Source organism: Caretta caretta, chromosome 7, assembly GCF_965140235.1.
Source record: "Caretta caretta isolate rCarCar2 chromosome 7, rCarCar1.hap1, whole genome shotgun sequence".
NCBI lineage: Eukaryota > Metazoa > Chordata > Testudines > Cheloniidae > Caretta > Caretta caretta.
The window spans coordinates 10762619-10834707 of NC_134212.1; the positions used below are offsets into that span (position 1 = coordinate 10762619).

At 42.2% G+C, this 72089-nt stretch overlaps 2 protein-coding genes across 3 annotated transcripts; one reads left to right on the top strand and one right to left on the bottom strand.

The window, feature by feature from the left end:
- Positions 1-9932: 9932 nt before the first annotated feature.
- On the bottom strand, positions 9933-40903 carry EIF4E3 (eukaryotic translation initiation factor 4E family member 3). 2 transcript variants are annotated; one of them, XM_075130254.1, is made up of 8 exons: positions 40664-40768; positions 37552-37667; positions 23128-23200; positions 18895-18989; positions 16775-16835; positions 15225-15291; positions 12699-12854; positions 9933-11710 (listed from the first exon to the last, which is right to left on the bottom strand). In XM_075130254.1, exons 2-8 carry the CDS (start codon positions 37584-37586, stop codon positions 11664-11666), a joined length of 534 nt encoding a protein of 177 aa, XP_074986355.1. In that variant the 5' UTR covers positions 37587-37667; positions 40664-40768; the 3' UTR covers positions 9933-11663. The 2 variants fall into 2 exon arrangements, with proteins under 2 accessions (XP_074986355.1, XP_048714263.1); XM_048858306.2 differs by lacking the exon at positions 37552-37667 and having other exon boundaries at positions 40664-40903.
- Positions 40904-63401: 22498 nt separating this feature from the next.
- Positions 63402-66018, top strand: GPR27 (G protein-coupled receptor 27). The gene has a single exon (XM_048858780.2). The coding sequence runs from the start codon at positions 64036-64038 to the stop codon at positions 65176-65178; it is 1143 nt and encodes a 380-aa protein (XP_048714737.1). The 5' UTR covers positions 63402-64035; the 3' UTR covers positions 65179-66018.
- The last annotated feature ends 6071 nt before the right edge of the window (positions 66019-72089 follow it).

The following is a 72089-nucleotide window of genomic DNA, read 5'->3' on the forward strand; positions in this document are numbered from 1 at the left end:
CATTTTTCTGTTCTCTTTTTTATTACTTATCCCCACCTAAACCAGGGGGGCGTCCTACTAACGTAGATCGAAATAATGAGAGGAAATCAGATCCTGTCATGTATTGCAATAAATTTATGTTTTATTATTGATATATTCTTCTGAGTTATACGTACTTGATTAGTTTTTTTCTTTCATATATATATATTTATACACACACACACACAGAGTGTACATCGTGTAATTTGGTTTTTTTTTTTAAGTTCAGATAACTGAGATAAGGGGCAGGGTGAAACGTAACCAACTGAGTGGAGCATAGAAACGTAAACTGGTGGAAGAAACAAAAAACTAGTGAAATTTTCCAAAATCGTCCAAAGCTGACATCATTTTTCAAAGCAAATCCATCAGAAGCAACATCTTCTCACAGTAGCACAGACATCGTTCCAAAACCTGTTGGTGTTTCAGAGACTGACCCTTCTTCTATTGGTGAAACAAACACCATTCCAGAACATGTGGATGTGTCAGAGACTGTAACTGATCATCCTACTCCTGGTGGTAAAACAGACTTTGTTCTAGAAGGTGTGGATGTGTCAGAGACTGAACCTGCTCATGCTGTAAATAATAGGAGAAAAGATCCTGGTATGTGGGTTGATTTCACTACCGATGATGTAGCTTACTGGATAGATTGTGGACCAAATGACTGTCAACACCACACTGGGCCATTTGAGAAATCACGTTGGACTTTTACCAATGGCAAACAAACAAGATATTGTCCACAAAAAATATTTTTCAGCATGAAAGCGAATGGTGAGAAATACACTCGAGAATGGCTACTGTATTCACCATCAACAGGGTCTGTGTACTGTTTTGTTTACAAACTTTTTGCATATAAACCTTCAACATCCCGGTTTGCTGCAGATGGATTTAGTGACTGGCGGAATACGGTTTTAATTGAACAACATGAAAATAGCACTATTCACAGAGATTCAATGTTGACATATTTAAATCGAAGACAGGGCTTTGGATTGACACAAAAATTGGAAGAACAAATTAAAGGAGAGCGTGTTATACCTGTTATTCAAACATTAGCTGAACGTGGTCTGCCTTTCTGGGGATCAAATGACACATTTGGATCATTGCAGAATGGAAATTTCTTGGGATTGTTGGAGCTTGTGGCTCAGTTTGATCCATTTTTAGCAGGCCATATCTCAAAATATGGGAATGCTGGCAAAGGTAACCCATCATACTTATCCAAGACAATACGTGATGAACTCATTGGTCTAATGCGTGACAAAGTTCGTTCAGCTATTGTGGATGAAATAAGTACTGCTGCGTACTTCAGTTTATCTGACGACTCTACATCTGATCTTTCACGTATTGATCAGTTGAGTATTGTACTAAGATACGTGATTCCCACAGATGGAAAACCAGTTGAACAATTTATAACGTTCCTCAATTTGAAAAGCCACACTGGTGACGAAATGGCAAATCAAGTACTGCATTATCTGTGCCACGCTTGCAAAATAGATTTCTCAAAGTGCAGAGGTCAATCTTACGACAACGCTGCCACCATGTCAGAGCGTTATCAAGGAATGCAGAAGAAGCTTTTAGAACAGAACAAATGTGCCATATTCACACCACGTGCTGCACACTCTCTCAATCTTGTTGGCCGCGGTGCTGTTGATTGTTGTCCGGTGGCAGTAAGTTTTTTCTCAACAGTCCAGTTACTTTATACATTTTTCTCTGCCTCAACAAACCAATGGGCAGTTCTTAAAACATATTTGGGCCATGATCGTGTGTTGAAATCTCTTTCTAATACTTGTTGGGAGGCACACGCAGTGGCAACAAGTGCAATTCTGGAGTCCTACTCAAAGATTGTGGATGCATTAGGAAGTATAGCTGAAGACCAATCACAAAAGGGAGAAACTATATGAGTGGCAGAAAACATTGCAAACAAGATGCAAGAACTAGAGTTTGTATTCATGTTGACCATATGGAATGGAATTTTACAACACTTTGACCATACAAGTCAAGCTCTCCAAGAAAAAGAATTGGATTTGAAAACATAAGCAGACCTCGGTCAATCATTAGCAGACCACTTACACACTTTGAGGAATGATTTCGAAAGATTTGAAGACATATCAAAAGATATCTTGCCTAATACTAACTACAAAGAAGCCCAGTCCTGCAAGCAAATCAGGAAAAAACAAGCAAATGATAACAGTGCAACAGAAACAGCATTGAATCCTAGAGACAAATTTTGCTTATCTACTTACTACGCTATAATTGATACACTTGAAGCTCATATGAAGAGGAGAGGTGAAGTGTACAAAGAAGTATCAAGTAGATTTTCTTTTCTAAACTATATGGACTTATCTGATGAACAATATTCACAAGGCTCCCAAAAGCTAGTTGAGTCATACCCTGTTGACTTGAACATGAATCTCTGTGGAGAAGTATGGCAGTTCCACAGTTATATGTGCACAAAGTTTAATGAAACAGGAAAAATGAAATTCAGTCACATTGATCTTCATGACACAATACAGAAAGATGGAATACAACGTGTATTTCCAAATGTAGAGATCGCACTACGTATTTTTCTAACATTGATGATTACTAACCGCTCCGCAGAACGCTCTTTTTCTCAGCTGAAAAGAATAAAAAACCCTTAGAGAACAACAATGTGTCAGGACAGACTTGATTCACTTTTTCTATTGTGTACGGAAGCGGACATGCTTCGTCGAGTCAGCTTCAATGAACTTATCCAGAATTTTGCAATCAGAAAATCTAGAAAGAAGCTATTTTAATTTCAGCATACACGTAAGTTTTGTGTCATTTTGAAAAATAAAATTGTATTTTACGGTATAGTATTGTTTTTATTTTGAATTACATATGCGGGGGGGGGGGGCACCATAATCTTTTCAGTGTTTAGGGCCTCTAAAGGTCTTAATCCGGCCCTGCTTGTAAAACTAACCACTGTTTTGATGCGGCACACGGACGTCAAGATTTTTTTTTTCAACTACGAAGCATTCCTAGGACCTCGGCCCTGGCTTGTAAACCTGGTGGTGAGTGATCTCTGTAGGAAAGAATGCCCCACTACATTATACAAATTGTTTGATATGCTGATTACACAGATTCACAACCCAAGAGTAAGTGGATTCAGCCACTCCCTACTGATAACCCTGCCTTTCCTTGCAGACTAGGAGCATGAACATGCTCCAGGCCGCCTTGCGTTTCAACCTGTGGTCCGCAAACCGCTTGGGGTCCGCAGACTAGGTCTAAGATTTCAAAGTCCGCACCTCCATTCAAAAATATTAGGGGTTTGCAAATAAAAAAAAAGAGGCTGGAAACCACTGGTCTAGTGCCATTAATATTGTGACTCTCCTGTTCCCATACAAATTACTCAGTCTGCAGAAGCCGGTATTAAAAAACAGACAGCACAACATTTGAGAGAGTTGACTTGGAGGAGACAAGTCTCAGTATGCAGCAGTGTCCTGTTTAAATCCATGATAACTGCAGGTGTGTAGGGCCTCCTGTTGAAGAAAATGTAATGTGTTTTATAAGTTACATACAGGAATCACTTCACCTGGGTTTGAGCCTAGAGATGAGTAATATGTTTCATAGCGTAAAACTCTGCACAACACTTCAGTGCGAATTGTGTGAGAAAACTCTCTCCACCACTGAGTTTACACAGGGCAAGCAAAAAGCAGTTATTCAGACTGAAATCTGGCTAGAACACCAGGGCTAACGCCATTAAATTTGCAAAAGATCGGTCAGGATTTTTTGAACAAGGAATACATCCCTCAGTATTAACATCTGATGGCGCAAATAGCTCCGCAGAGTCACTTATAGTGCCTTCTAGCACCATGCTGGGACACACGGTTAAGGAGAAATACTTACTGTCTACAACTTCCTGCAATCCCGTGGATAAAAGACTGGCAGCCAAGTACTGTCTTGGCTTGATTTTGTTTAGTTTATGAGATCTGATAATAGCCAGAGGCAGTACTGGCTGCAGGTACCACGGCATAACAAGGCTACCAAGGTGAGCCAGTTGGTAATAATACTGCTCATCGAGACATTAGTGAACAAAGAGGTTAACTGATATCAGTTGATGGAGGAAGAATAACTTGTTCAAGAAATTCAAAACCCAAGAACCATTGAAAATGCTGAGAAGAATCCATACCGAAAGCTCTTGCTCCAACAGCAGGAGAAGGGGAATTCGTGGTCAAATAATATTGCTGAAAAAGTATACATAAAACAGACACAGCTAGATATGTTTACGGGGAGGGAGGATTAAAGGATAAGTGACAAGCGGGGAGTTGAGGTTTTGAGGCAAAGTGGCCTTTTCCTGCCTCTTCATTCTTAGGTCTTCACTGATTTCATCAAATAAGTGGTGTTCAGTAAACTGCTCCTTATTTATTACAGTAGAATCCTGTTAAGTAGGCTTCCCCAGAAGACAGCGTTTCAGCCCCATGAAGTGAAACTTACAATTAACAGTCACCATAGTAGCAGTAATGCTGCTGTCTAGAGCGCTGAAGAGTCCCTTCAGAGAGGCCCAGGAAGCTGGGCGGAAGCATGACCAGAGTCACAGCTTAGAGCCTGGCCACTGGCACATGGCTCGGTGGGCCAGCAGCCAATAAAGCTGTGAAAACAACAGCTGTATAAGACAGCCAGGTAGCCAGCGATCCTCATTCTGCACGTATCCCCGCAGAGGAGGATTCACAGCTGATAGAGGAGCCCGGTCAGAACAAGCGTGAGACAAACACCAAAAATCCCATGTATCACTAAAGCATTCAGCAGGACGCTCATCAGCTTTAAACGCCGCCACTAAGAACCAGCTCTGCCGGGCCTCCCTCGGTCCTCTGGAAAAAGCCTACTACTATTATTTATTGTTTGTATTATAGTAGCACCTGCGGCCCCAGTCAGAGACCTGGACCCCTTTGTGCCAGGTGCTGAACAAACAGAACAAAAAGACAGTCTGTGTGTACAAGTGACAACAGATGGCTACAGACAGATGGGCGACTACAAGGAAACCCTGAGACCAGATTGTCTACAGTAGTCAGGACAGACACAGGGTGGGGGAGGAGCTGTAACAAGCAGAGTGAACAATGTGATGGCAGCAAGTGTCATGGGAGTCCAGAATTTTCCGGGGTTGGGTGGGGTTTACTTAGGAGGGGATCAGCTAAATGGAAAGAAGAGAGAAGTGAAGAGTGGATGGGGGGTAGGGTAGAGAAGAAGAGAAGGAGGGGCAGATGTAGAGTGAAGCTGAGGTGAAGAGGTGAGGGAGGGTTGGAGCAAATTGTCCATCAGCACAGGGCAGAGAAAGTCTGAAATTCCAACAGCTCTGCCCTGAATGCCCAGAGGCGTGGTATCCAGTAATCCCTGCTTTGGCTGCTCCTGTTCCTACGGGTTGGAGTTTATGCAGATTTCCCAGTTACCTCGAGCATAACGCAGAGGGACTTCTTGAGCTGCTCATGCATCACTAATGGTCAACGGGCGAGCTCTAGAGCAGGCGAGAGCCTGGACAGCTTCTCAAGAAGGGCCAACCTTCCCTTACAAGTCCCTGCCACCACCCATTCCTGGGGCAACTACCACAACGGAGTATACTTAAAAATAATCATCCACGGCTGTTCCTCTCACCCCTCTTCCTCTGTTCTCCTCACTGCAACTCCTTTGCCTTCCTGCCCACTTGCTTTGCTTCAGCAGCAGGCCACAGGCCCTTCCCCTGCTCTCTCCCACACCCCTGTGCTCCACAGCATGCCAGCAGGAGATCCGTGCTTCTGTTCCCTCTGCACACGGCAGTGCATTCCCCCCTCAGAACACTGATCCACGTGGCTCCCTTTCCCTGCCTTATGCATGTGGTTCCACACTTCTCCAGCCAGTGTAACTACTCCCTAGCTAAGCTCTTCTCTTCCTCCCACCCCTGCAGAGATTGCTCAGCTCCTGGGTTTCTCTTCAATTGGAGGCTGCAGTGGTAACCTCTTACTCAGATGGTAAGAACAGTTCCCAGAGAAGGCAACTCGTCATTAGCTCCTGACAAGAGCAGCAACTCCTTTGCTTTTGTTTTTTTCCGTTCCTCCCTTTTGAGAATATTTATAGACGATCTCTGGTGCTATTAATACTTAGCTGATCTATCAGAATTGGCAATTCGTTTTACTAGGAATTTGTTCATGGTCTATTTTGAGATTCTTTTGAATAGTCTGGGGTTATTTTACAGCAGTGCACTGTTCGTTTAATCGTGTTCAATGAAGCTCAACTCTAGGTACAACAAGAAAAATACTTACGACACTTATGGAGTGTCCACTTTTCTGAACATTACTGTAACATATTTCAGAAAACATCAGATAGGTCAGTCTGAACTAAAGACCAATTGACTCAAATTCTGGAAGCTCGCTCGACTGAGGCCTGGTCTACACTACAGCGTTAGGTCTACATAAGGCAGCTTATGTCAACTTAATTATGGCAGTGTACACACTACAGCCTTGCTCTCCCCGATGTAAAGTGACTTACTACACCGACATAACTGCAGCTCCACGAGAGGCATAGGGCTTATGCTGGCTTAGTTAGGGCGATTCAGGGTCTGTGGAGACACTGCGTTACTTACTTTGGATGGTGGCTGTCATTCTGGTCAATTTCACGGCTCCATGCTGGAGACGTGAAATTGACAAGTGGGGCCGTCACCGGGGTGGGTGGGGGGCTCCAGCTAGAGCCTGACTGCCCCCGGGCTCCCCGTTGCTGGCCGTGCTGTACCTGCTCCACTCCTCGCTCGGAGTCCAGCTTCCTTCTAAGCCCCAGCTGCCCACTCCCAGCTCCACTGGTGCCGGAGCTCCCCTATCTGGCTTGCGCCTCCCAGCTCCCTGCTGGGCTGCTGCCCGGAGGCTCTCTGCTTGGACCCCCAGTTGCTGCCCAGAGTATCTCCACTCCCTGCAGAGAGCCTGGGTGCTGCCTGGAGGCTCCTGGCTCCCCACTGGAAGCCCCCCGGACTCCAGGCAGGGAGCTCCCCACCGTGAGCCTGGCAGGGCAGCCAGGCTCCTGGCAGCAGGGAGCCGAGAGCCCAGGGCCAGCAGGGCTCCCGGAGGCAGGGAGTTGAGAGGGGAAGCTGAGCTCCTGTCTAAGAGGGGCAATGTGGGGGGCTGAAAGTCAGTGGAAGCGCTCCTAGTGAGGACATGTGCCACGGATAGAATAGGGTAGCATGGGCATCAACCACTATAGTAATTGCTGCGGTGGTTGTAAGTCAACCTACCACAGGTTGACTTAAGTTTCTAGTGTAGACATGCCCTGAGCATTGCAAGCATAAAAATATACATAAAATGAACATCAGTGTTGTCATGTAGACTTACATTATGGATTTTGATCCAACCCTAATTTTAATTTATAGACACGCAATTTAATGAATTGGAGCCTAAGCACTACATTTTAGAATGAAAGGATCCTTATTAATTTCAGCCCGGGAACCAAAGTTACTCTGTGGATGTTATGGAAGTTATATATAGGGTTTATTAAAATCAGAAAGAAATGTGAATGAATGAAAGTGGAAAGGATACTGACGGGTCTGGCTGAAATATTAAAAAACATGGAAATCTATAGTTAATGATTAAGCCTGTTCTAATTAGTAAAAACAGGAAGTACTATACCCGCTTCCTCCCAGCAGTATGCCCAATATTCAGCTATACTGGACAAACTGAAGATATATTATGCTGCTTCCAGGATAGCTGAATGTCTAACTTCCACATAGCTTCCAACTCATGTTAGCTCAGAGACTCAATGCAATTCCCTAAGTAGAAGCATTGTGCTAGGCTGGCAGTGTTCAATTGCATTATCTTGCAAACATTAATTAGTGTTGTCTCATTGAAATCAATGCACATATGCACTGTATAGAATAAGCACTATGCAGGACTGAACCCTATTTTACCAGTTTATTCAGGACTGAACCCTAATTTATCAATTTATTTAACCTTGTATTAAATAACCCAACGAATTATAATATTAAAGTAACACTAAGAATTTTTGCTTCAAATCACAAATCAAGCAGAAAAAACCCAAAGCTGGTGAGTAAGCAGGAAATCATATACTAGGCCATTATATCGTGGGCATTCAGAACAATGCAATCTCTAATAAATTTCACACAAATTAGACACAAATGAGTACACTTCAGAGGGAGAGAAAGGTAAATTTCTTCTGCCAGTCAATGCATTTTCAGCACAGCCTCAAAATTCAGTACTAGAATAAGGTTGCTAACTACTTTCTTTTTAGGATGGAAAAACAAATAAGAATTGCAAGCACACTTAGGGACTGACATCAAAGGGAGTCTTTCCACTGACTTCAGTGGACTCTGGATGGCCCATATGGAGATATGAGATAAGGTGGGCAGAGGTAGGCCAAAATACGGACCTGCTAACTGTGACAATGTCTCTTGCAATGTTCCAGCATAAAGACTTTTAAAATAAGAAAAATGTGGCATGCCAGGAAATGTTAAACTACATGGTATTGGCATAAGGACAGTTTGCTTCAATAGGATTAATAATCCAAAACGTCAGATTAGCAGATTCTAGTTATTTAGCCGAATTCTAGTTACCTGCTGTCAGTAGGTGCACTTCTATTAAAGTCAGCGGAATGGCAGCCAGCCGGGAATTTAGTCCACAAAGCAAACATGGGGTAGAGGGAATTTGTTTCCAACAGGTGGAAATAAATGAGGGGTGATGTGAGAGATTAATTTCTGACTAGAATTTCAGTCACATTTCCTCCAGAGTAATTCAGAAAAGTATTTCAGATGGGGGAGAGGTAATCATTTTTGAAAGTCACTAAGAATTTATTTGCATGAGTCGTCTGCCCTCCCTACTTTCTCTGAAATTGATTTGCAACTCCATACCGTACAGCTCAAGGTTTTTCTTTTTAGCTGTCCGTATCCTGCAAATCTGCATACACCAACCTATGCAGAACCAGGAGCTCTGGCTTTCCGAGGCTTGGCTCTATTCATTTCCTGGGGGGAAAAGTGGAGACTACTCTCTCATACAGCATAGGTAAAGATAAGGGCCTTTTAAGCATGTGACTAAATCAATCCCTATTCAGCAAGTCACTTAAGCAAATGGAATTTAAGCTTGTCCTTAAGTGTTTTGCTGAATCTGGGCCTAAGAAAATAAGCAAGACCCAGGTCACCTGGTACACAAAGAACATCTTTGAATTTCTACAAGACAGTCTCTTCTTTAAAGCTACTGTGTTATCAAGAAATCTTAGAAATAATTTAAACAGCTCCTTTAGTTTGAAGTCTATTGTAAGTTACAGAGTAACAGCCGTGTTAGTCTGTATTCGCAAAAAGAAAAGGAGTACTTGTGGCACCTTAGAGACTAACCAATTTATTTGAGCATAAGCTTTCGTGAGCTAAAAAATGGGTGTTTACCACTACAAAAGGTTTTCTCTCCCCCCACCCCACTCTCCTGCTGGTAATAGCTTATCTAAAGTGATCACTCTCCTTACAATGTGTATGATGATCAAGTTGGGCCATTTCCAGCACATTGTAAGGAGAGTGATCACTTTAGATAAGCTATTACCAGCAGGAGAGTGGGGTGGGACGAGGTATTTTTTCATGCTTTGTGTGTATAAAAAGATCTTCTGTACTTTCCACAGTATGCATCCGATGAAGTGAGCTGTAGCTCACGAAAGCTCATGCTCAAATAAATTGGTTAGTCTCTAAGGTGCGATAAGTACTCCTTTTCTTTTTATTGTAAGTTAAATATTGAATTTTAAAATTTCTGAAACAAATTTAAAGATTTCAGACAGATATGGGGTAACCAAGAGAATTCAACTTAATGGAAGGAAATCCTTGAAATCTGTAACTAGACTTCAGAATAGCACAGGTGTTAAAGCTCATTTAGACAAACAGTAACTAGTAAATTTCATATTCTGAGACACTGAAACAATGCGAACTGTAAAATATCAAGTCATTAACATAAGCATAAAGTCTCTCTGCTTTTATTTCAGAACATCAAACTACATGCAAAGTTTAATAGCACATATAAAGAAATACAAGTCTTTCAAAATAAAAAAAAATCCTAAAATCAGATTTACTACTGAAAATACGAGACAGTTCTGATAAAGATTAATCAAACATTCCCTTTCTTCATATGTTAACAAAAATATATATATTTGAATTTTTAAAAATAAAGATTTTGATGTATGTTCAGGATTAGATGTATAGTTTCTTGGAGACGAATTTTCATCTGACCATATCTAGTTTAAGAAAGCAGTTCTAGTAACACAATCTCAGAAAGCAATTATTGAAGCGAGTCTTTTGATTTTAGAAAAATTTTGTTTAATAATCCTCATTAACTGCACAATTATAATTCATAAATACAGATGAAGTAAAAAAATTCAAAGGGAATTTTTAATTTATAAGTGTAATTAATTCCAATGGTTGCCTCTTAATATACTAAATATGTGGAAATCAGTGCAATCTGAACAATTTCCAAACAAACACACCAATCCAGTAATACTCAGTGGAGTATACATTCATTTTTACTTTGAAGCTTCCTTTAGTAAAAAGAACTAACTCAATAAATCTTTGGTACTATAATAAAACATACTGAAACCTCCAATAATTAATATAGACAAAAACACACCTAGAGTTTAACATTGTAAATATTCACATTCATGCTGTAAAATGTTAATCAACTTCATTTTTCTAAATTAAGAACAACCTCACTTAAGGTGCCACCATAGCTTGAAACAAATACAGTGGGGGTTATCTGTTTGCACTGTAGCCAACAGGAGTTTTGGTACTGACCTTTATGGGTGCAGGCAGAGGCCAAATATGATCAAAGCATGGTGAGAGAAGGATCTATTTAGTAAAATGTGTTAGAATTGACTTGTGAAACCTTTTTTTTAGTGAGTGCACCGAAAAACTTCATAAGAAAGCATACAAAACTATTTCAATATCATCTCCTCTAAAATAAGAGGTGAAGGGTTTTCTATTGACAGATCTCTCATTCTAGGCTGAATGTGGTTTTTTGAGATAGCTTAAATTAAACACTGGATAACAACTCAGAGAATTTAAGTCAGTCCCAATACAAATGTGCTCTTTGTTTCCAGGATCTCATTCAGTGATTATTATTTATTTTTACAGTATGTGTGCTCTTATCAGTGCATGACCACATGACCTGATATTAGAATAATGCAGTGCAATTTCTCTCTCTCGGGACAAAGACAGTGAGTAAATCTTAACATGATAGGAATGTTTCAAAACAAATATTGAAAACACGTTTGACCAAGCCAGGATTCCTCTATGTACAGCAACCTAGAAAAAGCAGCATATCATGTTTGTGCATATTTGCAATTTACTAAGTACAGTACAACTACTTCAAAAGAAAGGAAAGTCTTCTAAGTTTAACAAAACAGAAATACAAATACAGTCTGAACAAAAGAAAAACAAGCGGCCAATTTTCCCCCCCCCAACAAGGAAACCAAACTGAGACTGTAGAAAGCTAAGAAAGTAAGGAGCACCATGTTTAGTAATCAAGGCAACCATTTTCCTCATTTTGAGTAATAATGGCCCAATTTGAAAGCATTAGAAACAAACTGAAAATGACGAGCAGATGTGGTGCTTCTGCAAGGCTTCTGCCCATCCATCTCCCTGCTTAGACCACTTCCCAAACTCAGACTACAAAGTATGAGTTTTTTACAGGGTGCAGTTAATGTCTTCTACGTCCACCTTCAAAAGCATGATGCTCTCTGTGAGCTAACGGGGGAAAAAAGGAAAAAAACTCAACTTTTAAATTGACTATATGAACAAGTACTAAGTAAAAAGATGCTAAGGGATGGAAATTTGGGGACTGAGGTATATTTTAATGGATAAAAAGTATTCCTACTGTTGCTTTTACTATTAGTAAGAAATAGTCTGTTTCCATTAAGGCATTAAGCTTTTTATTACAAATGCCTGTACACTTAAGGCATAATGCAAGGTCTAACATGGCTGTACTTACGAGCCTGGCCCTGCAACCTTTACACATATGGATATGAGTTGTTATATCAAGTCCTAAGTTTTTTTGTGCTGCAGCTTGATCCAAAACTCTCATTGACTTCTATGGGCTTTGGATCAGACCCCTGGAGGAATTCCCCCATTCTCTTCTCCTTCCCAGTCCAGCACCATGAATTAGCAAAATAGCACCCTGACTTCAACAAAGGCAAGAATTTCACCCAGAATCCCTACCTGGAAGAGTTTACAGTTTAAATTAAGATGAGAACAACAGGAGAAGACAATAATAAGGATGAGTGGTCAGGGAGGACAAGAGAAAAGACAACAACCATTTTTACTAGTGTGTTTATACAGAGCTTAGCAGAAGCCCCTCTCCTCCCCAAATCCTGACTGTAGTTGCTACAATACCAATAAATATATTAATTAACAATAGCTCACAATCTTGAGGGTTATGCAGGCATTTTTTTATTATTGCATTTGCAGACCAAAAATACCTTGTGAATCTGACAAACCAATTTGTTAAAACTTAACTACGAAAGCCATTCTCACGATTTTGTACAGAGGAAAAAAAATCTCCAATAATTAGAAAGTAAAAATCCTCATGCAACAAGAGATGCTACATTTCTGAATGCTAAAAATTCAGTCAGTCAGTCAGTCACTTAACAAGGTTATCCTATACTCATCTGCGATCACTTTCGCTAACAAAAACTGGAAATCCTGCTATGAGGAAATAAATTGACAAGATACTTACGCTTATAAAACACTGCTTTAAAGGAGGTGTGTGGCAGAAGTTCATAGATCTTTTCTAAAACTGTTGCTTCACTTGCCAAAGATGCATTCACATTCCAGACTTGAACAACATCTTCTCGGTCACGAACACTGACACTAACCCCTATTACTTCATCATCTGTATAGAGGAAGAAGTGTTGAAGAAATAATCAGTTTTTTTAAAAGGGAGAAGAGTCTATTCTGGCTAGTTATGCTACTGTGGAACATTTTGTACAAATAAATCAAACATGAAATGAAAACGAGCGGTCTAGAATGAAGGGAATACCAGTGTAGAAACCATAGGTATGCTTACTTGCAGCAGTTATTGTAAATAGTACCTGACAGTGAAATGGTGCAGTTCATAATCTATAGCTATGGCTTTAATTCTGTGTTGCAATAATATAAGGAATTTATGCTGAGGGATTTAAAAAAAAAATGTCACCACTATGTAGGAAGCTTTATTTTTCAAAGTATGATGGAGACTGTAAAGTTTCCAGAATGTAAGCTTCAATAGGGCTGCCACACAGTTTCCTCAAGCAGCAGCAGCAGCAGGATGAAATTAACAAGACTATGGTCAGTTTCACAGGGCTGCTCCCAGCATTCAGAACTCTGTGTTCTACTGCTGAATCACTGAGATTGGGACAGAATTCTGCACAGAGGATTAAGTGTAAAAGGCATACATGCTTTTTCACTTCCTGATGTCAGTTTAACTACGCATAGGACTGAACAGGCACAGATTTAAAAAGTTTCTTACTGTGGAAGGATGTGGGGCACCTTTATTCTGTTTCCTATAATGCAAGCAGTCAGAGAAGTTTATTATCTGTATACTAGCTCAACAAACCGTTGCTGGAAAAAAATCCAAGACAATGACCAAGCCAAACACACCAAAGAGAGATAAATACTACTTTTCTGCTCTACTGTACTGATCAGGCTGGAGAGAAATTCCCTGGTTTGAAAGGTCTTTGTTGAACTTCATTATGGAATTAAGAAACCAAATTATTTTCTACTGAATGATAAATCAGAAATGGAACAACTTCAAAATGTAATTATTTGTAATTAACAACTTCAAAATGTAATTCAGGGCATTAAATAAACATCTGTCTAACCAGATGCTTGTGTTTAGGACATTTAAATGTAGTTATAAACATATATTTTTATTTTTCCTTGATCAAACAGAAAAGTTAGCTTAGTAACAATTTTTGAGCATTTATTTCCTAGCTCAGTGGACTGACAAGTTAGCCAAGCATTTGCCTTCTCCAGTAACTATGGACAATTCCTATAACTCAGCCTTATATTCTGAAACAGACAGACCTCTACCAGTGTTTGATGACTGGAATATGTAAAATATGATAATATGTCTTAGGCAAGGTTACGCTCACAACCCCTCTGCAGTCCATTCCTAAATAAAGCATGCAATCTCAAGTATATTTTTAGGGACTAGATTTAGTTTGAAAATACGGTCATTAAATTATTGCATCTGAACAATATCACTTATTGAGTGAATTTAGTGGTTTCACGTAACAGGCAACCTATTTCAAGTACATTTTGTGTAAAATTAACACTAACAACTAATTTGGTTAAAGCAATATCAAATGAGAAGAAGGGTGGTCCACTGATTAGGTTGCTAACCTAGCACTCAGGAGAGCCCGGTTCATTCCCAGCTCTGCCACAGAATTCCTTTGTGACCCTGGACAAATCATTTAACCTCTCTGTGCCTCCATTCCTTATTTGTTAAATGGGAAAACAGTACTTCCTTACCCCACAAAGGTGTTGCAAGGATAAATACATTAAAGATTGTGGGGCATACAGATACTACAGTAATGAGCGCCATAAAAGTGCTTAGGATAGATAGATTCTCAGCAGTAATGGTACAAAACACCCCATAACAAGCAAATGGATGCCTGCTGAGACTTCCAGAATCCTGGCACCATGGCATTAGTATTAAACTATTAGAACACCTGCTGATACACAGATGTTTAAAACCTAGAACATTTGCCAGTCCCCAAGGGATTCAAGCTGGGCCATTGGAGGCAGGCAAGAACAATAATCTAGAGCAGAGGTTCTCAACCGGAGGTGGGAGGGGGGTGTTGCAGCCTCCTCAAGCTCCAGCGGCACCTCATAGGACAGAAGTCCCAAACCCTCAGCCCCAGCCTCCCACCCCTCCTGGCTGAAGCCCGGAGCCCTGAAGCGTCCCCACCCCGGCTGAAGCATCTGTTGGGCCCTAGAATTTTTATAGCATGTGGGGGGGAAGCGGGGGGGGGGGGCCTCAGAGAGAAAAACTTTAAGAACCCCGATCTAGAGCTAACTCTGTCCCACATAGCTAGCCAGGAAACCTTGTCTGTCCTCTTTTGTGTTCATGACAGGGAGAATAGGTATGCTTATATACTGTGACACAATTTTTAAGTGTTGGATGTTTTAATATTTTGAACAAGAACCTACTGCTTGGGACAGGGGCTTAAAATAAATCTACAGAAATAAGAAGAAAACACTAAGAAAATGATCTCTTTACCTGCTGCAGAGCAATCTGTAAACTGTTCCCCAATAGTTGCCAGCAATAACTCTTTCCAAACTGCAGACTAACAAGAAAAAAAAATCAGTTATTATTCTAGGTTATTGATCTTTCAGTGTATGTGTAAGGTTTGCTTGCTCAGCCTTGAGTGCAGTTTCTGAGGCTGTGTGTTATAAGTGCATCTTACGTTATACTATTCCTTATTTGCACAGAGTTGGAGCAAGAATTTATAATACTTATAGGTAGCATAACTTGACATTCTTCTATTGAATGTTTAAATATAAATTTACCTTCTTTAAATTTGTGACTGGGACTCAACCTAAATAGTTAATTAATGTAAAGTACAAATGTAGATTTCTCTCAAGTATTTCTCCTGCTTATGCAAGATAAAAGACCATTAAACTACATTTGTGAATGCTTGTTTCTATCAAAAATAAGTACTGTTCATTTTAAGAACCAATCTGTACTAGAAAAATTGATAAATTTATATTTAAATCTCATGTCTTACTGTCCTTTGACTATGAAAAAAGTTTCTTTCAACAAATTCAAATGCTAACTAGAGAATTACAATTTTTTAAAAAAGTCTACCTATCACACAGTTGTCTTTGGCTATGTTAGACAGATGTTACTGTTATTTCCTTTTTGTTACTATCTAAGCCAAAAAAGCATTCAAAACTTGGAACCCTATTGCTGATAAATCACATGCAACTCTGGGCTAATAAATTAAATAATATGCTCCAAGGTGTGTGCTTACCGGGAAATAATCATATTTCTGGAGCATATGGCAACATCTATCTTTGTCTATACAGCCATAATGGCTTTTGCATATGCTGCTTTTAAACAAACCATGGCCTCACTATTATTTCAATTTAGTTTGTGCTTTTTAGTACTATTAAAAATGATAAATTAAAACAAAATAAGGTTAAAACCACAAAGCACAAACACAATGAGCCAAGAAAACTTTCCCTTTGTTTCTGAACATTCTTATGCACCTTTGAGGATGCAAAGAATTAGCATAAAACATTTCATTGGTTCATTATCAGCCAATACAAGGTACTGTATCAATCTATAGTAAGGAAAGACAAATTGGAGGTCATGCTTCAAGATGCAGTCTGAAGATGTCAATCTGACAATCTTTGACTTGATGTGTTTTTTCTGTCAATGGAGCGATTCATATATTAATGTACAGACTGATCCTGCAAACTCTCATTACCAGCGCAGAGCATAAGCCACCAAGCATAAACTCACTCCTGTGAGTTGTCCTATGGTCTTGTGTGCAGGAAGCATTTCATCCTGTAAAAAATGTTTGCAGGATCAGGCTTATGAGAATAAAAAGCACATTAGGTTGTGTGTTGAAAAACGAATATTATTATGCGGTACTTATGGCAGTGAAGAACATGACTGGTTAGTGACAGTGTGGTCCTCGCTATTTAGGCCCTACTCCTAAAACACTTACCTAGATGAGAAAAGAAAATTGTCATCATTTTATATATGGAAATTAAGCTGAAACCCTGACTAGTCATTTCCAGAGAGAAATGAACATTTCATACCGTACTTTCTTTAGGGACCTTCATTTTCCATACACCTCCTTTGGCGTTGCTTTCCTCTTCCCTGGTTGTGGGAAATATATCAAAGAAAACAAACCATTCAAAACCATATGTAGGTAAAGTTTACATACAGTGTGCTTTTCATAGTATGATAAAAATTTAAACTTATTTATGGGGTTAATTTTTCCAGGACAATCCCATTTGAAATGTGAGCACTAATTCCAGGTAACAAGGCTTGTGCTAGGAATTCTGACACCAGAGAGAAATCATTCATTCTTCGTGTGAAGCACACCTGTCGACATCCAATCCCTCTCCCATGTGGTGTGTGTTAGGAAATAATTCTATTTTCCCTGATCACAGGGCACCTTTGAAATGGCTGCAAATTCTTAGAGAACACATGACCACAAAACATTTCATGGTTTATTGCGGTAACCTCCTACTTCGGCAGTTCGTTTCTTCTCAGGTTCTTACTAGTGAAAACAGGAGCTTGTACATATTTCAGTTAAGTTCTGTGATCACTGGAAATTAATCGTCCTTCAAAAAAAATCAAGTGATCTGGAGTTAGGGCTGACAACACTTTTAAACCATGCTTCATAATGCTACAGTTATTAGTCACAGCCTTTTCCAATTTGTTCTGTTGCAGCTAATTTATAAACTTGAATTCGTGTCACGGCTCCACAAAGAAAAAGTGCAAGAACCAGTTTTTAAAAGGTATACACTAATATGTTTAATGTACAATGTCCGAACTGCTGAAAACGGTTTGCAGCCTCTAAAGATTCCCCAGCCAAAATGGACTCCCATCAATGGGGGTGAGTGTTGAGGGAAGGCTTGGGAAGGACATAAATCAAGGAAAGCACATTTTTAAACACCCACAAAAATAGATTGGTATTTATAAAAACATGGCCATAATTAGCCAAAAACCACATTTTAAACCCTAATTAATCTGAGAATCTCAATAAGACCCTTGCTTCCTGTGCAATAATTTATTAATACTTACTAAGACAGCGACTTAGTGATGAGATCAACATTGCGCATTCCTTTCCTTAAATATAGTACACTGAATTTCTTTGACAGAGGAGTTTTAAAATAGACCAGCATCATCTTCAGAGAAGGTCTTTGAAGTGCACCCCCTCCCCAAAATCACTGACCAAATCAAAACTAAAAATAGAGAAGAACAAAACCAGAACGTTTCTCTCGCTTATCCTTTGACATTGCCAGCAAAAATATCAAGGCTGGTGTATGCATATCCCAATGTCGACATTTACCTAAAACCAATTTAACCTACACTGTTCAGCAGTAATATCTTTTAAAAGGAGTTCTTGTGCGGACTCGCTAGTCACTTGAACCTTCAGTAGTCTGTCAAAATTCAGTGAAACGTTTTATGGTCTATTGTTAATATGTAAAGAATTGTAATTCGATCACAAGCCAAACTAATATGAAACCATGCAAAAAAGTAGCCAGCCTACTCAGAAGGTTCCTAATCCTAATACACTAAAAAGTGCATGAACTATATGAGTGGGAAGAGAAATTAAACTCAGTTTATAAAGAAAAAATTGATGGTTTATAGTTTTGAGTTTCCATTCTACGAACAACAAGCTATCAAATTTGGAATGAGCTGCAATGTACTGTTAAAAAACTTGATAGTCAATCTTCCCTGATCTAAGCCTAAAGGAATGCGCGTGTATGTCTACAGGTATGTGCATATGTGCACATATGGAGCATACTTGGCACAGTGAATATTACCAACGAATATTAGTCAGTTGCATTAATGTCCCCCTATTTTGTGTGGAGAGAAAAGAAAAATCAGTAAATTAAAAATAATTCAAATACAATTAATCAACATAAATGTGTACTATACTATTAGCCCATATTTCTTTTTCTTATAGCCCATATTTCCACATGCTAATTTTTAATAAATGCTCGATTTAAGATAATTAGCTTTTAAGCTGAACAAGATCTTTAGTGATATATGAAAGTTACTTTTGAATCCCAAGTCGAGCTGATTAAAGGCAGTACAGTACAGACATGCAACTCTTTACTCTCTCCTTCCATCCATTATTTATTATTTCCACAACAACATAAGTGTCCCTATCCCCAGGAGCTTACAATGATAAGATACTTACCAAAGTGGCCGTCTTTCTCCCCGCATTAAATGGTAACTACATCTCAGAGGCAAATTTGTCACAGCAGGAATATTATTATAGACACTCCAGAAAATCTTTAAAGAAAAAAAAAGAAAGGTTCTAGTATCATTCACGTATGACAGTGAACTGTATACAGATTTACTTGCTTTGCTTGTACTTCATAAAATTATCAAGATTCTTGCTCATAGAAAACTATAATTTACCCTGGTTATGTATTTAAGCTCTTTAAAGTTAAAGCTCATCACAATTTCACTTTCAGCTTTTTTGTTGAAGAGAACATAATTCAGAAGTGGTAATATTTTAATTACAAGTCACTAAAACTATGACAAGTTGTGTCCTATTAGGAAGCCACTGTTGCTTAGCAAATTCATATTTCTATGGAGGGTGAAGGTGGAGAGAAGGGAAACAACTGCTCTGCAATGAAGTTCCCAAAGTGCAGAATACTCCACACTCCGTGTCCTCATACGTGAATGTGGAATAGAAGTATCAGCTCTTAAATCTACTATTTTAACCGAGGCTATGTCTACACTACCATGGTAAGTTGACCTACGCTACGCAACTCCAGCTACGTGAATATCGTAGCTGGAGTCGACGTACCTTCGGTCGAGTTACTGTGGGGTCTACACCGCAGGGGGATGGGAGAAGCTCGATGGGAGAAACTCTCCTGTCAACTTACCTTATTCTTCTCGTAGGAGATAGAATACAGGGGTTGACTAGAGAGTGATCTGCTGTCGAGTTGGCAGGTCTTCTCTAGACCCGCTAAATCGACCGCGGGTGGATCGATCTCAGAGCATCAATCCCGGCTGTAGTGTAGACCTGACCCTAGTAGCATGCTGTATGTGCTGAAGCGATGTGTGCTGTATCACAACCTCCAACCAACACCTTTTTACCCTAACAACAGAGCCTTTGATACTAAAGCATAATGGGTGTGAGGAATAAAACCAATAATAATAAATATTATCTAAATCTGAGTTACAATGGAACATATATCCAAAGCAGTTTGAGTAAAACTTCCTTAACGTGCTTTTTAAAAAGAAACACTTATTCTGTCTATTTACTAAACAGAATACCATAGAACAGTAATCCTCTAGCTCTTCTGTCTAGAGATTCAGATCACACCGCTCGTCATGGTAACTTGTATCACAAGATTACATTATAGCTCTTATGAGCATCATGCCTAGTTGGTGATCCACCTATTTTGTCAGAGCTCAGGCAGAAAGAGTACTGCCTATGACAAAATATGATATAGCATGGTAATGCAAGATTGGGGATTTCTGAACAGACCAAGTAGCAGGGGAACCATCAGACTCTACTTCTCAGAGGCAGGTAAGAGAGGAAGCCACCATCGAGGGGATGAGGTGGAAAAAGAGCAAGAATAATCCCATTTCAGCCCCCAGAAGTGGTAGTAGGGGTTGGAGGAGAACAAAGAGATCCCTCCTTCCCAGCAGACAGGTAAAGGAGAAGCAACAAAGATGTTAAGTCATTATGTTGCATCATAATCATGCATTAGTGCAACTTTACAAAACAAACTTTGCAACATTATAATATGATTTTGTGGCTCTCTGCAATTCCATCTGAAAGCTACTTTGTTATCCAGCTGTTAAAAATTGAGTACTACTACCTAAAGCCATGAGAACTGATAATAGAAAAGTCTGACAGAAACAGAACAACTGGGTGAGTTTAGATTGTCTTCTGTGCCCTGCTTTCACCAGTCTAGTAGTAAGCAATAATCTGCCGAAATTGAAAGAATAAGGGAAACCCTTTGTGTCTCCAAGGTTTTGGCTCACACCTATAATATTCTTGAACTTGTATAGGCTACTATGTTCTGTACCAACTACCTTTGATGAGATAGCAAATTCTAAAGAGTACAGAGAAAGTCACTGAACATTTCTGTTGTTTTCCACAGGGCAGTCTTATCAGATATAGGTTAGTACATACTGAGGCTAAACCCATCAATAGACAAGTTATAGGCCTGCGATAATTCATCTAGTGGAAACAGCCTTCTCAGGGGACATGAAGGAATTCTCTAAAACTTTAACAACCTGATGGGAGGAAACCAATGTAGCTCTTCAATACAATAAGGTCCAGTTTAGTTAATTGTGTCTGGATTAAGAGTGGAAAAGGCAATGATAAGTGATGCTATGTACACCATACTCTGGGCTTAAGCAGTGCTCTCTTCAGTTGTCAGAGTAAGAACCATTTCAGCCAGTTTAAACAGGGGCATAATTATGCTGTTAAACTTAATTCCCTGGGGAGAAACCTCTACAGAAATCACCTGAACGATGTGCATATTCTCATTCGTAGATAGGACAACAGACACCTGCAATAAAGGTCTGCAAAGCACAACCGCAAGCTATCCAATTGCACCCTGTTTGCCAGAGCTCTGACCGACGCCCTCATTTTCTGAACATTTCTAAAGCTAATTGCCTCAGAGTGAACAGAGGGAAAGTGTGGCTGGGAAGGGACAACTGATACAAGGCATAAACAAAACAATACAAATGTCAAGGCAGTTTTATTTCAAAACATAGCCACCAAGACAGTGTCCCTTTAAAGACAGGGTTCTAGCCTCATCTCCAAATTGCCTGGCTTTTGTCACACAGCCCTTGTAAAGCCTTCTCTCCTTGCGATGTATGGGTCCCACCACACTGGGCCCAGATATTCTTAAGCTTCCCTTGGTCTGAGGAGGCTGCAGCGCTCTCTCGCTCTCTCTCCTTGGTCTCTCTGGCATACTTCCTGGACAGACGTGCTCTGTCTCTATCCCTTCACAGAAATTGACCCTTTTGGTCCAGCTGGCCTAGGCCTGCAGGACAATGTGCTAACACTGCTCCCCCTCACCCTGCTGGATACCCCAACACATGATAGTAGAAGCAAACCGACACACAGGATTTGCCAAGGGTTCAAAAGCTAATCCCTCTTCAGGTAGCACAAGAATATACAGACCTAGACAAAACAATAAAATAACCCCCTCTCTGAACTCAGCTGTCAGTGCCCAGCCTCCCTTACTGCTTGCCAAAAAAAAAAAGACTGATGAGAGACCCTTTCTTTTATAACCTCCTGTCCCTTATGTCAGGTGACCCTCTCATCAGCCTTGTTATGCGATAAAGTCCCCTACTAGATGGCCCTTTGTTTCATTACTACCTCCTGGAGTTCAGACTTGAAAAAAAACTCATTTGCCCTGAGCGGTATCCACCTAAAGGCACTCCATTTGAATGGGCAATCATCAAAGTTTAGCAACCATCCATTGTTAATCTTGTGCCAGGTGCAAGAACTTCTTCTGCCACCTCCAGTGGGTTTTAGCTCTATATGGAGTTAAAAGACAGCAGAAAAGGTGAACAAGATCCACATTGAAAAGGGAATTTGCAGTCTGACACACATACGCAGAATCTCCAGTATCAACCAGAAGTCATAAGCTGTAAATAGATCCCCCAAATTGCCACCACAAAGTTTTAGCCTCATATCAGAATATCCTGGCTTTTTGTGAATTAAAGCCAGACTTTTAACATTATGTAAGAAAAACCCAACAACAGATACTTCATGCCTGCTTCAGCACTAATATGGACCCACACTCCTAATAAGGTTATTTCCATTCAGAATACAGAGTGCAAGTGTTACCCACTGACTTTTTGCAGATACAAAGTTATATATATGACAGGTAAAAGGGAAAACACGGAATGAAATTATGCAGAATCTCTCATCTGTTGCAAGCATTCTGGAAAAAAGACAAAGCCTTAACATAACAAATCAGTTCACAAGAAAAAAAGTCACAAACCGGGTACTCAAAGAGAAGACTTCAGTGTACTATATCTTCCATTGCTCATATAATAATTTATTACACTGGAGAATAGCTGGAGAAAAGGCAGACAAAAGGCGGAGATTTAAAGTAAATCAAGTTTCATGATCCAATTTAGAGGCACAGCCTGAGGCTCTGAAATCTTCTAGAAAGACAGAGTATCTGGCAAAAACAAGTGTATTACCCTGCAACTCACCCCTGTATGAGCCTTAGAAACCACCCAGGAATCAAACACGCCACCAGTGAAATTCTAGGGAAGCCTAAGGAACAGCATATACTATCAACTGATACTTACATTTTGTACCTCAGAGAAGTGAAAGCATGAGAATTACTCATCTGGCACATGGTTGCCAATATAACCTCATAACTTGAGTGTTATTTCTCGTGTGTAGCAATTTCTGTAGTTCTAATTTTAATCTTACCTGTACTGTCTGTACTGTATAGATCTTCTTGAGATTCGATGCACATTCAGCTGCTGTGGTACCTGGAAGTGACCTAAAAAAAAGTTTATGTTAATAAAATACTTTATCCAAAAAATGATTACTTGATTGTCTTAGCAAATGACTGACACATTTACAAACATATCAAAGTTATACAATCAACTCCAATCACTATAAAAATTACTATAAAAAGTTTTAAAAGTAAAGGCTGAGCGTTCTTATGTTTAGTTTAATTTGAGAGTTGTCAGGATATTTTAAAAATATTTATGTTCTAATTAAACTGTACATTAAATATTTAAAACAAAGATACAGCTGCTTGTTCTAAAAAGGGACCCACCCACTTTAATTATGCAAGAACACTTGTCTGTAATTATAGGATTGTTCACATTTGCTAGATTACTGGTGTGGATTTTGAGAAAGGGAAAGAGTAGCTAAGTGGGTTTTCTATTTGTTTATAATCAAAAGGAGTCCTCGGAAATAAGAAAAAATCCAGATCAAATTTTGAACCATGGGTACTGAGAGTGTTCCTTTAAATGAAATTTCAGGGTTAATGTTTTTAAATTTCAACTAGATTTACATCTGATTTATCTTTGAATACTTATTAAAATATTTAAATGTCATACTTTAATGTTCTCTTATTAAGGAGTTTTAGCTGTATTAACAATGCAGTTCAAAGCAATAATTATGATTTTTTTTAAAGAAATCACCTTTAATTTACATACACACCCCACTAGATGGCAACATATTACAAACTCTCACAAATAATATAGTACCTGAAATTTAAAAAAAAAAACAACAAAAAAACGACACCACACTTTAAAAAATAAAAAAAAAAGGCAGCTAATTTTACCAACTGTTAGCTGTAATTTCTCTTAGGGAAAACAGAAGCACTTTTAGTCAGATGTCATATTTTAAAAATGGCATTGATTACACAGAGATCAAACAGGTAGATCCAGCACATCGGGCTACCTCTTTGGCTGCAATGCCAGCAGTTAAAGTTGCAGAAAATTTACACAGGGTCTTGCTAGCGTTATGCTTAATTATTTTGAAAATACGCTGACATTCCACCAAAACCTTGATACTTAAATTCTCCCTCAATTGTGCACAACCAAATGATGAAAGATAAAACAGACATACATGGAGAAAAGTGGAAAAGAAACAAATGATACAGGAAGTCTCCCTGCAAAAACCAGGCAGAGTTCACATTAACAAGAAACATACAGTACATATGCACCGATGCAAGTATAAACCCTAAATGGTCAGCTCTCTAGTTTTTCCTTCTTGTGATCCATGCAATGCATTCAGTCTGTGTCTACACAGAGAATTTCAGATAATTCTCCAACCATTGGCCTAATGCTGATACAGCTCCAGCATCAACACCACCAACTAGCCCACTAGCATTTCTCACACCCCCCCCCCCCCCCCCGAGTTGTCTAGCCCTTTATGACATGAAGGTGAAACACCTTAGCCCTGCATATGTTGGTGTTTACACCACTGCTATCACAGATACAGTTGCATTGTTGATAGCAGTTGCAGTTGTAAAGGCACTATCTTCATCTAGTGAAGCCACAGGGCAAGGTCCTCAGCTGATAAGAGTCGGTGTAACCTCACTGTAGTAATGGAACTATGTTGATTTACACCAGGTGAGGAGCTGAACTAATCCCTCTCAGCTTCTCCAAACAACTTCCATACTATTTTCATTCCCTTAAAATAGCCTTAAGGTTTTATAAGGTGAAATGCATGCAAACTCAGATGCAAAAGACTGCAGAAGCTTGAAACAAAACAAGTAATCAGGAAAACAGGAGACAGTGAACAGAGTAGTCAATTCGCATGGCATAGGAGACTGTGGGCCTGTACTGAGAGGATCAGTTACAACGGTGCAAATTCAGCACTAATGGTTTTTGTGTACATTAGCACCACAACAATGCCCAGTGACCTAATGCAGGATACGAGAGTGGTGTATCTTGCAGGCTGAGCCTGAACAAGTGAATAGTGTAGCTATTATTTCTTTAAAAAGAAAAGGAGTACTTGTGGCACCTTAGAGATTAACCAATTTATGCTCAAATAAATTGGTTAGTCTCTAAGGTGCCACAAGTACTCCTTTTCTTTTTGCGAATACAGACTAACACGGCTGCTACTCTGAAACCTGTTATTATTTCTTTGCGGCTCCACAGCGTAAAACACTCAAACAAATATCACTGAATGGCAGGTGTGTGTTTTCTGATATTGCTACTGCCGGTGGAGCTGCACAAGTGCTGTGCAAAACTGCAAACAACTGTGTGTGCGGATGATACACGTTACAAGCATGACAGGTGTGTTCAATGGACAGAAGGCAGAGAGAAGACAGCACATTGCTCTGTCTGTGCTTTTGTCTATCTTGCCTCCCAAATCCTGAAATGCTTTGTCTTCTTCTTTGATCTGGACAACTCAAATTGGTCTCTGTCTTCAAACCAATGAGTGCTGGCAAAATTCTTTTTTCTCTCTTCTTACTGGCAGTAATACATTTTACATTATTTGTGTCTTTAATCACCACTGGGTTAAAATGGTAACTTCACAAAAGTCATACTGAGAAAGCAATAAGGAGAAAAGAAAGATTGTACTTTGTCTCTGTTTCAGGAATACATGCTGAAGATACAGCTACAAAGCTGAATGTTTTTTTAAGAACACACAAAAGATAGCTTAGAACAATTATTTATTTCTTCAATGCAGAGCAGACAGCAACGTATGTTTGACTCTTTTATCTGTTGATGACAATGGCATAGACATTGCATTGTGCTGATGGACCCAATGAGAAAACTGTGTTTAAATAAATGAGTTAGAACAGTTACACTGGTGTCTCCTTGTTTCTAAAGTAGTCATGGATTCAGTACAATGTAGATTATTTCTAATGGCAGTGTGTTTTATACACTATGAAAAATTTACTGGAAGTGACATTCTGTCAGCAGATCTGCTAAATTAAAAAGAAATATTTGCCCCATGTCCCCTGAATGAATTATTACAGTGACAAATGAAGATTTGCTTCACATACACACACCACAACTTACTTCTCAAGTATTTTAAGTCCAGTGAACCTGGTCTTAATTGAGCAACAAAAATCATTTTCATGACAGAAAGATTTTTCTAACAAATGGAGAGTAGGCTGACAGCAATATATTTGGCAATACACAGAAGTAGTCTCTGAGGCCAGAAGATTGCTTAATAAGGGTAGTATTCCTTTCACAACTTTTACTGCATTCACACAGCTCTTTAATAATCAGTGTAAAATACTGTGGCTATACATTTGAAACAATGCTATTTTGCCTCTTCTCACATCTTAAGAGTCTCTAACATTTTGTGTTTCTTACATTGTAATTCTGTGGTCAAAAGACATGGGTGGATTTTTTGTTTTTAAATGTATCAGATAGATAATAGTCTGAAAAATTAGTTTTGACATGCTTTCCTTTTGCCTGTTTCCTAACTTCACAGTCATACATGGACATAATTTTGCCTTACTATACATTACATCATCATCCCCACATACGTTCACTGATATTGCTGTTGGAGCGTTGTGATAAGATGAAAACCTATTCCCATGAATGGTAAATAAGCATTATGAAATAGTAAACTTCAAAAGCCAGCAGGGTGACAGCAGTGGATATTTATCACATTTTTATGCCACTTCAGGAATCTCTTGGGGAATAAAGAACGGAGTACTCCACTTTGGGGCCATAAAATCATTCATTTTGATAGCTACAAATCACATTTTCCAGAGAAACAACATTCACAACATTACAAGCTGGCAGAGAACAACCACCAGCCACCACATTAGTCATTTTAAGGTTTAGGTGGAAGACTATTCACTGCTTATTTTTAGCAACTTGACTGACAAATACTACAGGTGCTGTGTGGACAAGCTTGCATAGCATATTTCAGCATTACACCCAAGTCTAGCAAATGACATCAATCTTCTGTCATGAGCACGAACACAAACTAAAGAACAGAAAAATATCTGAGCTGCAAAGAAAAAATTAACACTTAAAGAAAAGCGATCACCATAACTATATTAAAATGACCCAGTAATCTTGGTTGAGTTGCTATCTAACTCACTTTAAAATAATTTTATAAGTCCTTAAGAATACGCCTCTGTACTTCTAGATTGTTTACTTGTGAAAATTTTGTTTTTCTACAAAAAATCATTATTGGATTACTGAGAAAAAAAACTGCTGAAAGTCCTAAAATGCAAGCAAGGTCAATCTGGAAGTTTTAGCTTTGCACTAGTTGCCACACAAAATGGAATTACACATTTGTTTATGGGACAGAAAAGAGTAGCCCAAGCCACAACTTGGAGAAAAAGAAAAAGTATCCAAAATACAGACAACAGCTAGAAGAATGGAGAAATGTCTAATTTGCTGCAAAATGTACAGAAAACACTGACAGAATTTGGGGTGCCTTTTATAGTGTTTCAATACCTGGAAGTGCAAGAGCTCAGTCTAGATTATCAGAATGGTTCCTCCTGGGCCTTAAATCTATTAAACAATTAACTTTTGTTATAGAATGCACAGGAAGAAAGTTTAGATCATTTATAAATTGGCACAAACAATTATGAAAAAACAAACAAAAAACTTAGAAAACTCCTTTTTCTGAGTTCTTCCAACAAATGATGCAACATACAATTATACTGATTCACAAATTCACAGATTATAAAGCCAGAAGAGACCAGTGGGATCTAGTCTGACTTTATGCATATGAACGAATGGAGTCTACATACAGAAATAGGAGCCCTAAGGAGATCTAATTGCCCCTTTCATATAAAGAGTTTAATTCTGGAGCCTAATGTTGATAAATTAATAGCTATTAGTTACCTTTCTACAACTTGAATAAAGTCCCACCAATTTCTCCTCCCTAGTTCTTATTAACCTTGAAGCACTGCTCCAATCACAATCTTTCTCTATACAATTTTAAAATTTCCCTCATGGAATTCTTCAGTTTTGCTTCATGTTTGTTCTCACACAAGTTAATATAAAATTATCTAGCCCTTTAGTTACCTTTCTTGCACCTTCTCTTGATAAATAAGGCCCTTATGCCAGAGAAGTTTAAATAGCTTACATAGGAAATTACTTTTCCTTTCTGTGAAAACACAGAAAAACAGCTGGTCTAACCATAAAATTATCAAGATTATTCCTATAACACTGAGGTCTTTTGATTTATTTAAGGCTATCATCAAGTATTGAAAAAGAGGAGGTCATTTCCCTGAATTCATATGATAAATGTGTGACCCTTAGTATAGTTTTCCACAGCACATCAGAGACAGAAAAGTTTTGTATCAGCTGACAAATTCTAATTTTAAAATGTACCCTTGACTTTCTTTGAGGTTGCTATAGTAGGCTCAAACCAGGGCTCTCAATCATCTCCAGACTCCCTCAGGGTGTGTAATGGATGGTCAGAGCCACGGTAGTCAGGTCAGTCAACAATGTAACAGATTTATGATGAGTACCTCTAATGTATCTATGTTATAAACTGGACAAATTGCAAAAATATTCCTATGCTGGATAGGGAAGATGTGAGGTTCTAGTCAGAGGCAATGAGAGCCTCTATTGGTGTTCCAACAGTAGGGCAACTGTCATATGCCAAGACTCAACATATAAGCCTCCTCAATATCCATTCAGGTAGACTCAGCATATCGTATTCTGACCAAAATGTTCTTAGACACCACAGAGATGATTACAAGATAGATTAAGTTATGTTAGTTATATGTGTTATAGGCTTTCTTTAGAATCGTAGAATTGTAGGATAGGAAGGGACATTGATAGTCACCTCCTCCCCTGTCCTGCACTGACGCAGGATTAAGTATTATCCAGACCAGTGATACTCAGACTGAGGCTTGGGAACTGTAAGTGACTCTTTAATGTGTCTCCTGCAGTTCTTTGCAACACATGATATTAACCAGTCAGGAGGCTTTTACTCTGTTATTAACCAATTGTAGTTGATAAAATAATAATACAGGGTCAGTCATGTTGCTATGAGATATATATAAACTAAATATTTCCCAGCCATACTATAGTAAATGAAACAACGAATTCTCACTATTGTGGCTCTTTTGGGTAAGGCTGATCACTAACTTGGTTCCTGAACCACTGAGGTCTGAGTCTCACTGATCTAGACCAGTGATTCTCAAATGTCTTTTTTACTGGTGACCCCTTTCACATAGCAAGCCTCTGAGTGAGACCTCCCTATAAATTAAAAACACTTTTAAATATATTTAACACCATTATAAATGCTGGCGGCAATGCGAGGTTGGGGTGGAGGTTGACAGCTCACAACTCCCCATGTAATAACCTCGCAACCCCTGAGGGGTCCTGACCCACCATTTGAGAACCCCTGATCTAGACCATTCCTGACAGGTGTTTGTCTAACCTGTTCTTAAAAATCTCCAAGAAGGGAGATTGCACAACCTCCCTAGGTAATTTGTTCCAATCCTTACAGTTAGGAAGTTTTTCCCGATGTCTAACCTAAATCTTCCTTACTGCAATTTAAGCCCATTACTTTTTGTCCTGTCCTCAGTAGCTAAGGATTTATCACCCTCCTCCTTGTAACAACCTTTTATGTACTTGAAGACTGAAAAAATTGGGGAGGGGGGAATATGATAATCTTTCCTCACAGGTCATGATTTCTAGACCTTTAATAGTTTTTGTTGCTCTCCTCTGGGCACCAACTTGTTCACATCTTTCCTGAAGTAGGGTGCCCAGAACTAGACACAATACTCCATTTGAGCCCTGGTCTACACTAGGACTTTAGGTCGAATTTAGCAGCGTTAAATCGATGTAAACCTGCACCCGTCCACATGATGAAGCCCTTTATTTCGACTTAAAGGGCTCTTAAAATCGATTTCCTTACTCCACCCCTGACAAGTGGATTAGCGCTTAAATCGGCCTTGCCGGCTCGAATTTGGGGTACTGTGGACACAATTCGACGGTATTGGCCTCCGGGAGCTATCCCAGAGTGCTCCATTGTGACCGCTCTGGACAGCACTCTCAACTCAGATGCACTGGCCAGGTAGACAGGAAAAGAACCGCGAACTTTTGAATCTCATTTCCTGTTTGGCCAGCGTGGCAAGCTGCAGGTGACCATGCAGAGCTCATTAGCAGAGGTGACCATGATGGAGTCCCAGAATTGCAAAAGAGCTCCAGCATGGACCGAACGGGAGGTACAGGATCTGATCGCTGTATGGGGAGAGGAATCCATGCTATCAGAACTCCGTTCCAGTTTTCGAAATGCCAAAACCTTTGTCAAAATCTCCCAGGGCATGAAGGACAGAGGCCATAACAGGGACCCGAAGCAGTGCCGCGTGAAACTTAAGGAGCTGAGGCAAGCCTCCCAGAAAACCAGAGAGGCGAACGGCTGCTCCGGGTCAGAGCCCCAAACATGCCGCTTCTATGATGAGCTACATGCCATTTTAGGGGGTTCAGCCACCACTACCCCAGTTGTGTTGTTTGACTCCTTCAATGGAGATGGAGGCAACACAGAAGCAGGTTTTGGGGACGAAGAAGAAGATGATGATGATGAGGTTGTAGATAGCTCACAGCAAGCAAGCGGAGAAACCGGTTTTCCCGACAGCCAGGAACTGTTTCTCACCCTGGACCTGGAGCCAGTACCCCCCGAACCCACCCAAGGCTGCTTCCTGGACCCGGCAGATGGACAAGGGACCTCCGGTGAGTGTACCTTTTAAAATACTATACATGGTATAAAAGCAAGCATGTGAAAGGATTACTTTGCCCTGGCATTCGCGGCTCTCCTGGATGTACTCCCAAAGCCTTTGCAAAAGGTTTCTGGGGAGGGCAGCCTAATTGCGTCCTTCATGGTAGGACACTTTACCACTCCAGGCCAGTAACACGTACTCGGGAATCACTGTACAACAAAGCATTGCAGCATATGTTTGCTGGCGTTCAAACAACATCCGTTCTTTATCTCTGTGTTATCCTCAGGAGAGTGAGATATAATTCATGGTCACCTGGTTGCAATAGAGTGCTTTTCTTCAGGGGTCACTCAGAGGAGTCCGTTCCTGCTGGGCTGTTTGCCTGTGGCTAAACAGAAATGTCCCCCGCTGTTAGCCACAGGGGAGGGGGGAGGGTTGAGGGGGTAGCCACGCAGTGGGGGGAGGCAAAATGCGACCTTGTAATGAAAGCACGTGCTATATATGTAATGTTAACAGCAAGGTTTACCCTGAAAGAGTGTAGCCACTGTTTTATAAAATGTGTCTTTTTAAATACCGCTGTCCCTTTTTTTTTCTCCACCAGCTGCATGTGTTTCAATGATCACAGGATCTTCTCCTTCCCAGAGGCTAGTGAAGATTAGAAAGAAAAAAAAAACGCACTCGAGATGAAATGTTCTCCGAGCTCATGCTGTCCGCCCACACTGACAGAGCACAGACGAATGCGTGGAGGCAAATAATGTCAGAGTGCCGGAAAGCACAAAATGACCGGGAGGAGAGGTGGTGGGCTGAAGAGAGTAAGTGGCGGGCTGAAGAGAGTAAGTGGCGAGCTGAAGAGAGGGCTGAAGCTCAAATGTGGCGGCAGCGTGATGAGAGGAGGCAGGATTCAATGCTGAGGCTGCTGGAGGACCAAACCAGTATGCTCCAGTGTATGGTTGAGCTGCCGCAAAGGCAGCTGGAGCACAGACTGCCACTACAGCCCCTGTGTAACCAACCGCCCTCCTCCCCAAGTTCCATAGCCTCCACACCCAGACACCCAAGAACGCGGTGGGGGGGCCACCGGCCAGCCAGCCACTCCGCCACAGAGGACTGCCCCCCAAAAAAGAAGGCTGGCATTCAATAAATTTTAAAGTTGTAAACTTTTAAAGTGCTGTGTGGCATTTTCCTTCCCTCCTCCACCACCCCTCCTGGGCTACCTTGGTAGACATCCCCTTATTTGTGTGATGAATGAATAAAGAATGCATGAATGTGAAGCAACAATGACTCTATTGCCTCTGCAAGCGGTGATCGAAGGGAGGAGGGGAGGGTGGTTAGCTTACAGGGAAGTAGAGTGAACCAAGGGGCAGGGGGTTTCATCAAGGAGAAACAAACAGAACTTTCACACCGTAGCCTGGCCAGTCATGAAACTGGTTTTCAAAGCTTCTCTGATGCGTACCGCGCCCTCCTGTGCTCTTCTAACCGCCCTGGTGTCTGGCTGCGCGTAACCAGCAGCTAGGTGATTTGCCTCAACCTCCCACCCTGCCATAAACGTCTCCCCCTTACTCTCACAGATATTGTGGAGCACACAGCAAGCAGTAATAACAGTGGGAATATTGGTTTCGCTGAGGTCTAAGCGAGTCAGTAAACTGCGCCAGCGCGCCTTTAAACGTCCAAATGCACATTCGACCACCATTCTGCACTTGCTCAGCCTGTAGTTGAACAGCTCCTGACTATTGTCCAGGCTGCCTGTGTACGGCTTCATGAGCCATGGCATTAAGGGGTAGGCTGGGTCCCCAAGGATACATATAGGCATTTCAACATCCCCAACTGTTATTTTCTGGTCTGGGAATAAAGTCCCTTCCTGCAGCTTTTGAAACAGACCAGAGTTCCTGAAGATGCAAGCGTCATGTACCTTTCCCGGCCATCCCATGTTGATGTTGGAGAAACGTCCCTTGTGATCCACCAGAGCTTGCAGCACTATTGAAAAGTACCCCTTGCGGTTTATGTACTCGGCGGCTTGGTGCTCCGGTGCCAAGATAGGGATATGGGTTCCGTCTATGACCCCACCACAGTTAGGGAATCCCATTGCAGCAAAGCCATCCACTATGACCTGCACATTTCCCAGGGTCACTACCCTTGATATCAGCAGATCTTTGATTGCGTGGGCTACTTTGCATCACAGCAGCCCCAACAGTAGATTTGCCCACTCCAAATTGATTCCCAACTGACCGGTAGCTGTCTGGCGTTGCAAACTTCCACAGGGCTATTGCCACTCGCTTCTCAACTGTGAGGGCTGCTCTCATCTTGGTATTCATGCGCTTCAGGGCAGGGGAAAGCAAGTCACAAAGTTCCATGAAAGTGCCCTTACGCATGCGAAAGTTTCGCAGCCACTGGGAATCGTCCCAGACCTGCAACACTATGCAATCCCCCCAGTCTGTGCTTTTTTCCCGAGCCCAGAATCGGCGTTCCACATTATGAACCTGCCCCATTAGCACCATGATGCATGCATTGGCAGGGCCCATGCTTTCAGAGAAATCTGTGTCCATGTCCTGATCACTCACGTGACCGCGCTGACGTCGCCTCCTCGCCCGGGATCGCTTTGCCAGGTGCTGCTGCTGCATATACTGCTGGATAATGCGTGTGGTGTTTAATGTGCTCCTAATTGCCAAAGTGAGCTGAGCGGCCTCCATGCTTGCCTTGGTATGGCGTCCGCACAGAAAAAAGGCACGGAACGATTGTCTGCCGTTGCTCTGATGGAGGGAGGGGCGACTGACGACATGGCTTACAGGGTTGGCTTACGGGAAGCTAAAATCAACAAAGGGGGTGGCTTTACATCAAGGAGTATTTCAGGCAGGACTTCACGGAGGGTTCCAATAAGCAATGGTGCACCTAATTTATTGTTCTTATTGGAACAAGGAGGTTAGTCTGGCCTCTGATTGATACATGGCTAGATTTACCTCGCTGCACCTTCTCTGTGAGTGACTGTAGTGTGACCTAGAGGAATGAGTCCCCTAGATGGGGGAGGAGGCAAACGAGTACAAAACAAATCTGGTCTATTTCTTGTTTTGATCCACTCCATCTATCTTTTACATCTTTGGCTGGCAGCAGACGGTGCAGAAGGACTGCATGCCATCCTCATCTCTTGCCTGCCCGGCAGAAGATGATGCAATAGGACTGCTAGCAATCCATGTCGCCTGCCTGCTCACCATAAGACGGTTCAATAGGACTGACTGCAGGACTAAAGAGAATGACCTGGTCAAGTCACTCCAAATTTAGTCCCTGCGCCCATGTCTGCCCAGGCGCTCGTGGCCGACGTGGCCAGGAGCACCTCGGACATGACGATGACGACTACCAGTCATACTGTACTGTCTGCTGCCCCAAGGCAATGGGTTGCTGCTACTGTCTAGCAATGCAGTACCGCGTCTGCCAGCACCCAGGAGACATACGGTGACGGTTACCTGAGCAGGCTCCATGCTTGCCGTGGTATGGCGTCTGCACAGGTAACTCAGGAAAAAAGGCGCGAAATGATTGTCTGCCCTTGCTTTCACGGAGCGAGAGAGGGAAGGGGGGGCTGACGATATGTACCCAGAACCACCTGCGACAATGTTTTAGCCCCATCAGGCATTGGGATCTCAACCCAGAATTCCAATGGGCAGCGGAGACTGCGGGAACTGTGGGATAGCTACCCACAGTGCAATGCTCCGGAAGTCGACTCTAGCCTCGGTACTGTGGAAGCACTCCCCCGACTTAATGCACTTAGAGCATTTTCTGTGGGGACACATACACTCGAATATATAAAACCGATTTCTAAAAAACCGACTTCTATAAATTCGACCTTATTCCGTAGTGTAGACATACCCTGAGACCTTATCAGTGCTGAGTAGAAGAATTAATTCCTGTGTCTTGCATACAACTCTGCTGCTAATACATCCCTAAATGATGTTTGCTCTTTTTTGCAACAGTACTACATTGCTGACCCATATTTAGTTTGTGATCCCCTACAACCCCCAGTGCATCAACAGCCACTTTCTGAAGCATACGGCAAGAGGGCTTATCAGGCTTATTTACCACCAAAAAGCTGGTGGTTTTTGTGCATGTGGTTCTAAGAATCAGTGTATTTTATATAAGACATTGATGCACTGAGATATATCCTTGTGCTCTCTATTGTCCAGTTTATGCACCAACTTATTATAATATATGTGCATCAGTATTTATTTTGTTTTAGGTTAGTACCACAGCAAATATCAATTCTAAAAAATGTTTGTGGGGGTGATTTTGCTAGTTATCACAACTATTATTGCTGTTCAATATGGGGGTGGCGACCGATTGCCCACTGTTAATCTCCCCTAAATCTTTGATGCAAGACTAAAATACAGGACAGCTTTCCAGCTCTTAATGTCTAATCACCTTAACATTTTCAAAATAGGTAAAGCAAAAGTGCCATTCACTTTTCTGTGAAGGCCAGAAATTAATCTTTGTAGCTCTTCATTGCTAAATTCTATGTATTAAGAAACAACATAATTTTTAAGCACCGAATTACAGAAGTTGAAGGATAAGACTAATATTAGGCCATTCAGATCATCTATCTGGCAATGAAGGATTTATCCTAATTTTAATAATACATGCAGACAAGAGCAGAGATTGACAACAAATGCCTTGAAAATTGTTTGCGATGGCAAAACAGTGCCTTTCATTTGCACCTCTTACGGAAGTAGTTACAACATCCCTTGCCCCACTCCTATCGGTTAGGATACTGTTTTATTCCCTTATAAGGTGGCATAGACAAAAAGTCTCTCTCATACTTATGTGAAAAAAAAAATCTACTATCAACAATGTTATCATTAATAAAAAGTCAGTAACTAAAATATTTACTTGGCCAATAAGACATCAACTGTTTAAACACAGGATGTTTCATGATTTTTGTTTTTGGGTCTGGTTACTATCTTATTTCACTTCTTTATATATGCCATATAAGTGTTAAATCTACAATTGTATAATTTCAAAATGGTCACTAAAATACACAGATTTAATTGATTGGTGGAAATATTTAAAACTATATTTTAAACTCCTTTATTTGTAATTACAAAGCTCATAATAACGTTTAAGGGAAAAGGGAAATCTAAATTTTTGACAGGATAAGTGCTGGAAATAAAAGTTTTCACTTCCCTGGAGTGGACTAACAACACTGCACTAAATTTGTCTATGTTTAGTCACAAGAAACTACAGCCACTGATATTTTTTCTTTTTTTAAAACAAAAAAGGTTTGTGGTTTTTTGGTTACAGTAGTATTAATCTATGCTTCTAACGTAAGTAATTTAGCTCAAAAGCACTGCTTTTGCAGTCATGCAGGAACAGAATTAAGTTATGATCCTACCATCTAACCTACATAGCAGATCCTTGTACCCATGTGGAGTTCCACTGAAGTAACTGGGGCTCTGGAGATGTTACCCACAGATCAGATTGCTGGATCCAGCTGCAGTCTTTTCCTAGCACAGCTTGAAAACTAGCAGCTAGTGCTACTAGCATATTATTTTAGCTATTCATTAGAAAGGTTTTTACTCGGGGTATGTTTACACTACCCACTGGATCAGAGGGCAGTGACTGATCCAGCGGGGATCAATTTACTGCGTCTAGTCTAGATGCAATAAATCAACCCCCGAGCGCTCTCCCATCGACTCCTGTACTCCAGCTCCGTGAGAGGCGCAGGCGGAGTCGACGGGAGAGCGGCAGCAGTCGACTCATCATGGTGAAGACACCATGGTAAGTCGATTTAAGTACGTCAACTTCAACTACGTCATTCATGTAGCTGAAGTTGCGTAACTTAGATCGATCCCCACCCCCCAGTGTAGACCAGGCCTCAGTGTAGCATTAGCCATAAATTGTTGTACATTGGTCATATTATAGGCTGTGTTCAAATTTTCTGGGGCTTATTAACTGCTATAAAATTTGCTCAGTACTGACATATGAAATTGATATACATGTGTAAATGGGTATATATATTAGTTTCAGTTTTAGCTTTGTTTTTTATACAAAGATGATCTGCAGATCTAAATTCCAAGATCAAATGAAACAATTGTTCTGAATGCCTCCAGCCACCTTAGTATTGGGGGCATCCATGCTCCTTACTTACCATTTTCTTTTCTTTTTCTGCAAGACCCAAATTCTTTGGAGCTGTCGAATTCTCATTTAACACAATAACCCAGACATCACACACACCAGGAAACTGCTAACTGCCTAACGAGAGTCTTCAGTTTTTAAAGCATTGTTTTTAAAATGCTTATACCCTATGAAATATGATCATTTTTGAAAACTTGCAAGACTGCAGATTATTGTAAAAACCACAAGACTTCCTTTCACTCAAAGGCTCAAGATCCTGAAAGCTGATTCATGTGGGCAGAACCCTACACCTGTGCAGAGCCTCGGCCCCATGTGGGCGTAAGGGTGCATTGCTGAGTTGGAGTGACAGGCATCTGTAAGACCCAATGGAGGTCCGTGGGCAATACAATGTCACCAACACAGTTCATGCTGCAGCATTACAACAAACAACAAAAGCAGGTAAACTACAGCAGGTGCAGACTAGGGATCCTGCAAAAGGAGGAGGAAAACAGTTTAATTTTCATGTGCTAAATGCTCCTCTCTAGTTTCGGAACACTTAGAACATAACCTAAAAGTAGAATTTAGCATCACTTTTTAAAAAGTTATATCTTTTTTTTTTTTTTTTAAAAAAAGCTGGAAGCTACCTTGATCTTTTATGATGCAGCTGAATTATTAACATTTGAAGATCATACACATGACCTTCCTTGTCCGACTGCTGAATAGTAATGTTCTCCAAGATACTTCCATCATTCTCATTTTCCTAAAATAAATATGGGGCAGGATATCAGCACACAATATCTAATGAGGACTACTGTAGTCAAACATACTGAAAAAGGCTTACTGCCTGTGAGAATTGCAAGTGTACAACTTTACATATATGAATGAGATAATACTCAGTTTCTAGGCGGAGTAATGGCCAGGCAGCTCTGTGTGCTATCTCCATCCAGAATGCTGGCTTCGCAGCTCACAGCCCGCGCCACCCTCCTTCAGACCCCCCGTCCAAAGTTTTAGTTAGGGGTATAGTAAAAGTCATGGACAGGTCACGGGCCATGAATTTTTGTTTACTGCCCGGGACCTATCCGTGACTTTTACTAAAAATACCCGTGACTAAAACGTAGCCTTACCCATGTTTCAGCTACAGAATAAGGTAAAGCTCCTAAAAACAGTCAAGCAGGTAAAATGTTAGGTGACCATTAGATATTCACTTTGCTTAACTAATGTAAGATTTAGCTACTTCCTCAAAAAAGCTCACTTCTGCTGGACCATCTACAAGAAGTGATGCAGTTTTTAAAAGATTACAAATTTAGGCCACAGTCCTTCAAATAACTCAGTGCTGGTAGATCCCTGCACCCACATAAAATCACGCTAAAGTCGGGGGAGGAGGCATTGCCCATGTTGAGTCAGTTTTTCAGGATCAGGGCATTAAAGAAACTATAAAGGTGTGTACATGACTTAAGTGAAATAACAGCACGATCTTATAAATATAACCATTAGCCTACTATTATTTCCCTTACAACCATTATGTCTAAATTTAGGGCTTGAAACAACACGATTACCTGAATCAATGTTTATTATACTATGAACAAAAGGCATTTTTGAAATGTATTTTCTTAATGTTATGACTACAGTATTAGAAAATGTTAAAGCTACCAACTAGTGGTATATAAAAATGTTTCATTTATTTAATGTCTATACTACCTACATATAGAAAGTTTTCCCATGTGTAGTACACATGAAAGTCAGGGTGAGACAAATAACTCATCATCGTTCAACTTGTGTTACAAAAGACTCTGGTGAAGATCAGAGATGTTTTTGAAATGTTTTTATGCTTATTTTTAAAAAGAACATCATATCAAAACCCTAGAGTATTCTGTGAGTAATAGCAGTGATCAATGGATACCTATTTGCCAAAATACTCTAGGTTGTTTACCATAAAACAAATAAAACTTAAATTGCTAAAACGTTATATATAGACGGCCTGTAGCATCTGAACTGCATTGTCAGTATTCAATTTAGATCGTAAACACTACGGCACTGGGACAATTTCTTCTTCTGTACTGCACTCAGTGCACTGCAGGTGCTCAATAATTAGCAATAAGAGTATTTCAGGAAACTTGGTGAGCTCTTACTCCTTTAAAAATTCATTTATGATCTTAAGTGTCAGCATTACAAACAAGTTTTGTTTTTATTACTGTCGTCCTTCACTTCATGTTCTAATTTGTTGTGCTGAGAGCTGTTGTGCACACGTTAAACAGCTGCCATAAGCATGGCAACATTTCAGCAGCAGCTGAAATGATCCCAGCATACAGGTTGAAGATTCGTTTGTAAAGCCCTGTGGGGGGAAAGGTGCTAATGAAATCCAAGATGTTGTAAGAAATTGTATTAGTTTCAGGCCACAGCTGACTAATAGGAAGAAGTTTTTTATTTATGGCTCCTGGACTCATTCTCTGTTTACAACCCAGTTCTGTAGGATAACAAGCCAATCTCACATTATGAAGTTTGGGTACAGATGTGTGTATTAGAGGGTGGGTTTCAGGATTTCATTCTGACATGGGGTAAAAGCAATGAGGGTGAACCAGTTAGGAATGGGGTGAAGGGATCAAGCTTTGACCTTAGGGTGAGGCAGTCAAAAATGGGGGCAGGCATTAAACTTTGACTCTAAGCTGGGCAGTCAGGAATGGAGTGGTGTCAGGCGGTGAGTCTGGACTGGGGCAGTTAGGAGTGTGGGGGTAAGTGGGCTGGTACAGTTGGGAGCAGTGGGGGGCTTGTACTCTGCACTAGGAGAGGGTCGTCCCCGCCCCCCGCGGCTCAGCCCCATGTATTTGCAGTTGGCGGTTATGGAGCTGGTCTCTCCCCCCCAGCAGAGCCTGCAAGGCAGAGAAGACCAGACCCACCACCTCTCCCCGGTCTGAGAGACACAGCAGCGCTGGGCCCTGGGCCTGGGGGTCGAGCAGGGCCCTGCTCAGGACAGGGGTCTCTATGCTGGGGGGGGTCTCATGGGGCCTGGCGGAGAGTCCCTGGGCCCGGGGGGAAGCGGGGAGTCAGGCAGAGGGTTCCTAGGCCCAGGCGGACCTTGCGGGGGGCCGGAGGAGGGGGGGCGGTGGTATTGCGGAGGGTTCCTGGGCAGAGAGTCCCTGGGCCCCAGGGCTAGGGGTCAAGCAGACAGTCCCGAGGCCCAGGCAGGTCTGATGGGGGGTATCGCGCAGGGTCCCTGTGCCCTGGGGTGGGGGGGCTCATAGGGCCTGGCCCGGGGGTACCGCACAGGGTCCCCAGGCGGGGGAAAGGGAGAGGGGCTCATAGGGCCTGGTTAAGGGGTACCGCGGAGAGGCCTCGGGTCCAGAGGGGCTCATAGGGCCTGGCCAGGGGTTACCGTGGAGGGTGCCAGGGGGCTCATAGGGCCTGGTTAAGGGGTACCACGGAGGGTCCCCGGGTCCAGGGGGGCTCATAGGGCCTGGCCAGGGGGTACCACGGAGGGTCCCTGGGCGGGGGAAGAGGGGCTCATAGGGCCTGGCCAGGGGGTACCGTGGAGGGTCCCAGGGGGCTCATAGGGCCTGGCCAGGGGGTACCGCGGAGGGTCCCCGGGTCCGGGGGGCTCATAGGGCCTGGCCAGGGGGTACCGCGGAGGGACCCCGGGTCCAGAGGGGCTCATAGGGCCTGGCCAGGGGGTACCGCAGAGGATCCCCGGGTCCAGGGGGGCTCATAGGGCCTGGCCAGGGGGTACCGCGGAGGGTCCCCAGGCCCCGGCTCCGCACTCACTTGTCCAGCCAGAAGGTCCACGGCGAGTGCAGCGGGATCCCGCCCGGCTCGGGCTCCAGGCTGCGCAGCTGCTGGTGGTTGATGGGCACCGGGTCCTCGTCGCCCTCGTGCTCGGGCGGCGGGTGCGGGGGCTCCGGGCCCGGCTGGCCCTCGGGGGGGCTCAGCGCCATCGCCCTGCGCTTCCTGCCGCCGGCCGAGGCTGTCAGGGCCTCCGCTCGCCGGCGCCAGCCTGCCACCCCCGCGCCGGGCAGCAGGGGGCGCCGCGCCGCAGGGACACACGGACGGGGAGGGGAGGAGATGGGGGGCGGGGGCAGCCATCGGGACCCATAGAAGGAGGGGGACAGACACACAGACGAGGGGACAGGCAGGCAGACAAGGGCGGGCGGGGATGCCGGGAGAAGAGGCACACAGGCAAGGAGGGAGACTCAGACAAGGAGAAGGACAGACACCCAGAGCCTCGTAGCGTTGCCAGCCCTCCAGGATTTAAAAATTAAATCTTTCCTTAACGATTATGTCCTGTGATGAAACCTCCAAGGAATGCGTCCAACCTAAATTGGCAACCCTAAGCCTAATGGAAGGGGACAGACAGACAGACAGGGAAAAGGGGGGAGGACACACCGACAGAGGGACACAGACCGGTCAGTGCACCACGCCAGGACACCGACCCCTACCGAAAAGGAGAAAGACACACAGACACCCCCACAAAGGCAGGGACATCGAAGGGTGCACACGTCACGGTCCTCATAAATGAGGGCGAACCATTTTTTAAAGTACATGATCCATTTTCCATTATGGCACTTCCTGTACCTGGGAAGTTTGCCAGATGCATTACAGTTGGAGAAGACAGATTCCCTGTCCCAAAGAACTCCCAGTCTAAGGCCCTGATCCCGCAGTAGGCTCTCTGAGCAGGCCAATTCACACATGTTGACCTCATTGTCAATGGGACTTTAGCTCCTAAGACCCCTTTCAAAAATGAGACTTGGGGTATATCTAGACCCTCATAGGGCAGACAGCCTATATTAACAAAAGGATTTTTCCTGTTAGTGTAATGGCACCACCTCCCTCAACGATATTAGGTATAAGTACATTGATGGAAGAACTCTTCCATCAACATAGCTGCATCTGCAATGGAAGTTGTCAGCATAGCTACAGTCAATAAGAATGCATTTTTTCCCCACCCCTGATGGATTGTAACTATGCAGATATAACTTTCAAATGTAGACCAAACTGTAAGCTCCTAAATCACTTAGATCTTGCAAGGCTGAGCAGAGCCATGCCTAAATACCTGTAAAATCTGGACTTTAGGGCCTAATCCTGCAAACACCAGGGTAACAAATGCATGTTTCATCCCATGGAGTGAAACGGGACTGCTCATGTGTATCTTCAGGATAAAGGCATAAGTAGACCACATATAGGCAATGGGAGGGATACAGCATATGACAATTCTCTATATACCTTTTTGATCGAATGTATTTACCTTTGTCTATGGAAAGCTGTTCCTTATGTTTCAGAAAGCACACATGCTAGAACCTTACTCTAATAAAAAGTAAATACAAAATAATTTTACTCATAGTAAAGTCAAGCAGGTGCATAAGCAAGAGCACGACTGGAGACTATGAATCATATCGGATTCTTGGAAAGCATATTTAATGGGCTGAATAATTTCATATACACCTCATCCTAAAAGAACATCAATAAAATCATGTTCCTTTTAAAAAACGAATCCATCAGTAAGGTCACCCATAAAAAACAGGATGTACATTACCAGGGAAACAAAGTTAATGATTATACTGTGCAGATGGAAACTGCTAACTGCTTTGTCAAATCAAATAAGATCTGGAAAACTAGTTGCATCATCTCTTGTTATTTAATTTACTCTTCAAATAGAAGGCAGAAGATAATGACCATTTGGAATAGTTTGGATTCCTGTATCCATAGATATGCCTGCTGTGGACTCTCCTTTTATTTTGGCAGTGAACATCAAAAATTGTAATCTTGCAAAAACAACACAACATGGGGCTTTATCCAGCCAAAATAACCCATGTGGTGTTTTTCTCCTCAGAAGGAGTAGGGGATGAGGAAGGGGCCAATGTCTCTTGACCTAGAAGGACCATATCAAGGCCCTATGACTGCAGTAGTTCAGTCACCATGCCTATTAAATTATTGGTATGCCTTTCTGAGATTCCCATCAAACATGTCCATCGGTGCCAATAGATGTGGTGATTTTCTCATATGCACAGCTGTTACCCTAGAAACGAGGCTGAGACCACCAACTCATTTCACAAAATCCAGCAGATTACTAGCTGTTACTAGCCATCAACCTAGACCAGACTGGTTTCAGAGTAACAGCCGTGTTAGTCTGTATTCGCAAAAAGAAAAGGAGTACTTGTGGCACCTTAGAGACTAAGCAATTTATTTGAGCATAAGCTTTCGTGAGCTACAGCTCACTTCATCAGATGCATACTGTGGAAAGTGTAGAAGATCTTATTATATACACACAAAAAGCATGAAAAAATACCTCCTCCTGAAAAAGTACCCCACTCTCCTGCTGGTAATAGCTTATCTAAAGTGATCACTCTCCTTACAATGTGTATGATAATCAAGGTGGGCCTTTTCCAGCACAAATCCAGGGTTTAACAAAAAGAAAAGGAGTACTTGTGGCACCTTAGAGACTAACCAATTTATTTGAGCATGAGCTTTCGTGAGCTACAGCTCACTTCACCAGATGCATACCGTACGAAAGCTCATGCTCAAATAAATTGGTTAGTCTCTAAGGTGCCACAAGTACTCCTTTTCTTTTTGCGAATACAGACTAACACGGCTGTTCCTCTGAAACCAGGGTTTAACAAGAATGTCTGAGGGGCGGGGGGGTAGGAAAAAACAAGGGGAAATAGGCTACCTTGCATAATGACTAAACCACTCCCAGTCTCTATTCAAGCCTAAGTTAATTGTATCCAATTTGCAAATGAATTCCAATTCAGCAGTTTCTCGCTGGAGTCTGGATTTGAAGTTTTTTTGTTGTAAAATAGCGACTTTCATGTCTGTAATCGCGTGACCAGAGAGATTGAAGTGTTCTCCGACTGGTTTATGAATGTTATAATTCTTGACATCTGATTTGTGTCCATTTACTCTTTTATGTAGAGACTGTCCAGTTTGACCAATGTACATGGCAGAGGGGCATTCTGGACACTCCTTGATGAAACCCCCTGCCCCTTGGTTCTGACTCTGGCTGGGGAGGGGGAATGCAGTCAGATGATGCACTGGATTAGCGCGTCCTTTATCTACGAGGCTTGTATGGAGCCTCTGATAGAAGCTAAAGCCACCTTCCTGGGTTGGATCAAACAAAGAACAACTATGAAAACACTGCCTGTCCCCTACAACCGTAGGATGAATCCTCTGTGCATCGCAACAAGCACCTCCTTGCACTAGCAGGTTTGAATTCAGACCAATGAGGAAACATCTAGGGAAATAATCATTGAAACATTTAAAGAATTTTACAGGATTTTGCTTTAAAATACTGTTTTAACGTTTGTCATGTAGTTAAAGAATTTATTTTTAAAGTGATACACAATGATAAAAGCCACCCTGTGCCATCTCCTCTTACAAAGTAAATACTGGTCTGTCCTGGAAACTTCTGATTTCTGTATCTGTAAAGCCAGTAAAGAATTTGATAACAACCCTTAAGCCATGATCAAATTGAGGAGATATATGAGTATGCCATAACCTCAGTTCTCTTAACTGATAGTTGGAGAAAACAAAACGGCTGGGAGTGGGACATATACTTGTCCAGGTTCCTTCCCCACTCTGAACTCAAGGGTACAGATGTGGGGACCTGCATGAAAGACCCCCTAAGCTTATTCTTACCAGCTGAGGTTAAAAGCTGCCACCATCAAAGTGTTACACAAAGAACAGGGGAACAGCCCACTTGGAAACATCTCCCGCCCCCAAAATATCCCCCCAAGCCCTACACCCCCTTTCCTGGGGAAGGCTTGATAAAAATCCTCACCAATTTGATTAGGCAAACACAGACCCAAACCCTTGGATCTTAAGAACAATGAAAAAGCAATCGGGTTCTTAAAAGAATTTTAATTAAAGAAAAAGTAAAAGAATCAGATGGTAAATACCTTACAGGGTAATCAGATTCAAAACATAGAGAATCCCTCTAGGCAAAACCTTAAGTTACAAAAAGACACAAAAACAGGAATATACATCCCATTCAGCACAACTTATTTTATCAGCCATTTAAACAAAACAGAATCTAATGCATATCTAACTAGATTGCTTACTAACTCTTTACAGGAGTTCTGACCTGCATTCCTGCTCTGGACCCAGCAAAAGCATCACACAGACAGACAGGACCCTTTGTTTCCCCGCCCTCCAGCTTTGAAAGTATCTTGTCTCCTCATTGGTCATTTTGGTCAGGTGCCAGCGAGGTTATCTTAGCTTCTTAACCCTTTACAGGTGAAAGGGCTTTTCCTCTGGCCAGGAGGGATTTAAAGGTGTTTACCCTTCCCTTTATATTTATGACACACACCCCCAAATCACAGATAGGGTGAAACGCTGGCTGGGATTTCTTCCTGGAGCGCTAGGAGAAAACAGAGTTAATAAGACACATGCACCTCTAAATATACTACCAAGTATATAAAGACTAACAATATTTTCCACATCTCAAGGAAGATTTTAACCAGTTGATTCTGGGAAACTTTCACGGGAGAGTGTATCAGCCACTTTGTTAGAAGCTCCTGAGATGTGTTGGATGTCGAAATCAAAATCTTGGAGAGCTAAACTCCACCGAATACGTTTTTTGTTATTTTCCATGGCAGCATGAAGCCACTGTAGCGCAGCATGGTCGGTTTGCAGGTGGAAATGCCGTCCGCAAACATATGGGTGTAGCTTTTCCAGAGCGTAGATAATGGCGTAACATTCTTTTTCACTGACTGACCAGTTGCTTTCCCTCTCAGACAGCTTCTTGCTGAGAAACACTACAGGGTAGAATTCTTGATCCGGTCCTTCCTGCATTAAAACTGCTCCCACAGCACGTTCGGACCCATCTGAGGTTACTAGGAACGGTTTGTCAAAGTCTGGGGCCCTTAGCACAGAGTCAGACATGAGTGTCGCTTTAAGCTGGTTACAGGCCTTCTGACACTCTTTGGTCCACTGAACGGCATTTGGCTGTTTCTTTTTGGTTAAGTCTGTCAGTGGGGCGGCGATTTGGCTGTATTGTGGTACAAATCGCCTGTAATATCCGGCCACGCCTAAGAAGGATTGGACCTATTTCTTTGACTTTGGGACAGGCCACTTTTGGATAGCATCCACTTTGGCCTGTAGGGGGTTGATAGTTCCTTGACCCACCTGGTGTCCAAGGAAAGTCACTCTGTTTAGGCCTATTTGACACTTCTTAGCTTTAACAGTTAGTCCTGCCTCCCTTATGCGCTTGAAGACTTTTTGTAGATGTTCCAGGTGTTCTGCCCAGGAATCCGAAAATATGGCCACATCGTCAAGGTAGGCGACTGCATATTCTCCTAATCCCGCTAGGAGACCATCTACAAGTCTTTGGAAGGTGGTGGGTGCATGCCGCAGCCCGAAAGGGAGTACATTAAATTCATACAGTCTGACATGTGTGATGAAGGCTGACCTTTCCTTGGCGGATTCATCTAGCAGTACCTGCCAGTACCCCTTGGTTAAGTCCAAGGTAGAGATGAACTGGGCCTGTCCCAGTTTCTCTAATATTTCATCTGTGCGTGGCATTGGATAGTTGTCTGGGTGAATTACAGCATTTAGCTTATGGTAGTCCACGCAGAAATGTATCTCCCCATCTGAATTTACAAAATTACGTATCATGGCCCCCAAAGTCCCATTAAATTTCTCTACCAGGCCATTTGTTTGATGATGGTAAGGGGTGGCAACCAAGTGATTCACCCCATGAGCTTCCCAAAGGCTTTCCATAGTTCCTGCCAGGAAATTAGTTCCTGCATCTGTGAGGATGTCGGAGGGCCAACCTAGCCTAGCAAAAATTGTTCGGGGAACCAGACTGAGGCACTGGGACTTGCTGGGGCGTCTGAAAAAGTTAGAACTGCCTAGGTCACCATCAGGTGATAGTAAGGCACAGACATGCGTAGACTGTTTTAAAAAGCCTTTTTTCTTTAATGCTTTGTTCTTCCTGCTAAAATAACTAATACTTTGGTTTTAAGAAAGCTGCCTTGATCGCTGTACGTCACAGATGTTGAACAAGTTAGACCAGCTGAATAAGCACAGCTGATACATAGGCTACTGTAGCCAAGGGTGAGACTGAGAGAACTTCAAAATTCCACCCTGGAATAGGTAAAGGCCAAGGCCTGGCACCACTCAGAGAGATCCGGGACGCAATAGAAGCTCAGCGAGCTCTGTAACTGTAGCAGTGTGCCTCTAGCATCACTTTCCTGTGCCTAATTTGAGTTCTTGCACCTCTCTGCCATAGCAGAGCCTCAACCAATTTCATGCTGTGGGCAGGTGATTAGACACACACAGTGCTGGAGTAGGCTCTTTGGAAGCATCAGGAATGACTGATGTACAGTCAGTTGGGAAAGACCTTTTGTGATAGACAAATGTAACCTAATTGTGAGCTCACCTGTAAAAAGTATATGAACGTTCATTAGATTTTACAATAACCTACAAGAAAAAAGTTGATGGAAAGTAGGTCAAGTTTTTTTCAGTAATGAATGTTATAAACAGGTGCAAGAGAACCAGACAGAGACTAAATCAATTCAAACAAAAAGGGCCACATTGTTGTAATTCAAGACTATCTTGAAATCATGCTTGGTAAAAACAGAAGATGTGGAACCAGAAATTAATGAACCAATACTGGTGTGTCAGATTGCACTCTAGCTAATTGCTAGAATGATTACTGTAATACTACCCTATGTATTACTGTGCATTCATTTATTTTCCCCAGCACATATCTAGTAATATTAGCACTTAATTTAACTAAAGACATATTATTAATTTTACATAACATATTTAAGGACATGAATATTATCAATGATCTAAGAACATTTATTCTACACCATTTATTCTACCGTCTATAGACATGGTACCAAGTTATTTCTTAATCTACCTAATCATGAAAGATCTGCAACCCTTGTTTGGAAGATCCAACATTACTAGTTTCAGGCCCATTACATGATGTTGGACTACATTTGATCTATTCTGGCCTCTGGTTGTTTTTTCAGGCACATAACACTATATAAGTTCATTAGTTTCTTTTTAAAAGGCCTCTGGTTAATGAGTTCTATACTATTCAGTTTCTAACTAGACATTAGTTGGTTTTACTTGCAATATACTAGTTCTCTTTTCCTCTTTGTGTTCTCAGGCCTACATAACTGATACCTGCCAACTAACTGAGGCTGAACCCTTGTTAAAATTGCTTTAAAAAAAAATAGATGTCACCTCCATTCTAAGCCAACTTGGGGTCTCCTATCATCAATGGCCTGAAGTCAAAGAAAACATCCACTGACTCCAATGAGACTTGAATCAGGCTCCAAGTTGAATGGATCCTCTTGCTGATACCGCTTACAATTCAGTTCCTGATTCTGGTATTCTTGAGGCTCACAGAATGGGCCAGCAGCCATGAAAGCTAATTTCTACTGAATATAAACCTTATGTTACAGTCACTACTGAATCATTGACTGCGACAGTGCTGTGTGTTGAGGCATTGTGAGAAATAAAAGACTTGCTGATGGTAGGTGGAAAGAGTGACAAGCAAACCGTCCAAAAGCCAAAGCAAAGTTTAGAATATAATAAAAGCATCCTTTATAGCCCATTATATTTACTTCTAAAAGGTTAAAGGAAATGTTTTTAAATGCCTAAAAATATGTATAATGTTGAACTGCACTGTTTTTGGCAAGAGATCCCCCATCTAGGAAAGATTTCATAGCCAAGCTGTTAAGCAGAGGTTGTCATGGAAACAGAATGTATTCAAGTGATATGGGCAGTGATATACTCTATTTAATGTGTTCTTCATTTGCTGCAAATTGGGAACATGGCAGAGCTAAAATCCATTATGTAACTTTATTTTGTTAAAAACAAATGGGCTTCCCTTTATTTTGTTACAAAGTATGGACTCAGTCCTGCATAGTGCACTGTTTCCCATTGGTATATCTAACCAGAGGTGCTCAGAGTTACAGCCAGGGGTGAAAGTAAGGCGGTACGGGCCGGTACAGCGTACCAGTAAAAAGTAGCCGCCAGTCCCGGCCCGTGCCGCGGCAGTGCTTTAACGTTGCCGCCCCTTTTGCACCCCCCATTGACGGTCCTGCCAGGTTCCTACCAGCAGCGACAACCCAGCAGGGCCACCGACGGGGGGTGCAAAAGGTGGCAGTGATGTTAAAGCATTAAAGTTAATGTCGTTGCCTCTTTTGCCCTCCCCCCCCGGCCGCCAATGGGGGGGGGGGAGGGACGGACTGCAGCAGGGGTGGTGGGAGCCCCGGGCCCTTTTAAATCATGGCCCCAGGTGGCACGGGCCAGGCAGCTCTGATGGGTTGGCTGGGGGACGCTGACCCCAGCCCCACCCCTTCTGCCCGAGGCCCCGCCCCTTCCAGGGGGGCCACAGCAGCCCCGTACCAGTAAAAGCTCAATTTTACTTTCACTCCTGGTTACAGCTGTGGTGCAACCTTAGTTATGGCATTTCCTGACTTTTGAGTACCTAGCCAGGCATCCTAAATGTAGTTTGGAATTTACTAGTTTTTTTCCTTAGGAGAAACTAAGGATGCTCACAGCTGGGCTCCCTCTTGCAAAATTTGTGACGTGCCTAGTACTCATCTTTGACCTTTACATCCTCTAGACTAGTGGTTCCCAAACTGGGGTTCATGAACCCCCGATACAGGGGGTTCTCAGGAAAAAATTCCTTTAGGGCCTTAGGGACCCCGGACAGCACGGGGCCAGCAGCCTGGAGCCCCTGGACTTCCAAGAGCTAAGCAGATCAAAACAAGCATATCTATCACGCTGAGGAGATTTAAACTTCAAGACTCCTTATAAGAAAGGGAGGTGGGGTTTTTTGCTGTTTATTTTTTATTTTTTGCTGTTTTTAAAATTAAATAGGCAGCTAGTGTTGTTTTTAAAATTATTATGAAGAACAAGTTTAAGCTTTGTTGTAACATACGTCGTTTCCCTGGACTGCTCAAGACCTGAATGCTTATGTAGGGGGAACTCTGAGTTGGCTTCTTAAATACCTTCCTGCTGTTTCACATCTGATACTCCTTGATGAAAAATAGGAGCCTTATTCAAGGTGATACAAGCTACAAAAGTGAGATCTTGTAAGAGTGTTGCTGTTTTCATAATGTAATTAAAATACTGTAATGATAAATAATAATTAATAAATAAATGGTGCGTAATAAGCATGTCATTAAAACAAATTTTATATTTCTGGGATCACTGCTTTTATAATTTATACTCAGGTAAAGGAGAAAATCCCTGGAAATATTCATTTTTAGGAGGGGGTTTGCGAGACTTGACATTTTAGTGAAAGGGATTCACAAGTTCTTAAAGTTTGGGAACCGCTAGACCCCTTGGTACGTTACAAAGCAAACAGCAACCCACTTCTCAGAACTCACGGCTTCTTCAGTACATTTTTCACTATAGAGCATGTAAAAAAAACCAAAAATCACAAGTATTTTTTTAAATACAGTGAGAAAGGAAATATACATATTTAGAACACAGAAAAGGGACTGAATTGGTTTTGTTCAAATTTAAAAAAAAAATCACCTTTGGGAAGGACAGCAAGCTTGGAAAATTTCCATCTGGAAAAAAGGTGACCCAAACTGACCTTGCAATGGAAACCATTATAGAGTTTTTGCTATAGCAGTTGCTGCCACTTCTATTATAATTGCAAAGAAAATTGCCCTTACAGTTACACTATGAAAACCATTAACATGCCACACATAGATTATAGAAGATAATGCATTGGAAAGCGTTCAGGGGAAAATGTCTTAATGTCTTAAGTGATGACACAAGGGAGCGGGAAATTCTGGTTGCCTGGTACAGGTTGATCTTCAGGTAAAAGGTTAAAAAAATTCTCTCAGCACTTCAGTACTGAAGGTGTTACATAAATGAATACAATGTAAAATGATCAGTGGAATGGTTATGGTATTTCACAATCTCCTGCTCTTGTGGTTATGAAAACTGGCTGAAAGTTTCTTTTTTTCTGGGGTGGAAGAGCCCGTCTTTCTTTTTGGACTTTCCCTGTTGTTTAGCTCCTGGAGGCAAGACCTAAGGTGAAAGATGTGGAAGGCCAAACAGCTTACATTGGCTGAAAAAGGCTCTGCAGCTAAAGAAGAGGTTAGAAGAGTAGCTATGGGGCAAACATCTTGTGTTCTAAACAGGCTAGCTCTTCCAAGCCAGCATCCTAATTTGAGCTTCTGATACCTTCTTTTCATCTACCATAATGTATTATCTATTGCATGACTCACAACTGGTAGAAAAATATGCCTTGATATAAATCTATCCTGTAACCTTTTGAAGACAAATATCTTAATGACAAATAATGACCATTCTTTCCTGTTCTAGATCACCTTTGATTCAAGGATCCCAAAGTGATTTACAATGCATTAAGCCTCAGTTCCTATGGAGCAGATTGGAAGGTTAGTACTAAGGGCATAGATAGCGCCGCTATAGTATTCTCCTAAGCAAGATGCTTCAAAACTATTTTGGGAATTTGCAACTGGACAGAGGGAAGGTTGAGGATATAACAGGGGAAAATACCTTCCCTTCCATACTCCAATGGAAAAGGTTATGGAAAAAATCTGGCCCTGATCCAAAGCCCACTGAAGTTAACATAAAGACTCCCGTTGACTTCAGTGGGCATTAGATCAGCTCCTTAATCCTCCCATGACCAGTTCTACTGGCTTTGGGGCAACACAGCTTCAACACAGCACAGAATCTTTGCCTCAGAGTTAGAGCTTGGTATGGAACCCAGATCTCCAAACTACTGTCACTGCTAGACCGCCAATGCTCACGTATAGAACATCTCTGCTCCCACTGTCATAAGGCACTGGATCAGGCCCTGAGACACTGAAAGGAACAAGTACTAAGCAGGGCAGGAATTTCACATGCAGAAATGCAAAGAAAAAAATTTGATCCAAATAGTGCCTTAAAACCAGGATTGGTTAGAATAGTGCCTTAAACCAGGTATAAAGAAAAAGACCCTCCAAGCATCTTTCCTTTGTCTCATGTCGCTAAGAAATATCTGTAATATGCTTCACTTATTATATGCATCTTCCCAAATATGTGTTCTTTATTTTGTTACTGGTGTCCTCCGTTGGAGCAAAGATTTGACTTTTTTTTTTTTTTTTTGAGAAATGCTGTTGGCACTGCAACTAACAGCTCCTGAGCTGGTGTCAGCATAAAGATGGAAATCTTTTCATGTTGTATATAGTATGGTTCATAGCTGAAGGGAACAATATGCAGGAGAGAGATCCTACAAAACGGGCAAAACATTTCAATTTGTGTGCTAGAGTGGATTTGACCTGGGAACTGCAAAGTTTGGGAGCAGCATCCGTAACTTAAATAGTGAAGAACTAAACAAGATTCCACAATAAAGGGAAGAATATGAAAAAGGAAAAGAAAAGATATGGTGGAGTCTATTCTCATCTTTTGCAGATTATGAGCTAGAATCTGTTTGATGATTCAGCCAACAATCTTCTATACCAAAGTCAGCAACTTCCATCCCCTAGGCTACACCAATATACTTAAGAAATGCAATACAATAAGAAAGCAAAGCCATGGACCTCTGTGTAAGTTAGCCCCCAGAGGCAGACTATCTTCATGGATGTAACTGAAACATGCAGATTTTTTAAAAAAATTATAAATTTAAAAAATAAAAACTATAGAGTTCAAACAAAGTGTGTTCCTTAGTTCAGATCAAGATTCTACCTTATGAAACACAGACTTCGGTGCAAACATTTTTTCTTCACATAAAAAGGTGAGGCTAAATCAAATGGGTCAAATTTTGCTCAATTGTGTCGATGTAAATTGGGGTTAACGTCATTGAAATCATACTGAAAATGAGATAAAAACAGGCCCATAGCCTCCTATTAAATATTAAAGGTCCTATTAACATATTGTTTGTATATTAGAATGAATCTATTCAAACAAAAAAGAATACTAATGGTTGTTAGTATCCTGGAAACGCGACAGATTCCATGAAAACTTGGATTGTAATAGTAATCCTGTTTCACCAATATGGTAATGCTTTATTTCCAGCTTGTTTGAAATAGTTTTGTGACTCTCAATACCATCAACAGCCAGATAAAACTTAAAGTGTTTATCGTATTACAGAAATGGATTTGGCACATCAATCAACATAAAATGGAGCATTGCATGCTAGGACTCAGTTGTCATGGAGTTCAATCCTGCTCCGACTGAAGTCAATGTCAAACTCCCATTTTCTTCTATGGGAGCAGTATCAGATCTTGGGTGCCGTATTGAACTTGGTGAGCCAAATTCTGCTCACAGGACTCAACTCACCCCAGTCTCAATGTCCCTTTCCACCATGTAAGCCCTTAAGGTGAAGCTTAAATGGGTGTTAAATGGCATGGAAGGTTTTAAATGGCATGCACCCTCACTTGAGGGATGGATTTTACTTATTGGGCGTACTTGATTCTCCCCTTTTTAAATCTAACTACAACATTTAAAGGGCAAACAAAAAATCATAAATCTATTTAGGTCCGTTCCCACAGCACTCACTCGCCACAGAAGTCCCATTTTCTCACATGAGTGAGGACTGCAGGATTAATACATAAGACTCTCAACCATTAAAAATAATATTCTGAAAGATTAAAGTACCCTGTTTTCTACGGCACTGAACAAGCTGCCTCTCCTTATTTTTACCCATGTGTTTGCAAATTTTATGCTGGCTATTTTAAAGAGCTTCCCCCCCTTATTCTGACACAGCTCTGGCCTCTGGGTCATCCTGAAGTGGAACTTCTGTTCCAAACACTCCCGTCAAATTGAACCTACTTAGACAGAATGTGAGAACCAAGAATAAAAATAAAAAGTCCCAATACACAAAGGCTTAAAACATGGGTAAGAGAACAAAGAAAGCAATCCATTATGTTTGACAATCCGAATGGGCATCTGGGAGTTCTGGGGCATTTTGACATTTAAACTCCGCTCAAATTTTGGTTACGGAATTCACTCGTCTCCATTACGTGTCACAGCCTTCCTGTCAATTTCTAGCTGACATTTCAAGTTCTACTTCCTTCAGTAAGTGAGTAAGTCCTCTTACCAGAGAGCGAGCTATTAAAATAATAGATTTCCTTTCATTAGACAGTCTTAAAAGCTAAAATAATAATATAGCATGATAAAAATGTTTTAAAAGCCTTAGTTAGTAGCCCACAAAAGCTCAGTACAGACCTATGAACTCATAAAAATGAGATACCCTTTTTCTGCACTGTTTTCATAGCATAATTTTTTTTTTTAATGAGATAATGTTGGAGCAGTCGTTTAAATATAAAAAGTGCTGGATAGGTTTACTTAACCCCCCATACACGAAAGCAATAGGGGCGAGATTCTTCCCTAGGCACAGGCCTGAGCAAACTGCACCATCCCAGACGTAGTCTCTGGAGGCACCCGAGCTCAGACATACACCTCTTGAGTCCCAGTTCTTTCCTTAATTCCTCTTTTCTCCAGGGGGTCATAGCCTATAGCAGATGATGCTAGCACACTGGCTTAGGTCTTGTTTGAACACAGAAGCTGCACCAATTTAACTTAAGTCAATTTAATTAAACTGGTGTGACTGTTGTATGTGCACTCTCTACTATTGGTATAAATCTTATATTAGGTTAGCTTGTGCCTGAAAATTTACCCATTTCTCACCCCTCCCGTTCCATTTGTTCCAAGCATCTTGATTCAAGATCTGGGTAGCCTGTCCAATGATGTAAAGGATGTACGAGAGGTGCAGGGCAGTGTCTTGCTTTCTTTTACTCTGGCACATAGGCCACATGAGACTTTCTAAACCCAGCGTGTTCACAGCTATCATTCATAAATCACCTGAAACCTAATATACAAAGTATAGTCTAACAGTAATATCAGATTTCAGGTATTATTATTTGTTCAAGTTAAATGATCTTATAACTTGAGTGAATGAGAGAAGTGTAGCAATTTTGAAGAAGTACAAATAAACTCTCAACCCTTTGATGGTTTAAAATAAAAATATTAAAGTTTTAATTTGAAGAGATTCCCAAAACGCTTTCTGAATTCTGGAATCAATAGGAATATAGAAATTAATGCCCGTAAGAAGACTGATGTCTGAAAGCATTTCTTCTTTATGACAACAGGATTATCAGTAGAAAGCATTAAGCTTTTATCTAAACAATTATGTTGTGAAACTCTTACCAGAGCACTTTCTGTATCACTGGAAAAGCAACATTTATCAGTACCACAAAAAACACCGTATAAATATATTTAAGTAATTATTATTAGGTGGAATAATACCCAAGCAATAGTAGTGGTTAAAGATTCTTATTTGTGATATGCCCCATTATAACCTAGTGACAACGTACAACTCCATTATTACTGCTGTCATGCCAAATAATTCAATTAGGAGATCAAATCTACAGGTATTCCACGGAGAGCAAGTGACTTCAAAATTTAAAAGACACATGGGGTGTGTTCCAAATTCTCTTCTCAGTTATACTAGTGCAGCTAGTCAGAACTGGGCTCACTTATTTTTAAGCTAAAATAAGGCAAAACAAAGAATAAAAATAAAGGAGCTTTGACTAGCCAATTAGAAATGTTTTTATTTCTAAAATCCTGTACCCACAAAGAGTAGCAATTACTGCCAGGAGTCACCCCATTGATTTAAATAAGACTATTCGTTGTAGTAGGCATTAAGCTTAGTAAGAAGTGGGTGGAGAATTGGGTCCTTACTATATTGCTGAAGACTTGTGTACTCATTCCCTCCGGAAAAAAAGAGACTTTGTTGAGGTTTCCCTTTTTTAGCTAATTCTCCCGTGTGTGGAAGTTTGTGGTGATTCTTTCTGGTGGCAGATGAAGGAATAATTAGTGTTTCCTATTTTGGTAAAACATGATTCTATGTTTTGATTATGGAAATTTAGGTCAGATATTATAGTAATACCGAGAGATCCCAATCAGGACCATATTATGTGCTGTACAAATAGAATGATAAGAAGCACATCTTACATTTTTAAACAAATAATTATTACTACAGTATCCAAAAGAAAAGTCAAGCTATATATTCAGTATTGTAAAACAACTTCCATTTTAACCTGGTTTCCTACCGAGGGCTCATAACATTTCAAAAGGGTTCTCTGAACCCTTCCATGCTTTGTCCCTGCTGAGAAGTGAATTTGTTTTTGTGGAAAGCTTGAGCAAAACCTTTTGAGCCATAAAAAAAAAAAAGCCCTTTTCACGTGATAAAATTACAGCGTCCACTTGCTTTTAACAGCAATATCTCAAAGATTATGGTAACACACTTGCTTTCTGTTTCTATTCTAATCAACGGATATTTTACCATTTATTTCAATGTTAACAGGTTCAGCCCATGGTCTCTAAATGGACCTTTCTGCAGAGAGAACATGTTTTGCTAAGTCTGAATATGGAAAAGGTTTGACAAAGTTAAGAATGTGGAAGAGGACATGACGCACAAGGCTATATGCTAAAAGACAAATTCCCCCTCAGACTCCGACAGGTGAGGAGGGCCCTGAATTCAGTGGTCAAAAGGGTCCTGCTACACCAAGGACAAAATTCAGGGAGCTCACAAAGGGGGTCTACTCCTTCAGACCATACAATACAGCTCCACAGGAGCTTATGGCACCCCACCTCAAGGGCCTGGTTTGGAGAGGGACAGAGGTAGAACTAGAAGTAGATCACCCGTTACCCATATGCATTGTTGTCACAGGGGGACAAGAATTCCTTCCCTTCTCAGCCCCCTATTTCACAGCCTGTATGTTCATCTCTCTGCTCAGGTGACATCCAGTCCTTAAAGAAGGATGCAGATATGCAGATAATTAATAGCACATCTATTTAGTCACAAGAATTTATAACCTCACCTACTGAAGGAGGGGATTTTGAAGTTGAGAGGCATAATAGCTTCAGAACAAGAGGCTGGTGGAGCGTCTAAGTGCAGCAAGCTACTTATCTCTGGACTAAGGAGCTTAAGCACCATCGTATCTCCATAAGCTCATTAGCTCCAGAATAAGGAGTTGAGGCTTTAGGTGCACAGGCAGAATAGCCCTGATTCAAGGTAGTTAGGTTGCTACTGACAAAGTCTGTGGGGTTGGTATGTTGAGGGAGCCAAAGAGTTATGGTTCAAGGAACTGGAGAGCTTCAGTTATTTCCTCTTGTAGGACATTATAAACAGATAGTATCTTTACACTGCTCCAACATACCTGCTGGGAGGTTCAGGTAGTCCTTACTAGCCAGTTCTGCTAGCATAAAAATACCTTGCTAAACCCCAGACTCAGCCCTTTCTCCTCTGACCAGGGGGGGTGTTGTCTACCTCTCTTATACTCAGGGTGAGCCAATGAGCCATATCTGCCATAATGATCAGGGCTCAATTAGCTTTTCCTTGCAGGCTTCCAACACCTGTTTAATATGGCAGGTGCCAGACCAGCATCAAAAATCAAGACACTCTTTCAATCAGATACAGGGCCTGAGTCCTCACTATCTTACACAGTGATTAGTCAGTTACACATGTGCGAGGAGGGTAAAATGCTACCAAATCAGACAAGTTGTGGCCCAAAGAGAGGGTAACATGGCAAAGTGGACTGAGGCAGGAAGAAAACTTGCATGCACATAGAAGTTTCCTTAGAGATTTTCATACGATTACTTTTTGCAACTTCTCAACATGTGTCTGGCAGAGTCTGGAAGAGCCACCAAAAGCTCATACAGAAAGACTTCATGGTGCTGGTATTTCCTGCCTTGCTACTGCTGTGTCCTCTGTCACAGAGGAACTGATCTACAAAAGCTCAGTTTCTAAAGAACAGCACGTTATCAGCAGCACAGAATGTCAACCTTAGAAAAGACAGTGATAGAACTGAATTCCAAATGCCTATTCTTCCCGCCTCCTTTTCTTCCCTCTCCATTAAGTGAGCTCTTAAAAGCTAACGTCTGTTGTAGGGAACGCGAATGCTAAAGAACTTTTAGCAAGTGGCATGCATGGAAGCAATCACAGTCCTGGTAGCTGGGTCTGTCTGGTTATTTCCAGTCAAAATAATCTTCTGTTCAATTATGGAGAAGAATAGAGAAGCCAAGCCTGACTCACAATCACATGAGGGAAAATGCGAGTAGCTGTTCTAGTTCAAAACATCCAGCTTGCTGTGGAGGAGGACTAGTGTCAGTGCAGAGCTGTGCTCTCTTTTTCTATTCAACAGCTACAGGAACTCAGTAGTTAGAGATGGAATAGACCCATTAAGTCAGAGACCGTTTTCCTGTCAGGATAGAATATACTCCCCCAGTATGGAAATCTCAGGTATTAAACTGTCAGGGATAACCCCTTCAAAAATTGGATAGCTCATCTCTAACACCTTTGGACCAGACCTGCATAACTATATGCATGTTTAGTGGCTTGGTGGAAGGGTATTGTGCTGGATTCAGTAATACTCAGTCATTCTCCATTATCTCAGAGACACTGAGGGAGAACCTCCTGGTCAGGTCTAACTTGCATGTTTTGCACTAGTGTGGCAATACTTCTATGAACAGAGACAAGCCAGAAAGGCTTAAATCTAGTTTTACTGGCTGCAAATCTTTCCTGTGCTAATCTATTCCACTGTCATGGGAGTCCTGAATATGCCACCTCTGTGACCTGGCAGTTGGAACTCCTAAAAGTGGAGTTAGGGACTGATGTTGGGAGGAGCTTATTTTGCTTTAAATCACCATTTTATTCTCTACTTGTTAACTATTTGGGAGCCAATGCACTGTGTGTTACAGGCTACAGCAGGGAAGCATGGTTGCTGTGCAACCCACTTAAGTCAGGTAATACTATCAAGGTTTACAATTCCTTACACTATTGTCATGGTAATGTCCCAATATTACTTTAATGTTGTGTCACTTTCTGTTTTACAGTTGTCACAAAGTATTATTCCTTGGGGGGATCTCCCCATAAACATCCACAAAGCTACCTCATTATCCTCCTTCAAAATCCCTCCTTAAAACTCTTTGCCATCATACCACCAAAAAAATTGACACCGGTTATGCTGCCTTTGCATGGATACCACTGCTATCATGCTGATCAACACTGTCTCGTTGTTTCCTTATACTCCCCCATCTATCTATACTCATCTGTTGTCTCATCTTATACTTGGACTGTAAATTCCTTGGGGGCAGTGACTGTCTTTTTGTTTTGTGTTTACATAGCGCCTAGCACAATGGGGCCCTGGTCCATGAACAAGGCTCCTATAATCTGAATCCTGCCCACTGTATCAGATGGGTTTAGATTATGGAAAAAGCTTCACCATCACTGTCTAGCCTGGGCTGCTCTTTTCATGGATCAAGTCCTAGATATTTTCCTCTCAGAGTAGTTTCTGATGGAGTTTATTCTTTCAGTACGTCACTCCAGTTGCCCAATTATTTGTATTTCGGTAGTGTCTGAGAGCACTGGATAACTTCGCCAGTAAAGTTATCCCGGATTCCTGGGTGCTACCCGAATATAAATTATTCTTCTCTCTGAACTAATCCAGACAAGAAGCTGGAAATATCTGGGACATGTATTAAGGATCAAGCCAGATCATCTGCTGTCCTGGGAGGACACAGCTGTGTGACTCAGGATGAGATATAAATTCTCAGGGCCAGAGTCTGTGCCAGTGGAGAGGCACCGCACAGAAAGCAAAACCCAGAAGAAGAGGAGACACAGGTAGCTTTTTAAGCCCTGATGACTGCTGTAATTCACACCAGCCCCCAACAGATGGCGCTACAGCCCAGACTCCCCTTACTGCTCTGTGCTACAGGCATGCTCTCTCCAACCCACAATCCACCCCCAACACCAGGGTAACGTATGGACTCTTACACCATGGAATTCTCCCCCAGCCCTCTGTGGCCCCTTTGCAGCCCCTATACACCGCTGGAGTGGCGTGTAGCAGTGAGGGCCAGAATCTCCCCCTCCATTTTGCCCAAAGAGAAAGTCCCACCCAATTCCTTCCCTGTCTCTCCCCTACCCACCACCTGCTTCATTCCAGGATCACTGAGCACTATGGGGATTCTGGACTGCAGTGCCACCCCTAGGCATTGTTTGGAAGCTGGTGTAAATGACAGCAGCCATCAGGGCTGCTCTAACTCCATGTCAGCCCCTGCAGCCACCAGGCAGGGCTAAGATATCATAGAATCATAGAATATCAGGGTTGGAAGGGACCTCAGGAGGTCATCTAGTCCAACCCCCTGCTCAAAGCAGGACCGATCCCCAATTAAATCATCCCAGCCAGGGCTTTGTCAAGCCTGACCTTAAAAACCTCTACGGAAGGAGATTCCACCACCTCCCTAGGTAACGCATTCCAGTGTTTCACCACCCTCCTAGTGAAAAAGTTTTTCCTAATATCCAACCTAAATCTCCCCCACTGCAGCTTGAGACCTATCTTAAAAGCCACCTTTGTTTCCTCTTCCCCGAGCTGAGCCGTCTCTGCGGTGCCTTTCAGGAGGTGTGGTAAAGAATCTGGGCTTGAGAATTTACATCTCACCCTGTGTAAGGGGCAGCACGTAGCTGTGTCATCCCAGGAGCAACAAAGGAAGGAATTGTTCCTCTGAGAACCATAATTCCTTTCCTGCCTCCCCCTTGCTCTGGGGGAGAGAGGCTAGCAGGCGTGTGGTATCCATTTACTCTTTAACCCTGAACCCAAGATTCAAGTAGCCTGCACAGACACCAGAGGTTTTAACTCCTTCTTACTCCCCTGCCTAGCCCTGTAGTTGCACTTGGGAAAATGTTTTATCTCCTGACAGCCTACACTTTGTTGTGCCAGAGTCCAATAGCTTAGCCCTTTGTTGTACTGTGGAAAATTAGGATATCAAGTGCCTTAGCTCCCTCCTGGAAGGCACTGATCCTGCTAACTTTGGAGCCAAGGAATGCAGGACCATTTAGGCTCTATAGGGGAGACTGCACACCATATACTCAAGTAAACTGCCTGCTGTACAAATAATGCCTTGAAACCTGTGCAGAATACTAAATGACCCATAGGCACAGTAAAACTTCTGTGCAAATGAGAAACCCAACAGCTGAAAACAGCTTGGATGTATCGGTAGTAAGCAAAACGCAGACTTAATTATCTGCATTTTGCTATCAGGGTTTCTCTGCTTGCCTAATGATAGGAATATATAAAAATACAAACCAGAACAAACCCACGGGTCAACAAAATCTATGTGATGAATTAGTGTAAATTGCCCCGGCCACTTCTTTGAGTGAGCTTAATCTCAGTTTCACCAATCATGGGATTTCAATGGAGTTAATCCAAATGTACAGTGATGTAACTGAGATCAGAATCTGATCCTCTGGCACTAAACCCAACAGTAAAATTTTAGGCAGAAAGTTCTATTCAAATAGATTATATCTAGCCTAATATTTCAATTTTCTTGGGCTGGTATGAATGACTAACTATTTTCTATGGTTTTTGACAGCCTGAAGAAGAAATAATACTGAATAAAACTGAACTGTTTTAGTATTATTATTTAGTACTATTATAATAGTATTACGTCCTATAATTTGTTTACACTTTTCAGGAAGACTTTGACAAAGGCCCTCACAAGAGGCCATTAATAAAACTACATAATGTTGTAATTATTTATATTAAAGTTGAACCTATAGGCCCCACCCGAGAACAGGGCTTCACTGTGATAGATGCTGTACGAACACAAAGTGAGAGAGAGAGTCCTGAAGCTTACATTAAATAGGTGAGACAGACAAAGGGTGGAAGAGGAAACAGAAGCACAGCAACTTGCCCTAGACTACACTGGCTCCCCAAGACAACACTAACCGAACTAGTACACATTTTATATCAATTGTCACCAACAGTTCAGTTGTAGCAGTGTACGCACATCTAAGGTGTGTTCACCACCTTGTCACAAAAAACTTTCTGTGACTATTCTGAGCTGGTGGATGGCTCCAAGGTTGCTGTAACTTAACTCTGGAGCTGAGCAGGACCCTAGACATGAAAACAGCAATCATCTAGGTGTTTTAACGCCACTTTTGCCCACCATTCCTGTCCCTCAGTTCCTGTGAACAGAACATTAGCCCCAAGTCTTTCAAAGAGCACTTGAGCCAGATTTCTGAATTCACTCCCATTACTAGGGAACAGCCTTTATTTTGTACCTCCATTTACCTATTTGCCACACAAACCTGCTGTAAATCTCACTGTTTTTTACCAGCCAGTAAGTAATGATGGGCCCCATTCTGCCAGCCTTACTCTGGTAGAGCTGCAGTCACTGTCAAAGGTTCCATTGAAGCCAACGGGCTATCCATGGAGTAAGGTACTAATCCGTGTGTGTAACGCTAGCAAAAGCTAACTCAAGAATATTTTGCATGGATATGCTTTCATCTGAAATGGACACTTTATAAACTATATGTACATTAGGGATTACTTCACCCCTCTCTGACATGCAGCTATGTCTGGGGTGGAACCTGGAGGCTATTAACAGCCCACAGCTGTTAGGCCAAGAGGGGAAGCATTTTCTACTCAGTATTGCATTACTGGGAATGGGGATAGGCGGTGCCTCAGTTGGAATTTGGCCAGGGCAGTGGGATTAGCATTCCTACACCCATGTTTCATTTCAAACATTATTTATTTTGGGCCAGATTTTGACATTCCTACATATTGATAAGTACCATATTCTTTGCATGGCCCCAGAGAAATCAATGGGGCTACCTGAGGAGTCAGATACTAATCAACATGTGCCAGGGCTGTGGAATCCAGACCTGTGGTTATTAATTGTATTTGTATACTTTCTTTAATGTTGCAAATGATTTCTGTCAGGAAGCCATGAAATCAAAGTTCCTGAAAGTATTAGCTATCATATTAAACAAATGTACCCCATGCTACTTTACATTTCAGGAACCATTCTTTTCCATAGTGTCCCTCATTTAGGATGACCAGACATCCCAATATTATCGGGCCCATCCTGATATTAGAGACTTTGTTTTATATAAGCAACTATTACCTGGCCCCCCAAAAAGTGTCCCGATTTTTCACACTTGGTCTCCCAACCCTCATTCTGGGTCTTTCTGTCCCCACGTTTGAATTATGGCAGGCAGGCGCGCATTAGTAATCGATAAGGATCATGTTCCCTTGGGAGGAGAGGTAAAATCCATGCTGACGGGGACACCCTCTGAATTTAAGAGTGGGTGGGTGAGTGGATAGGGGGGAAAACGTCTCCCCCCTTTTCTCCCTAGAGATTTTACATGACAGCTGGTCCCTGCTGAAGGCAAAGGAGCGCCAGGGAGGGATAACCTCCCGCACCCCCAACAATTTATCCGCTGGCAGGGAGGGGCGCAGAAAGGTCCAAGCAGCCAAGCCTTCACTCCCCACGCACAACTCAGGACCCGACTCAGCTGCGCCAGGCGATAAGCGCCCCTAAAGAGACGAGGCCCATTTCACCCCCTCGTCAACGCCTTGCCCCACGCGTGGGTCCCCTCCCACCCCGCTGTCCTGATTTGGGGCGGCGGCGGCGCAAGGAGAGCGCGAGGGAGCGGACAGCTCCGCCGGCGGCTGGGGCGGGCAGGGAGCCCCCCTCCCGCTCCCTTGGCTTTCATGGCTCCCGCTCCTCTGCGCAGGCTCAGCCTGCCCCTAACCTTGGCTCCGGAGAAGCAGCTCGCCGGAAGTGGAGCCCGAGCCAGCCCCCAAAAGGTAGCGGCCGCTCTCGCCCCCCTCCAGCCCCAGCGGCGGCAGGTCGAGCCCCGTGGGTGGGACAAAAGACGAGGGAGCGGGGCCATGCAGCGGCACCATGCGGGAGCCGAGGCGCCCCCGCCCGCCGCAGCAGCCCCCGCCCGCCCCCGGCGGCGCTAGGAGGCCGCGGGAGTTGGATGTCCCCCGATGAGGATCCCGCCCCGCTGCAGCAGGGACACCGGCGGGGGCCTGCCCGTGCCTGGCCCCGGCGGGCGGAGGAGGCGAGGCGGGGGCAGCATGCCGGCGTGGGGGCGCCGCAGCCGCGCTCCGCACCCGCTCAGCCTGGCCTGCGCCTGAAGCCGCGGCGCCTCCCCAGCCGCGGGACCGATCGCGGAGCGAGGTGATGGGGCCGCAGCGCGTCGCGGGGCGGGGGCTGGCAGGGAGGGGTGCGGCCGCCGCCGCCGCCGCCTGGGTCCGGGGGGGCGCCGTGGGCAGCCCGGCCGGGCGGTGAGCGCTGAGACCGGAGCCCGTGAGCGAAGCCCGGAGGAGGAGGAGGGGAGGCGCCCACACCGCACCCGACCGATGGCGAACGCCAGCGAGCTCAGCAGCAGCAGCCCGCACCTGCCCAGCCCCGGCGGCCTGCTCAGCGCCTCCGGCCTCAAGCTGGCCACGCTGGGCTTGATCCTGTGCGTCAGCCTGGCCGGCAACGTGCTCTTCGCCTGGCTGATCCTGCGGGACCGGCACTTGCACCGCGCCCCCTACTACCTGCTGCTGGACCTGTGCCTGGCCGACGCGCTGCGCTCGCTGGCCTGCTTCCCCTTCGTCATGCTGGCGGTGCGCAGCGGGGCGGGCGCCTGGCCCCACGGGCCGCTGAGCTGCAAGGTGCTGGCCTTCCTGGCCGTCCTCTTCTGCTTCCACGCCGCCTTCCTGCTCTTCTGCGTGGGGGTGACCCGCTACATGGCCATCGCCCACCACCGCTTCTACGCCAAGCGCATGACGGGCTGGACCTGCCTGGCCGTGGTGTGCATGGTCTGGACCCTGGCCATGGCCATGGCCTTCCCGCCCGTCTTCGACGTGGGCACCTACAAGTTCATCCGGGAGGAGGAGCAGTGCATCTTCGAGCACCGCTACGTCAAGGCCAACGACACGCTGGGCTTCATGCTCATGCTGGCGGCCGTCATCGCCGCCACCCACCTGGTCTACGTCAAGCTCCTCTTCTTCATCCACGGCCACCGCAAGATGAAGCCAGCCCAGCTAGTCCCAGCCATCAGCCAGAACTGGACCTTCCACGGGCCGGGAGCCACCGGCCAAGCTGCTGCCAACTGGACGGCTGGCTTTGGCAGGGGCCCCACCCCGCCCACACTGGTGGGCATCAGGCAGGCCACCCACAGCCAGATCAAGAGGCTGCTGGTGCTGGAGGAGTTCAAGATGGAGAAGAGGCTCTGCAAGATGTTCTACATGATCACCCTGCTCTTCCTGCTGCTGTGGTCCCCCTACATTGTGGCCTGCTACCTGCGGGTCTTCATCAAGGCCAGCACCATCCCCCAGGTCTACCTGACTGCTTCGGTGTGGATGACATTCGCTCAGGCTGGAGTCAACCCGATCCTGTGCTTCATCTTCAACAAGGAGCTCAGGGTCTGCTTCAGAGCCCACTTCCCTTGCTGCCAAAGCATACAGAGCACCCAGGGCACCATCCTTTGTGATCTCAAGAGCTTTGGGATTTAGGGTGGCTTTTCTTTTAATGAAAAAATAGATCATTTTCCATATTTCTGCATATGCACTCGAGTTCTGGTTCTGAGGAAATTCAGATCACCACCCTGCCCCCAAACTTTCAGCTGTAAGAAGCTATTTTGTTTATTTTTCTATACTCTGCATATGCTATCTTCAAAACATAAGAGATTGCTGCCTATGGGCCACTTACATGAACAAAATACCCCAAACCTTAGGCTGTAAGAAGCAGTTTTATTTATTTGTCTTTGTGTAGTTTTTAAAAAACAAAACAGGGCTCCGAGTTTCTGGTCTTGCTTCTAACCTTTGTAGGTGTGACTGCACCTGATATGGATAAAATTCTGTTCCTGTCTGTTTTGATAAAGGCTTAACAATTTTATTCAAGATTTGATAAAGGCCAAGACAAAATTTTATACTAAAGTTATTTTTTGATGACCTCAAAGGGTGTTGTTTTATTATTTGTTTTGAAGTCAAGAAGAGGAAGTTCCTAATGTGTTCAGAAGCAGTGTTCCGTTTCTATGGGGAGCTGTTGGGTTGACATTCTCAAGTGATTTTAAGTATTGAAAGTAGTGATGTAATTTTTGCCTGAAATGCAAACACAGTGTAGAACCAATTTTAATTTTTCTTGTTGCACTGCTCATTTGGTAATATTTCAGAATTCTTTGTGAAATGTGCTTTTAAAATGAATATCAACTTTAAAAATTATCAATTATAGCAGTTTTTAAACTAGGTTGAATTCATATTTTACTGACTTTGTAGGAAGTTATCTACAAAACTGGGTCACATACTTGTACATTTTGACTGTTTTCTTTAATAAAATACTGAAACTTTATGAAATTAGAATGGCAATGTGCTTTTTGACATAATTTGTGTGCATACAAAATTGCATGTCTCTTATGTCTGAGTATAATTCGCAGTTTAGGATATCATGGAGAAGTACAGAGTTCTCCTTCGCTGTTCAATCTCATTTTAGGTATTTATACCAATAAAAGTCACTAACATATTTTTAAAGAGACTTAAGTTCATGATGGGTGGCAGGTTTAAATAGCACAATTCTTTTTCTGTCTGCTAAAACTAATTACCATGTAAAAAATTGCTCTATTAATGATGGGAAAATTCTGGATAATTATGTATCACTAATTTTAGTAGGCAAAGGAGTTTAACACAGTTGCTTGGTTTAACATTGTGCTCATCTGTAGGCTCCACTTATCAGGAAGGTTATTTTGAATTATTAATGGGCTAGGCATTTTTATATTTTATTATTGTGGGTTATGCTGTAAAAGACTTACCTAAAGGTATTAACTGAGTTGCTGGGAATGGGATCATGAACAAACCTATCCTGTCCATGCCAGGAGTTAGCTTCTTCAGAGATATATAGTTAAAAACATTTGTTTGGCAAGGAAGCCCTCCCTAATGTAAAATTTAGCAAACAATAATATTTTCACTGTTTTATAACAAGTCACATACATGACAAATAATGGACTTAATTTCTGCAAAGAAATTTCAGTGACTGCTACAAGAGTATTTCCATAAACACTAGTCCAAAATTATTATACATCCACTGGATGAGATATATCTGTCCTGAGTGTAAAGTTACTGCATAGATGTATTTGCTATATCTTAACAACTTGTAGTCTCTTCCATTAAGGTTAGGTGTGACAGTTAAATTAGAGGGCTGAGAAGACAGCCTCAGATTTGGATAATGAATGGTGAAACCAAATTTTTGCTGTAACTCCGAGTCTAGAAAACTTGAGACAAGATTTCCTGAAGTATGTGGTACAGGCTTTAAGAGTTGAGCTTTCACTTCAGTAGTACAGAAAGCAGATGAAAAGTACAGAAAGCAGATGAAAAGGTTCAAAAACAGGAACATGAATTTAAATAATCAAAGTGGCTGGATTTTGCCAAAGTTTGAAAAAGGAGCCTGATAGCAACTTAAATAGTTCAAAGGTTTGAACTACAAAGTGAAACTTAATCGACAGTTACAGAATTGCAAGTGGAAATATATTGGGGTTTTTAGGGTTTTTTATGTTACAATTCTTACTCAGTTAAGGCTTATTCACAGACATCTATACATCATTGGTAATTGCCTTTTGGGTATAACTTGTTTTGTTTTACTGTTGTTCTTTTCAGTTGTATTCAGGTTTTACAGAGTAACACTGATGTTGAAAATTTTAAAAAGTCTTGTAGAGATACAAGAATGTGACAACCGGGGATACCCTTTAAGGACACATTAACAGTCTGAAAATGCACATCCAAGTTCTCTTCCCTTTCCATACTAAGAGAAATAAGAAACACGGCATTTTTTTTCCCCCCTCTAAGCTTGATTTAAAAAGCTTTTCTGGTGAGTGCGGAGCGGTGGGGAGAGGATGAAGAGACCGCTAAACATAGCTTCTAAACTCTTAGGGGGAAGATCTCTGCTTTTAAAAAAATATAGTGGTAAGATGCAGTTATTTAAAAGTGTTCTTGCCACTGCAAGAGCCAGATTTCACTTCTTGAAAGACTAGAGGCATGAACAGAAATCTATAGTCAACACTGGTAGAAATGAAAAATCACCTCCAGGAGAATGGTGGTTCTATTAATATTTAGGAACTCAGACAGCAGCATCAGATCATTCTGCTGTAAAGGACAATGTTGCTGTGTGACAGTCTCACTAAAACCAGAAAAGTTTCCACCTCAGTACATGAAATCCCATGTAGGGACAGTGAGCCTGATCCTGCACCCTTTGAAGATGATGGTGGTTTTGCTGCTGACTTCAATGACAGCGAAATCTGGCTGTGATATACTAAAAGGCTTGGATAAAACAAAAGAATGTCAACAAATACATAAGGCTGTTTAGTACTCCTTATTCTTGTAGGCAATTCCCAGTGCTATCTAAGGGAATTCTGACATGGACCAAGGGCAGAGTGTGGAAATGCTTAATATATTTCATTCTTAACCCACCTACACAAAAAATACTGAGCTGGATCTCAGTCATACAGCTGTAAGACCGGAGTGACTCCTCTGACTTCAATGGAGCTATTTTGGACTTACATCGTATTCCATAACAGACTGTAATTTAGGTCCAGAAAATACGAAATTAAGCACCAAAGACTGACGCAAATGAAGAAAGCTGTATTGTTTACAGTTCATGTATACCAACCAAACCGCCTTCACAAGTTATATTCGATTGGCAGAATCAATCACTGCCCTAATTATACGCAAAGCAATTTATCAGGAAGTAAAACAGAATAGCAAAAGAAATGTAAAAACAGTGAGATGAAGACTGTTCTTCCAGAGATGGTTATAAGGGTGAGAAAGAGTTACTAAAATCAAATGCACAAACCATCATATTCAGTAATAATTGTAATGAACACCTTCAAAGCACTTTACAATGTTAACTAACTAGTTTTCACATCGTTCCTAGGAAGTATTATCCCCAGCCTACATATGGGGTAACTGAGGGAGAGAGGTTAAGTGGCTTGACCAAGGTCACAGAAGGAGTAAGTGGCAGCAAAAGGACAACTATCTCAGATGGCATGCAAGAGTGGTAAGCGGGCTAACAACTGGATACCGTCCCTCTGAACAACCAGTTGAGAGAAACATACATAAGGCAGCGTGGGTTAGTGGATATGGCACTGGACTGGAACTGAGGACCCTGGGTTTTATTTCTGATTGTCACTGGCCTGCTGGGTGACTTTGGACAAAAACCTTTGTCTGTACCTCAGTTTCCCCATCTATAAAATGGGGATAATTATGTTTACCCCGGTAAAGGTTCTTTGAGGTCTATGGGTGAAAGGCAGTAAATAAGAATTAGCTATTTGTATTACCTAGCCTCTTCTACCAAAAGAGGTATTCAGTTTCATGGCGTTAGTACTGCATTCACAACAGACATTTCAGAGGTCCTGCAAAGTAATTTAAGGGATTTGATGAATGGCAATGGGGCTGTGTTGACATACTGTTGCTTTCAAAGTTAATGTACTTAGGTAGGATTTGTATCTAGCATTCTTTACTTGATTAATATATACTGTATACAGTATATTAAAATAGCATTCCTTTTCCAGGGAACATTATTGTTCAGTGTCACAGACAATACCAGCATCAGCTCATGGTAGCATCTTACTAGCCAAGCTCATATACTGTAGTATACCTTATTTTGCATACATTATGGCAGGTTAGTTAAACTTATTTGTTTATATTGGCAATAAATCCCTAACTTTGACGTATTTCATGCATTCTTTTCAGATACTCCCGGTGACATCCTCTCTGATGAAGTCAGTAGAAGTTTTGCCAATGACTTCAAGAGGGCCAGGATTTCACCCTCTGCATGAAAGCAAATAATTGGTCTGAAATCTAAACAAATACTGAGTATAAGGATCTCAGCTCTGCAAGACAAAGTGCGGTCTTGCCCTCAGAGGCCTGCAGTATTACTGTGCCGAGGGTCTGATGCTGTCAGAAAATGGCTGTACCAATGAGGAAAATGTTCTCTAGTAAAAAAGGGGGGAAAGTTTTGCCCTAGCTGTCATGCTGGGGAAGAGAGGCCCCCAGCCTTGTGTAGCCACGTAAAGGCTGCCAGGTTTGCAAAGCTGGAGAAAGAGCAGGGACTGTACAATCAGCACTCCCCTCAGGGCAGGGACTAGGAGGAGCAAAGTCTCTGTTTCCCCACTCCCAGCAAGCAGAGCTGGCCAGCTACAAAGGGAGAAAAAGCTGCATCCCAGAAAGTGGGGAATAACTAACAAGAGGGCAGGAATTATGACTGAGTCAGTGCTTTCCTGAGGCTTTGCCTGCGTGCAGTGCAGTTTACATGAGACAAAGGGTTGAACCTACAGGCTGCTCAGACTTATGCTGGAGGATTGGCACAGCATACTCCTCTAGGATCACCGGTGTGCAAAAATGAGCTTCACACCACACCCCTACTCTTCCCTCTCACACACCCCACCACTATGCATGCAGCTCAGGACCTAGCCCGCTGTACTTACATTTAAAATCCTTCCACGGCTGGGGCCCCATCCCACAGCCAGTGCTTACCAAGAATTCCCACTGGAGCTTCTGACCACAGAAGTGGCCTCACGCCTTTGACAGTGGCATATTTTTGCCTTATAGAGCATAAATCTAAAATATCTCAGGATACTGTATTTGTTTAGATTTCAGCTCAGCTGGTAACAGAGGTGTATAATCCCACCTTAAAAACCCTTATTTAAAGTTGACAGCTCTGTTTCAAAATAAAATATCATCATTCTCACTAGGGCTCTAATTTCTAATCCTTCCCGTGCAAGCATACACAAAAATAGACTATTGTGATGCATAATCTGAGCCAGAAAGCTATGATGCTGGCACTGTTCAGAATGTCAAAGAATATAATGAGGCCCAGGAAAAATGAAACCTGTCTTAGCCACCACTCAAGGGAGTGACAAAAATTGGTTGCTCAACAAAAGTGGTCTCTTAATAAAGATGGAATAGAATTGTACTCAGTGGGGGAAGCAGTAATTTTGAGTGGTCTCTTAAGACAGGCGGTTGCCTAATAAAGGTGATTACTGTACATTTAATAAAGATTACTAGATATGCAGCCAATCAAGCTAATTAAGTTTGAAAACAGCAGCCTCTAAGTGAGGCAAGTTGCTAGAGTGCAACACAGGTCAAAAGCTTGGTTTCATTATGTCATAGTGCACTTTTGGACCTTTACAAAGATTTTTCCTTCCGGAAGACTGGAGTCAGTGTATTTCTTTTATGAAGTCCCTCGGGCTAACTTTTTCAGAAGCAGTCACTGATTTTTGAGGACCCAACTTGGGCCTGGGTTTTTTTTGTATGCTTTTTTTTTTTAAAGAGGTAAGCATCTAAGACTCCAATTAAAGTCAGCCTCAGAAGAATCAGGCCCAAGGTGTCAAAATTGGAGCATCCATAATTAGAGAATGATTTTAAATATCTGTCTTGAAGTGCTTTGTTCAAAGCCATGGGGGAATTATTGTTTGAGACCATGTATTAAAACTCACTAGTTCCTGGCTCCCACTCATGCTCAAACCAGTCTTCTCTCACTGCTATTACACTAAAGGACTGAACTTTTCAAAAGTACCTAAGTCCCATTTTCAAAAGTGACCTCAGTTCTCAAGCTACTTTTGAAAATGGGACTTGGGTAATAATTTCAAAAGTACCAAAGACCTGCTCCTGTAGTCTTTGCTCACCTAGAATTGCCACTGACTTGGGGCCCAATTCCATAGCCCTCATATATTGAGTGATTCAGTAATCCTTACTCATACAACAGTCCAAGCTAAGGGTTGCAGAATTGGACCCTAAAAGTCTGATTTTCAGAGTCTGAGCAGATTTCTGGGTGCTAAGCGCCTCTGAACATCAGGCCCTATGTGACCTTGTACAAGTCAATTAACCACCCCATGCCTCAGTTTCCCTATCTGTAATTATCTTTACCCATCTTTGTATAAAACAGCTACTGATGACAAGTACTACTTCTTCTTATGGGTGAACAGTCCGTTACTATGCAGGGTTTCATCAATTAACTATGGAAGTAAAGCTAAATAGTTTTTAATATGCATTTTTCTGCACTCTGTTTGTATGTAATGACCTCAGTACTTGGAGCTCCTTTGATTTTGTGGGTCAGGCACATTTGTACTGTGAAATTTTACTGGATATCTCTTGAAGCCAGCACTGCTCCCTTTGGTTCACACTTTTCACCTGTGTTGTGGCCAGGTTGATAACACTCAGCAGTTAGCGTGGGAAAGTTTTAAAATCGTCTTGTAAGGTTATGAGGAAGTTATGAAGTCCCAGCTGATCTTAGGCAGTCAGCATAGTACACTACAAGGAAGTGGAAATCTAGAGCCAGAAACCATTGGAACAAGCTGCCAAGGGAAGAGGTGGATTCTCCGTTTCTTGACGTTTTTGTATCAAGACTGGGTGCCTCTCTGGAAGATCACTTATGTTTA

Coding starts and splice junctions, on each gene's coding strand:
- GPR27 (XM_048858780.2), top strand. CDS start 64,036: ATGGCGAACGCCAGCGAGCTCAGCAGCAGCAGCCCGCACCTGCCCAGC.
- EIF4E3 (XM_048858306.2), bottom strand. CDS start 40,833: ATGGCGCTGAGCCCCCCCGAGGGCCAGCCGGGCCCGGAGCCCCCGCAC. Junction 18,990..23,127: donor ATACAGTACAGACAGTACAG/GTAAGATTAAAA, acceptor TTTTCTTTAAAG/ATTTTCTGGAGTGTCTATAA. Junction 15,292..16,774: donor AGGTCCCTAAAGAAAGTACG/GTATGAAATGTT, acceptor TTTTCTTGTTAG/TCTGCAGTTTGGAAAGAGTT.